The 70,903-nt window shown below is 41.4% G+C and overlaps 3 protein-coding genes across 6 annotated transcripts; all 3 read left to right on the top strand.

Annotated features, from left to right (window-relative positions):
- The first annotated feature begins 7,056 nt into the window (after positions 1-7,056).
- FETUB (fetuin B) lies at positions 7,057-21,520 on the top strand. Its single transcript, XM_032361488.1, has 7 exons — positions 7,057-7,373; positions 7,710-7,817; positions 9,603-9,690; positions 11,653-11,816; positions 12,549-12,650; positions 20,079-20,162; positions 21,014-21,520. Exons 1-7 carry the CDS (start codon positions 7,152-7,154, stop codon positions 21,395-21,397), a joined length of 1,152 nt encoding a protein of 383 aa, XP_032217379.1. The 5' UTR covers positions 7,057-7,151; the 3' UTR covers positions 21,398-21,520.
- Positions 21,521-31,169: 9,649 nt separating this feature from the next.
- HRG (histidine rich glycoprotein) lies at positions 31,170-40,549 on the top strand. 3 transcript variants are annotated; one of them, XM_032338200.1, is made up of 8 exons: positions 31,170-31,426; positions 33,125-33,241; positions 34,078-34,168; positions 35,310-35,476; positions 36,463-36,546; positions 38,253-38,354; positions 39,623-40,035; positions 40,096-40,549. In XM_032338200.1, the coding sequence occupies exons 1-8, from the start codon at positions 31,223-31,225 to the stop codon at positions 40,481-40,483; spliced, it is 1,566 nt and encodes a 521-aa protein (XP_032194091.1). In that variant the 5' UTR covers positions 31,170-31,222; the 3' UTR covers positions 40,484-40,549. The 3 variants fall into 3 exon arrangements, with proteins under 3 accessions (XP_032194091.1, XP_032194100.1, XP_032194081.1); XM_032338209.1 differs by having other exon boundaries at positions 31,170-31,291; positions 39,623-40,549; XM_032338190.1 differs by having other exon boundaries at positions 39,623-40,549.
- A 1,905-nt stretch (positions 40,550-42,454) lies between these two features.
- KNG1 (kininogen 1) lies at positions 42,455-70,256 on the top strand. 2 transcript variants are annotated; one of them, XM_032338136.1, is made up of 11 exons: positions 42,479-42,916; positions 46,963-47,073; positions 48,034-48,118; positions 49,641-49,813; positions 50,689-50,796; positions 59,932-60,016; positions 60,697-60,866; positions 66,166-66,273; positions 66,391-66,477; positions 67,902-67,979; positions 70,018-70,256. In XM_032338136.1, exons 1-11 carry the CDS (start codon positions 42,725-42,727, stop codon positions 70,096-70,098), a joined length of 1,278 nt encoding a protein of 425 aa, XP_032194027.1. In that variant the 5' UTR covers positions 42,479-42,724; the 3' UTR covers positions 70,099-70,256. The 2 variants fall into 2 exon arrangements, with proteins under 2 accessions (XP_032194026.1, XP_032194027.1); XM_032338135.1 differs by lacking the exon at positions 70,018-70,256 and having other exon boundaries at positions 42,455-42,916; positions 67,902-69,230.
- The last annotated feature ends 647 nt before the right edge of the window (positions 70,257-70,903 follow it).

Raw genomic sequence — 70,903 nt, 5'->3', positions numbered from 1 at the left:
GAACCAGTAGTAGCCGGCTAATGAAGGCTGCCGCTCAGCCAAGTGCATTATGGCCTGGTGTTCTGAAGTGACAATGCAGTCTGTCTGCAGGTATGAAAGGGGCATCAGAGGGCAAGAATTTTTCAGTGTTTATCCAGCCTGATGGGAAGATGCTGGAGAGGCATCCTTCTCCCGTGTAAATTAACCACAAGATTCTGGTTTATATATCAGTTGCTTGTGAGTCAGCCCCCAGGTCTCAGGGATTCCTTACGAAATTCCCAAGGATTATTTCCTTAGGAAGTAGTCCTTAGGAAAGCCTGCATTGTGACCTGCACAGCTGACACATGCTAGACATCTCTCCCTAAAACAGCACTACTCCCTCCAACCTCATTCACAACAGTGAATAGGAGATGTGTATTTGAAGATACTACCCTCTTTCCCTTAGGGTGCTCTCCCTTAGAAACTCTTTGGTGAAGTATTTTTTTTAAAGACTTGTTAATTTATTTATCACACACACACACACACACACACACACAGCACAAGCAGGAAGAGTACAGAGGGAGAAGCAGAAGACCCTGGGATCATGACCATAACCAAAGGCAGATGCTTAACTGACTGAGCCACCCAGGTGCCCCTCTTTAGTGAGGTATTTAGAAAAACTGTGTGCCAGGTGTTTTATTTGTGTGTGGGAACACACCTAACCTTCACATCTGTCCTGTGGATTAACTGTGACTTCAATTTATCAGTGAGGAAGCTGAGATTCAGAGACGGTGAGGAACCCATCTTTGGTGACGCAGCTGATGAGTGGTAGAGCTGGGATTCCAATTCAGGCTCATTCAAGCCCAGAGTCTGTCCTCTTGGCTACAACACCATAACAGGTTCTTAGAAGAAATCCCACTCATGATACGGCAAGGCAGGTTTGCCCTAAGAATCTTTTTGATACTGAAAAATGTGCCCTAAACTTTCTGAATTTTCTCAAACATTGCCTAAATATGATTGATAAAAGTTAGGGAGAGAAAGAAGTTCTAGATGTAGGGTACTTTAGGAGACAAATTGCCAAAAGGTAACGGAGGCCACTGGGTGGGCTGGGAGGACAAATACCATTCAGTTTATAAAGCAGACAGCTGGAAGGACATGGAAGATAAACTATGTAATTCACATTTTTAAGTTTTTACTGATTCCTGATCCTGCTTCCTTGAGTTCCCTTCCTACCAGGAATACATTTACTCATCCTTCAAGCCCCAGACAGAATGTCCCCTCCTCCAAGATGCCTTTCTTGACTTTCCCAGCAGAGCTAGTTTGTCCTTGGATTGCTTTCCTAGTACCCACTCAAGAGGACCTTCCTTTCTGAAGCCATATAGGCTAGATGCAACCTCTAGCTGTAAGACTTTGGGCAAACACTTCACCTCTCTGTTCCTTGGTTTCCCCTTTCTGAACAATGAGAATAATGGCAACACTTCCAGCCCCGGGTTGATTGTGGGCTTGAAATGAGAGAAGGCGCATACAGTGTTTAGCATAAGGCTGGACACATACTGAGAACTCATTAGTGTTGTTTATTATTTATAATGCTGGGTGTTGGCAGCTTATGGAATGAATGTTCATTCAATATTTATGGAAGGAAGAAGAAAAACAGGGAAAAAGAGGAGAGAGAAGAGGCCAAGCAGCCCCAGAGACCATATTCAGCCAGGGCAGTCCCCGCCTGGCACTTGGAGCCCGGGGGTGCTGCCCAGTTCCCCTCTGTACACACCCTGCCCTCTCAGGGCAAGACTTGGTGCCTGAATTTCTAACTCACCAGAGACCCAATCCCATGCACCGTGCCTCTCCCAGCTCGGCAGCAAACAAGGCCTCACCTATCTACCTCTTCCTACTCTAGAACAATCACGAATCACACCTGTGTCAGGGGGTGGGCGGACTGGGAGGTCTGGTACCTGCCCCCGCCTGCCTCAAGGAAAACCAGCACTTTTTTCTCCTAACCTAGACTGCTTGGTGGTGACTCCATTCAGGTGAACCTGGACAAGGCAGCCAGCAGAGCGGCGCGGGATCTGCTATGGGTGTGACAAGGTGAGGAGCCCCGGGAACATCACAGCCCTGAGAGCAGACATGGTCTCTGGGCTTCCTAGGGCCCTGGGTGGCACCCAGCACCCTGCATGCACCGGCTTTGCATCTGATCCTGACCACAGTCTCAGGTCCTCCTGCCACATGCCTTGGATGGGGAGCAGCCTGGACGAACCTAATCAGGTGGCCGCAACTGACCACTGAGTCCCTCAACTCAGGTCTGCTGCAGTGTGACAGTGGCCACTGGCTCATTCCCAGGTTTTGTATTTGTTACAGATGGAAATGATGGTGTTTTGAATACACTGGGTGGAGCAAAACACTAAAGTGAATTGTGTCTATTTCTTCTTACTTTTTAAATGTGGCTACTAGAAAATGTAAACTTAAACATGGGAGTGGAAGCTTAGGGGATGACCCTAAGCCAGAGCCAAGATGCAGACCCAGGTCGAACGTCTCCACGGCCTCAATCTTCACTCTGATGCTGAAACCAAACTATGCTGACACTCAAATCGTCCCTGCACACATGGAGGCCAAAAAAGTGTTACCGGGGGTGCAGTTCCTGGGGACAGGAAATATGGTCCCCTCTTTCTCCAAGCGGGTGCAAGTGTGTGTGTGTGTGTGTGTGTGTGTGTGTGTGTGTGTTTATGGAGAAAAAAACTAGAGGTTAGGGCACAGCCACAACATCTGAAGCCTTCCGTCATGCAAATGGCAGAAGTGGAACTTGAACCCAGGTCTGTCTGCCTCCAAAGTCTGGCCTTTTCCCCGCGGCATCTCCCAGGGCTCTGGTACTCCACAGACTAGAAGGAGGCTGGGCCCATGTTGTTGGAAATGGAGCTGAAACCCAGATCCCATGGAAATGGAATGAGTTTGGGTAAAGAGAAAGGCAGGAAGGTCTTCCTGCAGCTGGAAGGGCTCTAGGTGATCACATGGCCCCAAACCCAGTTTCACAGATGGGGACACCAGGCCTCAGAAGGCTGTGCCCCTCCCTCTTGGTCACACAGCTAAGGGCTGAACTAGGACATCTGGGTCAGAGTCTGCCTTACTCTCTGGTCAGTGCGTCATGGGATTTTAATCTGGTTTTTGGAGCCCTGCCTTTCATTCCGGTTGCAGTAATGGCCTTCAGCTGTGCACATCTGATGCGTTTCTTCACGCCTCGGACGGCCTCTGCCTGTTCTGTATCCTGACCTCTTTCACACAGGGCTCAGGCCCCATGAATGTTTGTGCACTCGCTGGCTGGAAATCTTTGTTGGACCCCAGAACTTGAGTATCTGGTTTCCATGCCCATTTTCTGGCTTCTGTACCCATTTTCCTAGTGTTAATGCTGAATGCCCAGCTCTAAGGAACTGAGATCTTTAGATTTGAGTCTGTACATCAAGCCTCTAAAACTGTTTACTCGCTTGCAGGAATCAGCAAGGGGCTATATTTTATTAATCCAATTAGTCCAATTAACTCCTGATTCCAGAGAGCCTCCCATGTTAGCTATAGGTTTTTCATATATGATCTTTGTTATGTTGAGGTATGTTCTCTCTAAACCTACTTTGTTGAGGGTTTTTTCTTTTTTTCATCATGAATGGATGTTGTACTTGGCCAAATGCTTTTTCTGCATCTATTAAAATGATCATATGGTTCTTATCCATTCTCTTATTGATGTGATGTATCACATTGATAAGGGAATACCAAACCACCCCTGCATCCCAGAAATAAACTCCACTTGATTGTGGTGAATGATTTTTTTGTTTTTAATGTTGAATTCAGTTTGCTAGCATTTTCTTGAGTATTTTTGCATTGACTTCCATCAGGTATATTGGCCTGTGATCTTTTTTTTTTCTTTTATTTCTTTTCTTCTTTTTTCTTTTCTTTCTTTCTTTTCTTTTCTTTTTTGTTTTTGTTTTTGGTGTCTTTATCTAGTTTCAGTATTGGGGTAATGTTGGCCTCATAGAATAAATTTGGAAGTTTTCCTCCCTTTTCTATTTTTTGGAATAGTTTGGGAAGAATACATATTAACTCCTTTTAAATGTTAGAATGTGCCTGTGAGGCCATCTGGTCCTGGCCTTCTGTTTGTTGAGAATTTTTTGTTTACTGATTCAATTTCTTTGTTAGTAATTTGTCTATTTTCTATTTCTTCTGATGTCAGTTTTGGTAGTTTATGTGTTTCTAGGAATTTATCCATTTCTTCCAGGTTGTCCAATATGTTGGCATACAGTTTTTCATAATATTCTCTTATAATTGTTTGTATTTCTATGGTGTTTGTTGTTATTTTCTCACTCTCATTTGTGACTTTATTTCTTAAGTCCCTTCTTTTTTCTTTTTGATAAGCCTGGTTAGGGGTTTATCAATTTTATTAATTTTTTCAAAGAACCAGTTTCTGATTTCATTGATCAGTTCTATTGTTTTTTTAGTTTCTATATCACAAATTTCTGCTCTAATCTCTATTATTTCCTTCCTTCTGATGGGTTTAGGTACCATTTGTTGTTCTTTTTTAACTCTTTTAGGTGTAAGGTTAGGTTGTTTAGATTGTTTATTTGATATTTTTCTTGCTTCTTGAGGTAGGCCTGTATTCCTATGAACTTTCCTCTTAGGACCACATTTGCTGCATCCCAGAGGTTTTGGACCATTATGTTTTCATTTTTATTTGTTTCCATGTAACTTTATATTTCTTCTTTGATTTCTTGGATGACCTGTTCATTTTTTAGTAGCATGCTCTTGAACGTCTATGTATTTGTGGTCTTTCCAGATTTTTTCTTGTTGATTTCTAGTTTCATAGCTTTGTGGTCAAAAAATATGCATGGTATGATTTCGATCTTCTTGAATTCATTGGGGTTTGTTTTGTGCACTAATGATCTATTCTGGAGAACATCCCATGTGCACTTTAAAAGAATGTGTATTGTGCTGTTTTAGGCTAGAATATTCTGAATATATCCATCTGATCCAGTGTGTCATTCAAAATGATTGTTTTTTTGTTGATTTTTCTGTTTAGATGATATGTCCATTGATGTAAGTAGACTGTTAGGGTCTTCTACTATTATTGCACTATTATTGGTTAGTTCCTTTCTGTTTGTTATTAGCTGTTTTACGATTTGGGGTGTTCCTATGTTGGATGCATAAATATTTACAGTTGTTGGATTGTCCTCTTTATTATTATATAGTGTTCTTTTTGTCTCTTGTTAGTCTTTGTTTTAAAGTCTATTTTGTCTGATATAAGTATTCTCCAGCTTTCTTTCCACAGGCATCTATTTGCATAATCAATGTTTCTCCATCCCTTCAACCTGCACTTTTCTTTAGGTCTAAAATGAGTCTCTTTCAGGCAGCATATAGAAGGGTCTTGTTTTTTTTTTTTTTTATCCACTCTGTCACCCCATTTCTTTTGATTGGAGTGTTTAGTACATTTACATTCAAAATTATTGATAGGGACGCCTGGGTGGTTTAGTCAGTTAAGCTTCTGTTTTCAGCTCTGGTCATGATCCCAGGGATCAAGTCATGCATTGGGCTCTCTGCTCAGCAGAGAGTCTGCTTCTTCCTCTGCCTGCTGGTTCCCCTGCTCTCTCTCTCTCTCTCTCTGACAAATAAATAAAGTCTTTTAAGAAAACCAAAAAACAAAATTATTATTGATAGATATATATCCGTTGCCATTTTATTACTTGTTTTCTGGTAGTTTCTGAAGATTTTCTCTGATTCTTTCTTGTCTTTCTCACATGTCTTGCTGATTTTCTTTAGTGATATATTTGGATTTCATTCTCTCTATTCTTTGCATGTTTATTAGTGGTTTTAGATATACAGTTACCATTAAGTTGTATATAACCTCTTCTTCAAATAGCAGTGTTTATTAAGTTGATGGTTGTTCAAGTTTGAACCCCTTCTTTTCTCCTCTCCTCCCCACATTTTAGGTATATGTTATTATAGTTTATATCCTTTTTCCCCCACCAAAGCTTTTATTTATTTGAGAGAGATAGACAGCATCAACAAGGGGGAGGGTTAGAGGGAGAGGGAGAAGCAGACTCCCTACTGAACAGTGAGCCTGACACTGGGCTCAGGGCCAGGACCCTAGGATCATGACCTGTGCCAAAGGTAGACACTTAACTGACTGAGCCACTCAGGTACCCCTACATTTTATATTCTTTTTCTCATGTGAGTTTCTTGACTGATTTTTTTTTTTTTTACACAGAAATACTCATTTCTACTACTTTTGTGTTTGCTACCTTTATGCTGTCATTTTTGGTCTCTCCTTCACTTTCAAAGAGTCCCCTTTAATATTTCTTGCAGGGCTGGTTCAATGGGCATGAACTCCTTCAGTGTTTGAGAAACTCTTTATCTCTCCTTCTATTCTGAATGATTAGTTATCTCTTCTTAAGCATAGTGTTTAATGAGTTTGCTTCCATACAGACCACAGAAAGAGAAGTAGACTTGGAGTATGGTATAAGAACTATTGATGAATCATTCACTTCTTTTTTCTTTAAATAAAACCTTTGTTTTAAAAAATTCAAATAAGGCCAAGTAGACCACTTTCTAGCCACGTTCCAAAGTGCATTAAGGATGTCACAGTTACTTTCTGTAGGGGATGTGAGGTTAGAGCCCTTTTCCTGATCTAATAAGAGGTAAACATGGGAAGTCAGGCAGGAAATCTGAACTCACCGAACACCACTGGGACCGAACCCTGGGTTCCATGTCCGGGATAACTATTAGTGTGGTCCAGTACATCAGCTGGTGGGCAGGTACCAGGAGAGAAGGAGAAAAGTGACAGCCCACATATTCTGATTCAGGTAGGGCCCTGGACACAAACCAGAATCCAGTCATGACCTCTTAGGAGCCTTGACCTGAGTGTTCATTATGGTTTCTTCGGAAAAGGTTAGGAAACAAATTTGTTTACATGACACGAGAATATGAGATTGCTACAGGGCCCAAGGTTAGAAACATTGGCAAATCCCATCCAAAGTACTGACTCAGGGAAATCCACATTTAGAATTCAAGGAGATAAAATGGGACATTGGGTCTCAAAACCTGGTTATAGGTTCAGATTGCAATTACAAAACCGTGCAAATTGGCTTTATAGAGAGAGCGCTGCGAGCAGCCCAATCCCTGTAACTCTATAACCTGACTTACCCTGGACCTTATTCCCTACAGAAATGGGTCTGCTCCTACCCTTGGTGCTCTGCACACTGGCTGCATGCTGCAGTGCTAGATCTGTACCCGCGCCACCCCTCCCCTCAATTATGCTCTCCCGTGGCTGCAATGACTCAGATGTTCTGACAGTCGCAGGCTTTGCCCTTCAGGACATCAACAGGGACCGAAAAGATGGCTATGTGCTGAGCCTCAACCGAGTGAGGGATGTCCGCGAACACAGACAGGCAAGTGATGGTTCCCTATCGTGAGCAGGTGCTTACACAAGCTGAGGAGGCCATGGGGGGGAATGGGACCCCAGAGACATGTGTTGGAAGATGCTATCCAAATTGGAAGTCCTGCTAAGAACATTCCTCTCTTCTCCGCCAGGGTGTGCTACGCGCCCTTGTTCTTGGGCTAATAGTTATCCTACTCTGAAGCTTGTCTAGTGTCCCACAGGTTACCCATGATCTTCACAAACATCAAAGACTTTGGTTCTGCCATAAAACAGAGAATTCTTGGTCAGTCTTCAGGGGTTTCTGCTTCATGTGGGATGCAGTACATTTCTCAATCCCCTTTTACAGGTCCTGGGATCTGTGTTCTATCTCACACTGGACGTGTTAGAAACAGACTGCCATGTTCTCACCAGGAAGGCATGGAAGGACTGTGGGGTGAGGTACATTCATAGATCGGTAAGTGCTTGTGTCCAAGCATGCTGCAGAAGCTAGGTGTTCTCTGACCTGGGTGAAGATTGCTCAATGTGTCCATCTCTTGAATGTCCTTCATTATCAACTCTCAGGCAGAGCACCCATGTGGTTATTTCAATGCTGTAGATCGAACAGCTTAATCAAAGGAGTTTCTGAGCATCCCCCTGGGAGTTATGACCCCAGAATTGAAAAGTTGCCCCACCTACCTTCAAGAACTTCCTATAGATTCCGAGCTAGTGTTTGGATTGTGAGAAAAAAGATTTGATAGGTAATGCTTTGGATACATATCTAAGGAAGACTATAGAAGTATTGGAGAGAGAGCTTCTTTCCTGGTTTTATTTTGCTTTGTTTCGGTGAACACTAATAAGAAACGTGAGGCTGGGAAAAGGGAAAGATTATAGTATAGGAGCTGCCAGAGGTGCAATGGAAGGATTTCCTGGAATCATAGAACCTAAAAGTCCTCAGAAGTCAACCTTTTAAAGGGGACTCATGAAGAAGCTTGAAAATAACATAGTTTTCTTTTGATTCTCTGTTATCCTGAGGTTATGTCCATTAATTGACATGAAACTTTATATCTGGAGTGCAGAACTGTGTTTAAAAGTAAACTATTTACTCAAGATTTCTAATCATTTAACCAAATCTGTCAAATTACACCTATCTGAAGTAGAGATGCAATGTGGGGGGCTGGAGGGTAGGAGAAGAATAAATGAAACAAGATGGGATCGGGAGGGAGACAAACCATAAGTGACTCTTAATCTCACAAAACAAACTGAGGGTTGCTGGGGGGAGGAGTGTCGGGAGAGGGCGGTGGGGTTATGGACATTGGGGAGGGTAAGTGCTATGGTGAGTGTTATGAAGTGTGTAAACCTGGCTATTCACAGACCTGTACCCCTGGGGATAAAAATGCATTATATGTTTATTAAAAAATAAAAAATAAAAAAATAAAGATGAAAAAGAAAATTAGACCTATCTGGTTTTAAAGAGCAAAAAGTGTTCTTATCCTGTTGTGAATTATATTTAAGGTGGCACTAGTGGCTCTAATATATACCCTAAAAATTGTATACTGATTCCAATATGATAGAAGTTTATTTCTCACTCATGTAAAGCTCAAAATAGAAATTCCTGATCAAGAGGGAGCTTTCTTTCAGAAGTACCTTGGAGACCCATGTTCCCTCCACATTGTGGATCTAGACCGCTACCTTCACCTGGTGGTTCCTATGACTGCGTAGCTTCTCTGCATCAGACTATAGAAAAAGAAAGAGTATGGTGGATAAGTCACATGGGAAAAAACTTCATGGGCCACCTGGAAATGGTTACAGTCACTTCTGCTCACCTTCCTGTGGCTGCAGCTCAATTATACATAGTCACATTTACTCTGGAAGGAAGCTGGGAAATATAGACCAGCTGTGTCTCAGAAGAAGGTTGAATGATTTGTTGATTGGCTGGCAGTTTCTCACACCCCAAACTCCCAAAATTGACCTTAGTTTTTCATTATTTAAAAAGAAAATGTTCAGGGGAACTGGGGTGACACAGTCCATTAAGCGTCCAACTCTTGGTTTTGGCTCAGGTTAGTGGTCTCAGAGTCCTGAGATCCAGCTCCATGTTAGGCTCTGTGTTAGTGTGGAGTCTGCTTGAAATTCTCTCTCCCTCTCCTTCTGCTTCTCTCAAACAAACAAATCTTCAAAAATAAAATGTCCAATCTAATTTTGGATATTTTTTAAAGTTTGGGGTTTGTTTCACCATCTCATAAAATGTGTGTGTTTTTTCCAGGTTTATGGTCAGTGCAAAGCAATATATTATGTTAACAGGCCAGAAAGGATTCTCTACTTATCTGCTTATAACTGTACTCTTCGCCCAGGTAAGAGAGCACTCTGATTTAACTCATTTTAATAAAATATGGAAAAGAGCATTAAATAGAGCTATGCCTAGAGAATACAGGGTTCTCCAATCCTTACTTCCTATTCATACAAAGGCCATGTTCTTATATCCAGTTTTTGCTTCTCCTGTGAAGTTCATCTTGTACCACTCCTCTTCCCACAGAGAATCTTCTTAAATACACTGCTTAAATCTTTTATTATAGACAGTTGCATTAAATCCTACATTTTCAGTCTGATGTAAATGGCTTAATCTCTGCTCTGGTCCCCAGGCTCCCTTTCTAGCTCTCCTGAGGTTATTTCCTTGACTACACCAACTTTGCACTTCTGAAACTGAATGGGTGCTTCACTATTTTCTAAACACACATTGCACTTTCCAGTCTCCGCATGTACTATTGGCTTCCTCCTCCAATGAGGATGCCCTCACCTGATACCCTCTGCCCTTAGAACTTACAGTGTTTGAGGGCCCCTGCCAATGCTGCTTCTTCCACCATGTTCTCTACTCCAAAAAGGAAAAGGGCTCACCTGTTGTCATTCCTATACAATGTTAGACTAACCACTCCTCATGGAACAGAGAGTGGACTGCCTTGACTTGGGTCTCCTATCTTCTTCCATCAAGCTGAGCATGTCTTCCTTCTTCCTGCCTGCCAAAGCTCTCCCTCCATTGGTATCAAGTGTACGGAATCCATAGTATCGTTGGATAAATGAACTAAGAATGAGGCTGGACCTAATGACATTTCAAATATGCACGTGCATTTGTTCTGGATCCTTCTTTGGAAAAAAAGCATCCAAGTCCTGGGCAAATAGGATGTGGTTACTTGGCAGACTATTGTGTGAATATGACTCTCCTGGTGGATCTTTGTTCAAGTGCGGATTATGATTCTAGAGGTGTGGGGTGTGGCCTGAAAGTCTGCATTTCTAATAAGTTTCAGGAGATAACAATGTTGCTGGTTCTTTTGGGAGATAAAGCAACAGATCAAATATTTTATTGGCCATGTTTTAAGCTTCCTGGTTGCCAAGAGGAGTTTTATATAAATAAACCAGAGTAGAACCAACAAGGCAGACTGGGATTTAAATGGAAGTCATAGGTGCCAGAGGTATGGGAGATTAGGAAGTGACCCACGGGGATGATGGTGCCAGGAGTGCCAAGCTATGGAAACTGCCTCCCAGGATGCCCAAATACATGCAAATCAGCATGCAATTGATCAAAACAAAGTGTTTGAGCTACAGAAATAACTTCTAGAAAAGTTCCCTGGCCTGACTTCCATGAGAGTTTTGCCACCTCCAGCTCTTTCCAGTCAGAAATGCTCACTACACCTTTAGCAGGATTATTCTATACAGTCACACAGTAATTTGACCAATGTGTGTTTTCTGGCTCGCTTGTATCTTCTACAACTTCCTCTAACTGGGGAGGATGTGCTTACCTTCTATGTGTCACTCAACATCACTTGCTAAGCACTTACAATGCATGAAATGTTATGTTAGGTGCTGGGGACTAAAAGGTGAATAAGACATGACACTCATGAAATCTCAACATTTTTAGACACTCAGTCTGCCTGACAGAGGCAGTGATGGTGGAAGATACCTTCACTGAGCTAACTGGGGGCAAGTTTTTGTATCAATATAACACACATGCATTTCTGAACACAATTCTTCAGGTAAATACCTTTGTGTGAGGCGAAAAAAATCTTGCTTTGATTTTTTTTTTTTTTTTTTTTAATTACGAAAGTAGTACACAGTCATTGCAGGAAACTCTCCGCTGACTGCTTTCTTTCTAGACAATGCCTTTTCCACTCCCTCCTGGCCGAAATGATTTCTTTCTTTCTTTTCTTTTTTCTTCTTCTTCTTTTTTTTTTTAAATCTCTGCCTCTGTTGTAGTCATGATTTATGGGATTAAAAATCATTAAGGAGTTTCATTTTAAAACTTCTCTCTTTGGCATCAACAGTTTCTCGAAGAGGAATACACACAATGTGCCCTGACTGCCCCTTCCCCACCAACTTGTCAGATCCTGAGTATCTGGAAGCTGCCCTTGAGTCTCTTTCAAAATACAACAGTGAGAACCCCTCAAAGCAGTATTCTCTTGTCCAAGTCACCCAGGCTTCTAGACAGGTGAGGTTGAAGTGTCATTACACCAACAATGTCTCTCCTGTTACTCTCAGTTCCTAAGCTGAGGTGAATATCAAGGCACTCCTTTTAATTTGATCTGAAAAGACTTTTCTTTATTCCTTCCTTGGGTGGACCTGATGTACATTCAGTCATGTTTCCGTGTCTGAGTTATGCCATGGGATTTCCACCAGAGTTGTGGGACTCTGTTTTACTTCATTGGCCTTAAGGTGAGAAGGGAAATGGACTCATGGTCTCCTTGGTTATTCTACTTTGGTTTACTATTTGCAGCTACACTTATATTTAACTGATGGTGGACCATTTAGCAAGTCAATTTCTGCTTCATCTTAAGGCCTGGAATGGATTATGAGTTTTACAGATTAGGGAAAGTGGAGGCTCCTTTGCATTTGGATGATGTTAAATCTATTATATAGAGAAAATCTAATCTAAAAACAAATCTACAGGAGGAAAAATCCACTCAACCAAGGAAGGTTTTTAGAGCCCTTTCAAATCCTTAAGAAGGGAAGAAAAGTATGGTGATTATGATTTTATAAATGACAGAATCACAATACATGCTTTGATCTTGGTGGGGAGTACAGGGACAGCAGCAGACCTGGGCTGACAATGACTTTGACTGAGGATGTTTGGTTCTCCTAAATAAAATGCTGCCAAACCTGAATCATTTCTCCACATGGTAAGATTTGATTTTTTTCTTTCTCATCTCTTGTCTCATACCAGTGGGTGGTTGGCCCTGCCTACTTTGTGGAATACTTAATCAAAGAGTCACCATGTACCAAATCCCAGGCCAGCAACTGTGCACTTCAGCCCCCTGATTCTGAGGTAAGTATTCCTGAATGTCTTTATAATTTAGGATTTGTGTTCACAAGTCACCTATATGTACTTTCTGAGCATAAATTATTACATGAGGTATTGTAATGCACGAGATGAATTGTTCCCCTTAAGGAAAAATGGACTAAGTAGAGATTGTGCAGGTTCAGGTGCAAAAATAAGGATTTTATTTGATCATAATTGCAATTTTCATCAGCAATATGATGACTTTGCAAAAAAAAAAAATGATCATAGACGCTGTAAAACATAGGCAGATCTTCTCAGTGGTTTGTGATGGTCCTGCTTCTATCTGAACAAATCCCGTTACATTTGGAATACACCATGGTATTCTGATCCTCGGACTGCTCTTTTATGAAGGACAAAGAAGTCAAACAGGACTTCTTTCAAAGAATGTGTCCATGATGGGCAGGGAACCTTGAAACCATCGAAAACACACTTGGTGGGAAATACTGATTGACACAATGTATTGTGTAGCACAATCTGGCAAAATGAGTCAAAAGACTTTTTCTCCTTAGTTATACTAACAGCTTTATTAAGATAATTCACACATCATAAAATTCACCCTTTAAGATATACAATCCAGGGGCACCTGGGTGGCTCAGTGGCTTAAGCCTCTGTCTTCGGCTCAGGTCATAATCCTGGGGTCCTGGGATTGAGCCCCACATCGGGCTCTCTGCTCCACGGGGAGCCTGCTTCCTCCTCTCTCTCTCTGCCTGCCTCTCTGCCTACTTGTGATCTCTGTCTGTCAAAAAAATAAATAAAATCTTTAAAAAAAAAAAAAAAGATATACAGTCCAGTGGGTTTTTTAGTATATTCACAGAGCTGTGCACCATCACTACTATCTAACTTTTGAATATCTTCGTCAGCCCAAAAAGAAACCCCTTACCTATTAGCAGTTGTTCCCCTTACTCCTCACCCAAGTCCCTGGAGCCCGCTAGTCTACTCGTCGTCTCGATGACTTTGTCTTCTTCCAGACATTTCATGTAACAGAATCATGGTATGTAGGTCCTTTTGTTTCTGCCTTTTATCACTTAACATAATGTTTTCAAGGTTTAGCATGTATCGGTGCCTCATTCCTTTCTATGGCCAAATAATAGTTCATTTGCATGGATGCACCAAGTACTGCTTTTCATCCTATAGTCAATGGCTGTTTGGGTTGCTTCCCTGTTGGAGCTGTGATAAATGATAGTGCAAGGAGCATTTGTATACAAGTTTTTATGCCTATTGTGTTTTCATTTCTCCCGGGTGTATGGTCTGAAGTGGGATTGCTGAGTCATACTTCAAGTTTAACATTTTGATGAACTGCCAAACTGTTTTCCAAAGTGACTGCACCAGTTTTATGATCCTATCTGCCATGTATGTGGTGTTTTAATTTCTCCACATTTTTGGTCACACTTCTTATCATAATTATCTGTCTTTTTTTTTTAAATTTTAGCTATCTTATTGAGTATGGAGTGTCATTTTGGTTGTTACTTGCATTTTCTTCATGGCTAATGATGTTAAACATCTTTAATGTACTTATTGGCCATTATCGTATATATATTCTTTGGATAAATGTCTATTCAAATCCTTTGCCCATTTCAAAATTGGATTAGTCATTTTCTTATTGTTGAGTTGTAGGAGCTCTTTACATATTCTAGATAACAATCCCTTAATCACATATATGATTATAAAGATTTTCTCATTCTCTGGGTTGTCTATTCCAATTTCTTAATGATGTTCTTTGAAGTATAAAAGGTTTTTTAATTTGCATGAAGTCCCTCTTACTTATTTGTGTCATCACTGAATGTGTGTTTGGAGTCATCTCTAAGAAATCATTGCATAATCCAAAATCACTAAGACTTACTCCTATGTATTCTTTGAAGAGTTTTCTAGCTTTAACTCTTAGGTTTAAGTTTGTGACCTGTAGTAAGTTAATTTTTTTTTATATTGTGTGAGGTAGGAGGTTCAACTTCATTCTTCTGCTTCTGGATGGCCATTTGTCCTAGAATTATTTGTTGAAAAAAAAAAAAAAACAATCATTTTTTCCCACTTAAGTGTCTTGGAATACTTCTTGAAGATAACTTGGCTATAAATGTCAAGATTTATTTCTGCACTCTCCATTTTATTCCATGGATCTATATAGCTATCCCTATGCCACTATTTCACTATCATGAATACTATAGCTTTGTAGTAAATTTTGAAATTGGGAAGTGTAAGTGCTCCTATTTTGTTCTCTTTATTCAAAATTATTTGGGTATTCTGGATCCATTACATTTTCATAATAATTTTCTATTTTTAAAAAAGAAGTTAGAAATGTGATAAGAATTGCACTGAATCTGTAGGCCAATGTGGGACATACTGTCATATTAACAATAGTAAGTCTTTCAGTCCATGAATATGGATTCTTTCCTTTTAAGACTCAATTTCCTTCAATAATGTTTTATAATTTTCAATGTTCAATACTCACTTACTTGTATATCTAAATATTTTATTCTCTTTGATGCTAAAATAATGTATTTGTTTCCTTTATTTTATTTTTGAATTGTTTCCTATAAGTGTATCAGAATACAATTGATTTTTGCATACTGATCTTGTATCTTGGAACCTTGTTGGACTCATTTACTAGTTCTAAATGTTTTCTAGTAGATTTCTTAGGATTTTCTACATACAACGTCATGTCATCTGCAATTAGAGATAGCTTTACTTCTTCCTTTCTGATCTGCATGCCTTTTAATTCTTTTTCTTGCCTAATTTCCCTGGCTAGACCTTCCAGTATAATATTGAACAGAGGTGGGAAGAGTAGACATCCTTATTGTATTCCTGGGGAAAACACTGAGTATTTCATCATTAAATATGATGTTAACTATAAGTTTTTCATGGATGCCCTCTTTTAAGTTGAAAAAGTTCTATTCTTATTTTCTGAAAATTTTTTTAATGAAAAAACAGTATTAGAGTTTATCAAATGCTTTTTCTGAATTAAGGAGGTAGCCATGGTTTTCTTTTCCTTTAATCTGTCATTATTGTATTAACAATGATTGACTCTTGTATGTTAAAACAAGCTTGCACTTTGGGAATGAATCCCAATTGATCATGGTATATAATCCTTTTTACATGTTGCTGAATTCAATTTGCCAGTATTTTTTAATAAGGTTTTCCATTTTCATATTCATAAGAGATATTAATCTATAGTTTTCTTGTATTTTCTCTGCCTGATTTCCATATGAGTTTAATATTGGCCTCACAGAATGAGTTGGGAAAATTTCCCTCCTCTTCTGTTTTATTTTGGAAGAGTTTAAGGATTGGTGTTTATTTTTCTTTAAATGTTTTGTAGAATTCAACAGTGGGCCTGAACTCGTCTTTATGAGAAGTTTGGGGTTTTTAGAAAAGAATTATTATTAATAATTTGATTTCTTCACTTGTTATAGTTCTATTTAGATTTTCTGTTTCCTTAAGTTTTGGTAATTCGTGTCTTCCTAAGAATTTGTTCATTTCATCGAAGTTACTTAATTTCTTAGCATTCAAGAAGATGTTCATAGTATTCCCTTCTTATTTCTGAAAGGTTAAAATTTAATTCCAATTTTAATATATGAGACATTTTTTTCTTGGTCAGTCCAGCTAAAGTTTTGTCAATTTTGTTGATCTTTTCAAATAATCAACTTTCAGTTTCATTTTCTGTTTTTGTAATCATCTAGTTAATTTTTTCCTCTCTGCTCTTTATTATGGCCTTCTTTTTGTTTGCTTTGGGATGAGTTTGTTTTTGTTTTTGTTTTGTTTTGTTTTTCTGCTTTTTCTGTTTCTTAAGGTAGAAGGTTACATAAATGATTTGTTATTGTTTTTTTTTTCTTTACAATAGCAATTACATCTACAGATTTCCTTCTCAGCAATGCTTTAGCTGAATCTCATAAGTTGTGTATATTTTGTTTTGGTTTCTATTCATCTCAAAGTATTCTCTAATTTTCTTTGTGATTATTTCATTGACCAATTGGTTATGTAGGAGTATGTCATCTAATATTTGCAAAATTCCCCAATATTTTGTTATCCATCTCCAATCTCATTCCATTGTAGTGGGAGAACGTGTGCCATATGATCTCAATTCTTTTAAATTAATTGAAGTTTGTTTTAAAATTTAGCATAAGGTATATCCTGGAAAATGTTCCATGTACACTTGAGAAGGGTGTATACACTTGAGAAGGGTGTATATTGTACTGTTGTTAGGTGGAGCATTCTGTAATGATTGGTTTGTAGTGTTGTTTAAGTCTTCTCTTTCCTTGTTGATGTCCTGCATAGTTGTTCTATCCTTTACTGAAAGTGAGATTTCCAACTATTACTGTTGACTTGTCTTTATCTCCTTTGAATTCTGTCAGTTTGGCTTGTGTTCTTTGGGGCTCGGTTTTTAGGTACATATATATTTATAGTTATTGTGTCTTCTTAATAAGGTGGCCTTTTATCATTATAAAGTGTTTTTCTTTGTCTCTACCAACAATTTTTATCTTCAAGTCAATTTTGTCTGACATTTGTATAGCCGTTCCAGCTCTCTTTTTGTTATTGTTTGCATTTATATTTTTTCCATCTTTTTACTTTCAACCTACATGTGTCTTTGAATCTAAAATGTGTGTCTCGGGGCACCTGGGTGGCTCAGTGGGTTAAAGCTTCTGCCTTCAGCTCAGGTCATGATCCCAGGGTCCTGGGATGGAGCCCCTCATCAGGCTCTCTACTAGGCGGGGAGCCTGCTTCCTCCTCTCTCTCTCTGTGCCTGCCTCTCTGCCTACTTGTGATCTCTCTCTATGTCAAATAAATAAAATAAAATTAAAAAATCTTTAAAATGTGTGTCCCAAAAGACTTGTATAATTATTCAAGTAAATTTTCTCAAGGAATAATTGGGAAAACATTTTCACCCTATTCTGTAGGATCTCTTCTTCTCACTTGTCAATAACATCTTGGGCAGATCCCATAGCGCTCTGGTCATTATCAATAATAAGGACAATTTCACTTAGATAATTAAGGTTCACTTACAGGTCTGAAAAAAAATCTGTTCAGTCAATTCTGAATCAAAACTTCTATCTTGGGGTGCCTGGGTGGCTCAGTGGGTTAAGCCGCTGCCTTCGGCTCGGGTCATGATCTCAGAGTCCTGGGATCGAGTCCCGCATCGGGCTCTCTGCTCAGCGGAGAGCCTGCTTCCCTCTCTCTCTCTCTGGCTGCCTCTCCATCTGCTTGTGATTTCTCTCTGTCAAATTAATAAATAAAATCTTTAAAAAAAAAAAAAAAAAAAAACTTCTATCTTATATCCAATGCAGAGCTTTTCTCTTTTTTCATAGCTTCATCATGACTCAGAGCTTAGGACCTGTTGTGAGAAAGGGAGTCAAGGTCTATTCTTTCACTCTTTCTTCCCTCTCTGTCATCTTTTGCTTAATTCTTGCTCTTCCAAATTCCAAGAAGAATGAAAGAGGAGAAGAGAGAAGAGCCCAAAGTCGTTTTTATATAACTGCGGTTTTGGTTTTCTCTTGGTCTACACTGGCCCTCCATAAGCCAGGTTCCAGTGCTGGTTCTCTCAAGTGGTACAGGTGTGGTTTCATCCAGAGGTTCTTTCCTGGCAGGATGATGTATTCTCTAGCTGACTTCTTGGAACCACTCCTTCTCAGATTCAGCCCCCACAGATTTTTACTATCGCTTTAGTGTGATAGTAAACAAGTGATTTACTCTCACCTATTATTATCCCTTCTCTGGAAGATTGTCCCATGGGAAGGTACTTTCAAAAAAGCCCTATCTATGGCATTTGCTTGTCTCAAGGAATTCACATATTTTTACTATTCCAAACAGTGGAGATAGTGTTCCCTTTCCCACCCTTTTTCCTTACCCTACCATAGTAGACTGCTTTAGCCAAGATCCTGCCTTCAGAATGCTCTGAGAGAGAAGCAGATACCAATCTTCATAGCCCATATGTCCCCAAACTCTAGGGTTCCCATGTTAAGCATGTCTACAAACTCCCATTTTGTGGTTTTCTCTAGATTCAGCATGAATTAGAGTAGCTCAGCAAATTCCAGTCAGAGTGGGAGTAGCTAGGCTCTACTTGGTACAGGTAACTGCAGTCTCTCCAGAAGCTTCTCTTAGTGTCCCCAATATGATTTGGTGAAGAATTGGAGAAGGAAGAGTCTTCACATGGGTGATAGGATATTCAGGCAATCCATTTAGATACATTTTAGTATATTCCATGTGAATATTCTTTCTTAAGAGTTCTTTAGAAATTGAGGCAACATTTTATTATAATATTCTATTTGACTTTAAATATATGTGTGCTCTAAGTCTCTAAAATTCCTCTTCTAGGAATTTACCCTAAGAAGTAACTAAGAACTTGTTAAATAATCAGAAGAATATTAGTTAATGATTATAAAAGAGATCACAGGGACGCCTGGGTGGCTCAGTTGGTTAAGCAGCTGCCTTTGGCTCAGGTCATGATCCCAGCGTCCTGGGATCGAGTCCCGCATCGGGCTCCTTGCTCAGCAGGGAGCCTGCTTCTCCCTCTGCCTCTGCCTGCCATTCTGTCTGCCTGTGCTCGCTCTCTCCCCCTCTCTCTCTGATAAATAAATAAAATCTTTAAAAAAAAAAAAAAAAAAAAGAGATCACAGAACACTATTTAATGCCATTAAAGGATTTTCACAATATACTACTAAGTGATGAGAAGCAGTTATAAAATATGTAATGTAATCCCATTTATCTAGAATAAAAATATATATGCATAGGAAAAAAGGTTAGAATAAAAGAAATAGTTACCTTTCATGCAATTGTGGGTCTTTTTAACTTTTTGTTTATCCATATTCTAAATTACTATTTATTATATTTGTATAAAGAAAACAAAATTATTTTATTTCTAAATAAAGAGAAGTTGAAGGAGCTTAGAGGAATTTTGTCTGAGAAGAGAAAGCTCTGGGTGGAACGTACATAAAAGGCCACTACTATGTGCAAAATGAGAACAGGTGTTCAAAATGACCCAAGGGTAGAAGTAAGACCAAGACATAGATGTTCTATAGACACAGATTTCTGCTCAATACAAAGACTTTTCTAATGGCTTATTCCTCAAGAAATCCTGAGTTTAGGGACTCCTGGGTGGCTGAGTCGGTTAAGCATCCAACTCTTGATCTCAGCTGAGGTCTGGATCTCATGGTCATGAGTTCAAGCCTGGCATTGGGCTCAGCAATGGGCATGGAGCCTACTTTTAAAAGTACATCCTGAGTTCCACACAACTGGAGGAAATTTAGCTTTGTTTGGGTGATTGGCAAAAATGATGTAGAGAGAATTGGCTCTGGGCCTGCCCATAACATTGTAGGCACATAAAAATGTTGACTAATTGTGGGTCTACACAAGCAGAAAACAAGTTGATTTCCATTTCTAATCACTAATAATCACTATACTCACAGAATGTTGTATTTTCTCTGTCTGTAGCCTGTTGGTCTTTGCACAGGTTCCATGACTCAAACACCAATGGAAAAGTTTGTCTCCGTGTCTTGTAACTTCTTTGAACAACAGGTATTTTTCAATCTAATTGTTTGTCTTCTCATTGAAAAAGAGAGCAGATAATTGAAATCCTAACTGTACTCTCCTTTTGATTTCCTAAAATCCATGATCACTACTTTATTCAGGCTGCCCCAAGGTCACACTCACAGGGTGACTGGATAAACACCAGTCATATTTTTTTTTTCCAGTCACAATGTGGTCCTACTGAATAAATAAGAGTCCTTCAGAAATAGAGATATCCTAGCTCAGATGGCTTAGGCCTCTGAAACATTAAATCCAGGACATTAAATGTCCCAAAGACCCTCACCCTTTCCCAAAGTATTTGCTGAGTGTTCACTACAGGGCAGCCAGCTATCATTGAAAGGGTGATTGAGACAGGCCACCTTGTCCCAGTCCTGCTCCGCCACCTATGAAGTGTGTGTGACTCTGGACAACTTCTTACCGTTCTGAATCTTGGTGGTCTTGTCTGTAGAATGGGGTTGCAACAATCACCATGTTCAGATCCCTGTGGGAAGCAATGAGAGGAACTAGAGGAAGGGCCCTGTGTGGCACATGGCATTGAATAAGCCATAAGTAAAGGGACTGTGGCTGCACTACTGGGATGGTGTGACAGCACCCCAGGGTACTTGGAAGAAGCCATTCAACTCCTCCAAACAATTGTTCAGCTCGGTCTCACATACTCTGTTGTCTGCTTTTGTTTCTTTTAACCGTTTAACCCTTTAAGCAGAGTTAAATCATCCCTCTAGCTGGTTTCCCTTTGAGACATTCCATCAGAAAGTCCCAGAACAGGCTTAGCTTGGTACTAGCCATGGTAGGAGTTTTTCCTGGAAATGTTCCCTTATTTGAAAATGTTCTTATTTCAGGGCCCTGCCTCTGTAGGGGAAGTCAATGCTGCTAACCAGGGACCTGTAGATCTCCCTGGGGTGGAAGAGTCTCAGCAGAAAGTCGTAGCTCCTACTCCCAGCTTGCCCCCCAAAGCTGTGCCTAAAGGATCTGTCCAACACCTCCCCGACTTGGATGACCAGAAGAACCCCGAGGATCCTGAGGAAAACTACCACGCTGAGCCCTGCCCTGTGAAGCTGGATCTTACCACAAATCCTCGGGGAGAAACAGTGGATGTGTCCTTCCTTTTCATTGGGCCTGCAGAGCAGAAGCTTCTTGTCCTGCCTTTCCCCAAGGATGAACGACACTCTGCTGAGTGCCCAGGACCAGCCCAGCAGAATAACCCTCTTATCCTTCCACCATGAGAACCACATAGAGAATTCCATGGGGGGTATAGTGCCCTGCAGGAGAAGAGAGGTGCTGGGGAAGGGAGACAGAGAGGCAGTTCAAACGTAGAGAGTGACTAATAAAGTACAAATCTGACTCTCTTGGTCTCATCATGTTCTCTGGAAGTATAAGACTACACTGTGTACTTGTACGTGAGGCTTCATCTCTTCTGAACCATCCAGGGTCTCATACCATGGACAGACACTCTCCGCCTCCCCTGTCTTCAGCCTCTCCCTCTGTAATCTTACTGACTTTCAGCTAAGTCTCTGCTATAGGGTCTGCCATATTTAGAAATGCCCTCTTCTTTCTGGGTAGGAGCACACTGTGATTCTTTTGATCAAAAGGAGATGAAAATTGAAGGATACCAAGGACTGGGATTCATCAGGGTGTCATACTCCCTTTATTCCATAGTTACTTCAACGCCAAGTATCAGTCAGACATTGTCTGCACAACCTTCAACCTGAGGGTGGAATTTTGCGGTTTTTTTTCTGATCTGTCCAAGTAATCTCTGAGTCCCAGAACTTGATAAACTCACCTATCAATTGGAGTAGTTGGAAGAGACAGTTGCCTGTGGTCTGTGGTTGAGCCTGATTGGAGAACCCAATATTGCTTCAAGTTGGGGAGCTTTCTAGCTCCTAGAATAGTTTTGCTCAGAGTAGATATTCAGGACCCAATAACATTCATTCCCAGTTTTATCACTTACAAAATAATAGATATGTATATACTATATATTGTACACATGTATATGTGTGTGTGTGTATATTTACACAAATATATGCATATACATACACATATCTTTTGAAATTTGACAAGTATTATGGGTTGCATTGTTTTCCCAAAATTCATATACTGAAGTTATAACCCCCCAGTACCTCAGAATGTGGTTGTATTTGTATATAGGTCTTTAAAAAGGTAATAAACCTAGAATGAAATAATTAGTGTGGGCCCTAATACAACATGGGCCCAGATGAGCCCAGGAACACAGATGAGCACAGAAGCAAGACCATACAAGGACAGAGAAGGTGGTCAAGGAGAGAGGCCTCAAAAGAAAGTAACCTGCTGACAACTTGACTTTGGACTTCTAGTCTCCAAGATTGTGAGGAAATTAATTGCTGTCATTTCATCCACTCAGTTTCTAATACTTTCTTATGGCAGCCCTAGCAAGCTAGTACAACAGGGAATTTGCAAGTGTAACTACTGTGTTCCGGCCTGGCACTGGTTCTTAGAAGAGTCACATAGGCCTTGACAGCATTCATTTAAGAGCAGCAGACAATATTCACACGCTGTTAGTCTTAGCTGCTTCCTATAGGAAGGAAAAATGATGGAGGAGAGGCGTCATGCCAAGTGTTAGAACCTGTCTCACTCAAGAGTCTAATAAGAAACAATGCATCACTAGCACTGTACTGAACTTGAAGGTTCAGTGAAGGAAGGGGAAGAGAATGCACGGCTCAAGAGGCACACCTAAATCTCAGCAAAACTGGAGGAAAAGCTTATCTTCATCCCAGGAGTCCTTTCCTCCCCAGCCTTTCCCTCCACCAGCATTCAGCTCCCCCACAGGCCCTCTGTGTTGGGTTGGCCAAGACAGCAAGAATAGAAGGCTTAATGGAGGAGCTCAACTCATCGAAATGTACAGGTTTCTGTGTTCATCTATAACCATCTCCCTGTCTCACCCCCATTCGAGTCCCCATAGTAGAACCTTGGCCAGATTCCATACCATTCCCGTCATTCTAAAATTCACTGAAGAGGTTCTCTTGAGGCATTCAAAAGCTAGTGTCACTGATACTAAAAGCTCAATATCAAGCACAATTGAAAACATGTGTCTTCCATGGTTAGCCCTTGCTAGGCCAACCTGTAACTCTGGGAAGTGAGGCCTGATTTTTACTTACCCTCCCCTTTCCTTCCCTCTTCCAATTCTTTTCCTCCCTTCAGGGTCTGTTTAGAGTCCAGTGGCTCTTGACTGTGAATATATATTGGAATCACCTGGAAGTTTTTGAAGTACCCACACCTGGGTCCACCCCCAAGAGATGATGATTTAATTGCTCTGGGAATAGGCCTAGACATAAGGCCTGTAAGGACCTATTCAGCCAGAGCCGCCCTACCCCGGTTGAACTGCCATTTTGTTGTTTATGCAGTAAAACTTAAATTGACCCTGCCGCCACCCCCCACCCCAGGGGAACTTACTTAAAAGCAAGTCCAGGAAACCAGTCCCAGGTAACAAAGCCCAAATACAAGGGTGGGTCAGGTCAGGTGGAGATAACAGCCCAATGCAGTGATGAGTCAGGTCAGGTGGAGACATCCAATCAGTAAAGCACGCATACTGTCTCCCTAGCTACCAAGGAGTATGGGCCCCACGCTTTGGGTGCCAATTCTGACCAAGGTGATAGGCTGGTTCAAATATCTATTAGGGTAAATTGTAATTCAATTGGTCACCTAGCATGACTGTGCAGCTTTCTCTGTGTGTTACAATTTCATTGGCCACCTGTGTGCAGCCAAGCCCAACCGCATGGCCTTTGCCCTTAAAAGCTAGTCTGTTGGGGGTGCCTGGATGGCTCAGTGGGTGAAGCCTCTGCCTTAGGCTCAGGTCATGATCCCAGGGTCCTGGGATCAAGCCCCGAATCATGCTCTCTGCTCAGCAGGGGGCCTGCTTCTTCCCCGCCTCTCTGCCTACTTGTGATCTCTGTCTGTCAAATAAATAAAATCTTTAAAAAAAAAAAAAACTAGTCTGTGAAGCAGAGAGGGGTCACCCTCTCTGTAAGAGGTGTGGCCCCGAACGTTCAATTTGATTCTTGATGCTTGGTGCAAAATAAAGCTTTGCTTGACCTTCACTTTGTATCAGTCTCACTCCTTTAATCACGGACCCATTATTGGGGGACCCAACATTGGGGGCTCATCCGGGATTAAAGGATGAGAACTGAGCCAGCATCAGAATTTCTGAGAAAAGCCTCCAGAGGTAAGATCTCCAGATTTTATTCTGTGGGATCCAGTCTGTCTGTCTAGTTGCAGAGCTCCGGGTATGGCCCACTGGGGAGAAGCTGGACGCAGCCATGTTCCCCAGGGCTGGAGTGGATGTGGGGAGCCCCATCCCTCTTCTGGTAGATCGTCTAGGGGTCTGAGTCTCCCTAGGCAGTCAGGGGGCCCAGAAAACCCCCACCAGCGGGTTGTTGCAGGAGACTGAGAAATTCTCCACTGGCTGCTAGGTCTGGTTGTCTTTGTCTTGTCTTCTTGTTGCCTGTTGTGTTGCTCATTTCTAGGGGACTGAGAAAATCCCTTCTGGTGAGTGTCTCTAGGGAGCTGAGAAAACTCCCACCAAGGGCAGGCTCTGGGTGAGGGCCGCTGGGTCTGTGGTTGTTTTTGTCTTGTTCTTTTTGTTGTCTGTTGTGTTGGACAGAATGGGGCAAGCAAAGAATAAGGGGACTCTGACTTTTGTCTCTCCATTCCTCCTAATAGATGTGGGGTTTCTTCCTCACTCATTTCGTGTTAAGGGGTATAACTGGAGCCAACTGGGGTTAGTCTAACTCGAGACAGAGAGTTTAAGGAATATTCCCAAGCAACTGCCGAAACTACCTTTGTTTCAGGGACATTCCTTGCCCTCTGTGGCCTGATGGGGACTGCCTAGCCGCCTCCCCCTGGCTGGCGGGAAAGCATGGCATCTGCTCCTCTCTTGGAGCTGATGAGTCCTAGAACTGGGAACCCTTTTTCTGCCTTCTGGTGGCACTTTGTTCTGTTCTTCACTGTCAGGAAACAAGAAGAGCACCCATGGACCAACACCCCCCACTCCAGATCTTCCCACGCAGGTCTCAGGTAAACATTCAAAGCAGAGTGGGCCCAGGTGGAACGTGAATCAGTATTTGAATTAAGTTAAGTTTGTTAGGTTAATTAGGATGAACATGTCTTTTGAGTTAACAGTAGTAAATGTGAAGCTTCAGAGTTTTTACTTAAGTTTTCACTTAAGTCAAATAAGCTCATGTTACTTGTTAAAATCTGTTAACAAAGAGATGACTAAACTGATGGTTCATTGTCTGTCTCAAAGTTTTAATGGGTAATTGTTAAAGTAGCTTTCAGAGTCTTTGGTAATCTGAAACTTCAAACCAAATGGGATAAAATGCTAAAGCATTGAGTTCTGGATGTAGGTTTGTGCTTTTGACTTCTTACTGCAAAGAAACTAATCTGTTGGTAAACATGTTTTGTGTTTACCTAATAGATAAATTTGCCATCTAAAGAATTCTGTTGTGACAGTTCACAATTGGTTTATATTTAGTCTTCAGTAGAGGTTAAGGTGTTTCTAAGAGTACAAAATTCTGCTAAGTGTAACTAATACTGATGGAAAAAAGGAAAGACACTGGTGTAAAAAAGCTGGTTTTCTCTCTGTTTAAAAAAAAAAAAAAAGGGGAAAGTTTTCTTAGGTTAATTGATCTGTTAAAAAATGTAAATGTTTTCTCTTTGCCTGCCCAGAGTTGTAAATGAGATCTCTTTGACTCACAAGGCTTTTCTTTGATATGCTAAGTTACTCAGGGAGTACTCCTAACCAATGATAAACCTTGGGTTACATTTGGGTAAATGTGGTAACTACTCTAGAGGTTCTATACATTTCCTAAAGTTTTAATGTTTTAATAAGGGTCATCACTTGATATTTAACCATATCTGTTCTGAGTTTTTTTCATTCGTAAATTGTTTTAATTCTCTTGTAAGATGAATTCTGCCCTAAAGGAAATTCATATGGGAGACTCTCAGGACAAATACAGGTCTTTGATATGTTAAAATCCTGGGAACTTAATTGGGTAAGAATTTCCAGAAGTAAGAGCTGCATTTAGACTAAATCAGAATTAGTAACATGGGACTAAATGAACTGAAAGGTTGTAATGTTGTGTCTCTTAATGTTTTGTCTTATTTTAAACATGACTGGTTCTGTAATGTTTGCTATTCCAGACTAGGGAAACTTTTTCTTAAATTATCTGTAAACTATAGAGATGTAAAAGTACTCATTTGTAAAGGAATCAAGGCATTCAACTTTTCTCTCTGTCTGAACCCTCTGAAACCAAAAGGTCTCAGCAAGTGTTCTTTCTTCCACGGCAATCGGTCATTTGCATAAGTTCAATAAGAATCTGTTCTTGTAACAGGACATCATTGGAAACACTGGTTATTTTACCAAGGCTTTGACTGGAATGTCATATTTGAAAAGACTCAGATATGACCAGACAGTTTAAAGGAACTAGGGTTGACTTTATAAAACCTGGAGCCGTAAAGCCCTTTGGAACTGTTGGCCTGATACCTTGCTTACAGAGTTCCCAGCAGCCTTACCAGGTGAGTAAAGAATGTCACTCCCTGGCAGGGGCAGGACCTCAGGAAGAGGTATTCACTCAAATCGACAGGTATTGCAGGCATGTCTGATGGCAACTACGTGGCTTGGCTTCTGGCCTCGAGAGGCTACCAAAAGTTCAATTTAGAGATTCCTAGGAAAAATTCCAGCAAAGCAGATTCTAAAAGATCTATTTGAACACTCACTTGCTGAGTTTATGTTATGAGTTTGTTAAAATTTGACTTGTTTTTTGAGTTTATGCTGAGTTTGTTAAAATTTGACTTGTTTTTCAAAAGAATTAGTCCTGATTTGACTATCTCTGGGAATGAGGGTTATTTTAGAGAGAAAAATTAGTTTTAATAACACACCTTTATGGATGTTAAATTCTAGATTTGGTTGTCTTTAAATGTTTGTTTACCTAAGCTAGATAACTTGAGGTAAACTTCAGAGAAATTGCATGATAGCTTGTTTAAACGATCTTGCCTTTGCCAATCAGTCAGCCCCAGATATAAGGGGGAAACTTCAGAAAATTGAAGGATTTAAAAGGAAGAATCTGACTGAGTTAGTGGGAATAATGGAAATAGCTGCTGAGGACTATGAGTCATGCTTGCAGGGGATGAGAGGTCTCTTACAGACTCTGCAGGAAAAAGGGTATCAAGTGTCAGCAACGAAAGCACAGCTTTGTCAGAGCCATGCCACTTATTTAGGCTTTGATCTCCATGGGGGAGTGCTTTCGCTGTCTGAGTTCAGGAAACGGGTGATTACCCACTACCCCTGCCCCACCATGCCCCGACAAGGGAGGGAGTTCCTTGGGATGGTGGGCTACTGCAGGCCATGGATACCATGGTTTGCAGAGATTGCCCAACCTCTCTATGAACTGACTAAGGGAGGACTCACTATGGTAGAGTGGCCAGCTGAGGCAGAAGGAGGATTTCGGGAATTACAAAGAGCCTTACTAAGTGCCCCAGCATTGGCCATCCCAGACGTGACCAAGCCCTTCTGCTTGTATGTGGATGAAAAGGCAGGGGTGGCCAAGAGAGTTTTGACTCAGACTCTGGGGCCTTGGCAAAGGCCAGTAGCCTATCTTAGCAAAACAAAACAAAACAAAAACTAGATCTAGTAGTGGCTGGGTTCCCCCCAACTTGCCTCTGCATAATTGCTGCCATGGGCCTCCTGGTCAAGGATGCGCGTAAATTGACTTTGGTGGTCAAATCTCATCTTGACCACCACTCACACTATTGAGGGCCTTCTCCAGACCCCCACCAGATCGGTGGATCACAAATGCCCGAGTGACAGGGTATTAGGCCCTCCTCCTCAATGAACCGAAAGTGACCTTCCAGCCTCCGGAGGTGCTAAATCCAGCCACGTTGCTACCAGAGGTGCTGGCTGAGCACCCACATGACTGTGGGGAGGTCCTAACCCAGGTCGCAGGAATAAGGCTAGATCTTAGAGATACTCCCCTCCCGGATGCAGAGATGACTCTGTTCACAGAAGGAAGTAGCTACATGGTCGATGGAAAGAGGTATGCAGGGGCTGCGGTGGTTTCTCCTGAGTAGGAAATCTGGACAACAGCCCTGCCACACGGAACCTTGGTGGAAAAAGCAGAGCTGATTGCACTCACCAAGGCACTACAGATGGCCAAGGGTAAGACCGCCAACATCTATATGGACAGTAGGCTGGGTAGAGGCTTTTTTTCTGCCAAACATGAGATGGCAGGAGTGGTAACCAAAAAGTTACTAGAGGTTTGGGTTACCTCTCGTAATTGGGTCAGACAACGGCCCTGCATTTATGAGTTCAGTCTCATAGGTATTGGCCAAGGCTGTGGGCACTAATTGGAAACTACATTGTGCCTGCTGGCCCCAGAGCTCTGGGCAAGGAGAAAGAATGAATCAAACTTTCAAAGAGACCTTGACAGAGCTAATTCTGGAGGCTGGCGATGGATGGGTGGATCTCCTTCCTTTGGCCCTCCTCAGGGCACGATGTACACCCTGCTTAAACAAGGTGACCCCATTTGAAATAATGTTCAGGAAACACCGCACCCCCCCACACACACACACTCTGCCCTCGGCTACAAGAGGTTGTCCTAGCAGAAATGACTGACCAATCTGTACCCCAGTCACTGCAGGCATTGCAGTCATCTTGGAAGGAGCCTTCACAGGAATCCGAACTGCCCACACTGGGACGAAGACGGAGGTGGAGCCACATCCTCGCCAACCCAGGGACTTGCTTTGGATGCGCTGCCACCAAGTGGGAGTCTTAGAGCCTCGCTGGAAGGGACCATTTGCTGTCATCCCGACCACCCCCACGGCAATAAAAGTAGACGGCGTGGATTCACACAGGTCATGTCAAACGAGCCAAGGACGAGGACACCCCCCAGAGGTGGATGCCACTGCCGATGGACCCTGCCGATCGTGGACTAAAGCTAAGACTCAGAAACAATGAGTTCATTGAGTTCATTGTTGCTCCTGTTGTTAAAATATAGGTGAGAAATATAGACAATAAGGGCTTGACATAATATTTCTAGGAAAAGCGGGGCTCTGCATAGCCCTAGGAGAGGAATGCTGTTTCTGGGTAAATCACTCTGGAGTCATTAAAACAGTCTGGCAGCCATTAAAAAGAGGGCATAGAACTGGCTAAAAGTCAAAGATTTGACTAATCTCCAAAGAAAAGGGGGGAATGTAAGGGCCTATTCAGCCAGAGCCGTCCTACCCCTGCTCAAACTGCCAGTTTGTTGTTTATGCAGTAAGACTTAAATTGACCCTGCCCCCACCCCCCACCCCAGGGGAACTTACTTAAAAGCAAGTCCAGGAAACCAGTCCCAGGTAACAAAGCCCAGATACAAGGGTGGGTTGGGTCAGGTGGAGATAACACCCCGATTGCAGGGATGAGTCAGGTCAGGTGGAGACATCCAATCAGTAAAGCACGCATACTGTCTCCCTAGCTACCAAGGAGTATGGGCCCCATCCTTTGGGTGCCCTTTGGGTGCCAATTCTGGCCAAGGTGATAGGCTAGTTCAAATATCTACTAGGGTAAATTGTAATTCAATTGGTCACCTAGCATGACTGTGCAGCTTTCTCTGTGTGTTACAATTTCATTGGCCACCTATGCCTGGCCAGGCCCAACTGCATGGCCTTTGCCCTTAAAAGCTAGTCTGTGAAGCAGAGAGGGGTCGCCCTCTCTGTAAGAGGTGAACGTTCAGTTTGATTCTTGATGCTTGGCATGAAATAAAGCTTTGCTTGACCTTCGCTTTGTATCAGTCTCACTCCTTTAATCACGGACCCATTATTGGGGGACCCAACATTGGGGACCCAACAAGGTGATTCCCAGTGTATTAGAACCACTGCTTTGGCCTTTAGAAACAACTCACTGCAGAGAGAGAGCAGGAAGAGGGGAGCTGCTGTTCAAGGGACTGGTCATGGGAGGGAATCTGGGATGATTCCCTCCGGTCCTGTCTGTTGCTGGCTGCTGCTGGTGGGAAGAGTGTGTACAGGTGTATTATTTCTCTAAAAGGGTGGGTTGTGGTATCAACTTAACCCGAGGTCTGCCTCCCATGCAGAGCCCCTCCTAGGGGTTAGTCCTCCCAACCCCTTTACTGGGAGGAACATCAGATTGCTTGACTCCTACCCTTACCACCATTCTCTTCCGCATAAACCAATTCTCTTTAGCACACTTTAGGGGCCACAAGGAACTGAAATGACATGGGGTGTCCCCAATTCTTCTCAGATAACTGTAGTGATCACAATGATAACAAGACTGCACATCCCTTAGTCAACACCTGAATCCGTGCCGAGCATTGCGCTAATTACTTTCTATGTGTTTTCTTATTTAAGCATCACCCAATCCTGCCAAGAGTTGTGAATCTCCATTTTGTAAATGAGAAAATTAAGAATGAGAGAAGTTTTGTAGTTTACCCAGCATCACACAGTAGGAGAACAGGGCAGGTTTGAAATTCAGATCAGACTCCAAAGTCACAGGCTTTTAATCCTTCTATTTTACTCAGAACTCAGTTCCTTTTATGGTGCTAACCCTTTAATGTGGTCCCTCCCTTAAGCAATGCAGCTACATCCTACTGAGGACTTTGGGTGTAATAATGAGTGGGGGGGCGCGGGGCGTGATGATGGAGATTCCTGGTGGAGACAGGCAGGCAGAGAACTGCTTTACTTCTAACCCCATCCCACATGCCGATGTAGGCTGTGCTTAAGGTCAAAACACACTCTGGATCTGCTACTACTAGAAAAATCCAGATTTCGTGCGGATCACAGGTCTACCCACTCACCAGAGGCATGTCTTGACTTTCTGTCCCCAGGGACCCACTAATCATTTACAGCATGTTGACAGATGTTTTAACCAGGGGTCAAGGTGACTCTCCCTGGTTACATAACAGAAATGCATAAAGACTTTGTTTAATCAATTGTGTGTGTGTGTTTGTATGTGTTTTAGAAAGTCTGTATAAAATTCTCTGCTGGGATAAAACTATAGCAAGGGGTGGTTTTCACATGTGTGGGAAATGAGAGCCTTCAGGGCAACACTGCTCCTGCTCCCCTTGCTCGCGCTGCAGAACTCCTGCGCCGCCACCGCCACCGTGAGTCCCGCAGACTGCGATGCTACTGAGCCCTTTGCTGGGAAAGTGCTAGACGTGATCAATAAGGGACGGCGGCATGGCTACCTTTTCCAGTTGCTGCGGGTCGCTGATGCCCATGTGGACCAAGCGGTGAGGAATCGGCAGGGCCAGAGCTGAGCTGGGAGACCAGGAGCCCCGAGGGGAAAGTGGTTTTGGGCCAGAATCTTGCTGCTTTGCCCTATGCAGTGGCTTCGGCTAGGGCTTCCCGTTTAGTGTCTGCTGCTGCTCTACATTGTTCTTCTTTCCTTCGAACTCACAACTGTTATTCGTATGTCCTTAATTGTGAATCAGTCTCTAAGTCCCTATAAGCATTTATTCTGAGCCAAATCAAATAATAAGTACTGTAAGAGAAGACTTAGAGCAAAGCGTGGCCGGCGTCCTCAAGGAAAGAATCATTGACTCACAGACACGCACAGGCAAACTGTGTAAGATAGGGCACAGTTCCATAGCCAAATGAGCGGTATAGGCGCTGAAACAATCTAAGGAAAGGAGATTAAAATTGGGTGGGAGAGGGGTGTGGGTAGGGAATCAGGAAGGAGTGTGTCAGGGAGTAATTGCACATAAGCCGAGGGGGAAGGGGGGAGGGGGGTAGTTCCAGAAGATGTATGTGGGCTTTGGAGCAGCTATCACGTTGGAAGAGAAACTAGGCTTATCTTGAAGCAAAGAGAGCCTACTGCTTTCACATAATAGTAAGATTAAATGCTCATTTGGAGTACATTTGAGGGCTTGATAGAGATTCTGGAAGGAGGCTTCCCTCCCCACCCCACCACCAAAATAAGACTGGGCTCCTCCACATGCTTCCTTTGGTGGAACTGCTGAAATCAAGGAGGCCAGACCACAGAGCTGCGCAAGAAGACAAGCAGAGAAATTCTACTTCTTACCAGTATTAGAGACGGCGACATTACAGGTTGCAGAGACCAAGACCGATGGCTGGACTTCAGGATTCAAGCAGCAATTCAGCGACTGTTGGTTCCATTTCAGGCTCTCTGCCTCCTGTGCAGAGCATAGGATGGCTTGGGACAGTGCTACCTCTGAGTGGTGGTGAGAAGATACGTGGGTGATTAAGGCAGGTCCACAGTGTGCCTGGAGAGATGGAGGCAGGTGCCATGAACCAGGAAGCTCTTTTCTGTGTTCGGGAGGGAGGAAATGAGGACCAGCCTCAGGCAGTGGGAATCAGAACAGGAAGAATGAAGGAAAGACAGGAGACATTTCAAAGAAAGACGGTGGGCAGGCCTGGTGCCTGGATAGTGAAAGCAAAGGAAAGAAGTCAAAGTTGATCATCCGATTCTGATTCTAAGCCAGAGACTAAAGTGATCTGTAATTAATGACGCCTCTGCTCAAAGACAAGGGGAGTTGGGAGAGGGAGCTGGTTTGTAGGAGAAGAGAGTGGTTTCAGCTTTGGGCAAGTTGAAATCAAGGCAAGCAATCCAAGTTCAGGAATAGAGCTGGGAGAGAGGACATGACTGCGCGTACAGATTGGAGGCTGTCATCACTTATAATTCTGGGCTTGCACCTTCACCACCTCCACCCAAACCCACACTGCTATTTAGTTGCTTTTTAAAGCTCGTGGGCAGAAGCAGCATCATGACCAGTTAGAAAGAACATTTGGAAGCAACTCTTTGAAGCTATTTATTCAAAATAAGTAGATCAAATGACACAAAGGTAGGACATCTGTGAGGGCTTGGAGAGGAGCAGGACTTCTGTTTCAGAAATAAAGAGACTGCTTCTCTCAAAAAAGCACTGGGCTCCCACATGCTATTCACCTGTTGCTCTCTTGGCATTCCTCAGGAATCTGCAGCTGTCTATTACCTAGTCTTGGATGTGAAAGAATCTGACTGTTCGGTCCTATCCAGGAAACACTGGGATGACTGTGAGCCAGCTCTTTCTAAACGTGTACCTGAGATAGTAAGTAAGCAAGGTACCCTTCTCCTTCTTTTATCGTTCTTGACCTTGACCTCTGTCTACTCTGCTTACACAGGGTGGCTGCATGCCTGGTGGCTAACACAGCGAGAAAGGAAGAGCAGATTCTGCCTCTTGACTCATGAAGACTATGTTGACCTTGAGGAATAGTCTCTTGAGAGCCATACCTGGGATCCGGGATCCTGGGGATTATGGTCTCATGGGATAAGAAGCCCAGCTGTGAGACCTTGGGCAAATCACCTAAAGTTGTTAGAATTTTGCCTCTTCAACTGTGAAAGAAGAGGAGGGGTTTGGAGTAGCTGGACTCCAAGGTCCACTCCATGGGTCTAAGTACCTATGAACTTGTGAGTATGTCCTATAAAGACTGGCCCCACCGGCAGGAATAGCCAAAGGGATTAACTGCGGTGACCTTGAGGAATAGGGTCTTATTCTATACACATTGCATGTGGGCACTCACCAGACTCTTCACCATGGGAAGAGAACACAAAGAACATTAAGCACATACACAAGATTTCACTTCTAGAAAATAAGATATTTGCATACAAAGAACTTTTAGTACTTTTTTCCCTTGAAAATGTTTGGGATATGGTCATGATCTGTTTAAACAGTTTCTCCCTGGCTCTCATGAAGGTTTTGGAAGCCTACAGCGTTCAGCTTCCAGATATAGACTAAGACAATACAGGTTTTGAAAGAGGATTTGGTGAGAGAAAACATAGCTGAATTCTCAGTTGATAGTAGGGGTATGTGACCTCACTTTTTGTCCCCTCATGTTCAACCCAGAGAAAGCAGTATGCAATGACACAAACCCTTTTCTCTTACAGGTGATCGGACAGTGTAAGGTAATAGCTACACAATGTTTGAATGACTCCCAGCATTTCAGAGTGAATGACTATAACTGCACCACAAGTTCTGGTATGGTCATCTGTTAAAATGCTAATTCTGGATTAACAATTACACCATGGTATTCATCATATAATGCTAACAAATGGTTCCTTCCCTCATAGACTCAATTATTATTTGCTGTCTTCAGAGGAGAAGGGAGAGGGTTTTCTTCTGTTACCAGTACACCTTCCCTTAAAGAAATTCGATATAGAATAGAAATCTGTAAGAGGTGGTACAGTATCATTGTACAGAACGTATGTTCTGAGGTCACATTTGAGTTTGAATCCCAGCTTCCTCACTTAATAGTTGTACCATCTTAAGGGCAAGTTACTTAACCTCTTTAAGCTTTCCTCCTTTGTAAAATAAGGATCATAATAGTATTAGCCTTCCAGATCCTTCTTAGAATTAAGATGCTATATGTAGCATACTTTGCAGACTACTTAGCACTCCATTACTGATTTCAGCATCTAAAAGTTGTGTATTACTGTAGAGTTCCCAAAGTGGTTACACAGTTTATCCCATTTCTCTTCTTACAACAAGACCATACGAGGTAAAGATTATGATACTTTCTATTTTAGAGATAAAATAACCGAGTCTCAAAGCAGTTCAGTGACTTGGCCTTGGGAACACAGCGAAAATGTGGTAAAGACATGATCCTATTTCGGGACTATTGACTCTGAGTGTCATCCTCTTTTTTGTTGTTGTTTCCAAAAGAATCATTACAGAATTCCTTTAAAAATTGTCCATTGCAACATGATTCAACTTACAACAATTTCATAGCCAAGTGACTCCTTCAGGAAGTCACCTTGAAGAAAGAGTGACCTGTATCTTCTCTCTCTGGGCAAAACTCTGTTAATAATGCCTCTGCCTCCTCGGAGAGACAGGAGGAGTTTAGTGAAATATTAACCCTTTGTGAGTGATGGGAGGTGTGTCTCAATGGGTACACAACAGAGACTAAAGCATCAAAAAGATCTGGATTTAAGCAGAGCTCTGCTACTGACTGGAGGATTTGATCTCAAGCGAATCACTTAGCTTCTCCAACCCTCAATTTGCTCATCTGTAAAATGGGAGCGATCATTCCTCTTGCTACCATACTTATGTGTATTAAGTCCCAGCATTGACATTGCTGTTTCCAACCCAGTACTGCAAAATTGCCATCTTCTTTCCCTAGTCTCTTCGGCACTGACCAATACTAAAGATAGCCCTGTACTCTTCGACTTCCTAGAAGAAACTGAGCTTTACAGGGCACTAGCCAACAAAGCCCTTGAGAAGTACAAACGGGAGAATGGAGATTTTGCTGCTTTCAGAGTGGACCGAGTGGAGAGAGTTGTCAGAGCGGTGAGTCTCTGCTCACGTCAGCTGGCTTCTGAGGACCCAACTCCAACCTGGCAGGTCCAGACTCGGTGGCACTGGCCCTCTCCACTGGCCTCACATGTCCAGCTCCTTTCTAACTGAGGGCCCTGTTGCAGCCTCAACCGAAAGGCAAGAGATACCGAAGAAACTGCTTTCCTGCAGTTTTTTAATGTTGGGGAGTTGTGAGAATATAAATATCTACTGAAGAGGAGGGCAAACTCAAAACAGGAAGGAGGGAAAGACAGAAGAGCATTATTGGGGTTATGTGAGTCGTTGAAAATCACCCAGTCCTAACCTCCTTGTATGATGATGGGAAACTGAGGCACAGAGACGCCGTCTCAGCACACCCAGGGGTGTGGCTGGTGCAAGGCAGTTCCCCTGCCTTCCATTCCAGTCCAGGGCTCCTGTTGCCTCCCACCCAGAGGGGTGTTATAAAGTGGTTCTCTGATGAATGTCTTGCATTTTGAAAATGCCAAGTTAAATTAATTACGGTGTGTACCTGTGATGGAATGAATACAGCACAGTTACTAGAGAGAATGTTTTGGGTCTGTATGCACTGGGAAGAGTTCCTAAGGGGAAAAGCAGGTTAGAGAATGAAACTTGGACTCTGATCCCATTTGTGTTGATTAGATATGTGTGTATATGGGCAATATATTTAGGAAAAAGCTAGAAGAAACACATGAGATATGTGGTAGGGGTACTTCTGGGAAGAAGAGATCAGGAGCAGGAAGGGTCAGTTTTCACACTGCTTGGTTATGTCTATATTATTTGACCTTTTCAATGAAATAGTATTTGCCTTATCACTTACGTGATAAATTTTTAAAAGACAGTGGCCATGAGAAAAAGGGCACATATTGGCGATTTGAATCACCGTGGTGCTTTACAGTCCATTGGGTAGTAGGCATCTACGGCCTCTTCCTTTATTCTAACATCTTATGTGCCTGAAACTGCTTTGATCCAATTTGTTCTAGAGAGGAGGGGAAAGAACCAACTACTACGTGGACTTCTCTGTGAGAAACTGCTCCAGGAGCCACCATTTCCCCAGGCACCATAATGTGAGTATAATAAATGTCTCTGAAATACTAGAGTATTTGGTTATAGGTAACATTCAGAGACCACCCCCCATGCATCAGGCACCCTTCCACCACCCTGTGAGGAAGATACTATTTTTGTCTCTCTTAGAGATGGAGAAACTGAAGCACAGGGAAGTTAAATGAATCATAAGAGTATGATTTTATAATATGCACAATAAATACCTAACCTTGACACTGAGATTGAACTTAAACTCACTAGGATTAAAGACTTAGCTAAAAGGTTAAGAGCCTACACCATGGGTGCCTTCATTCACTTCATCTCATTTGCTCTTCACAGTGACCCCCTATGACAAATATGGACATACCTAAGGACCAGCAAGGGGGCTTGCCCAAGGTTCATATCCAAGCTGAGATTAGAATCCAGTTCTCCTAATGCTCAGTCCAGTGCGATTTTCCCCCTAATCACTTATAAATGGATACTCATGCATCTGTAGAAAGCTTTTATTAGTGAAACTCAGCATTTGTAGGGCGACTTAGAGTTTCCAAAACACCTCCACTGATGTTACTGCCTTGTTGGATCCCTGTGACAACCGTGCTGAGGAGAAGCAAACGTCTGCCCTCATTTCCGTGGGACAGAAGGGCCCAGAAGTTTAACCAGTTGCCCAAGTGCACTTAGCTAGACAGTGTTAGGACATAGGATTTTAACAGTGGGATTCTGATTTCAAGTTCAGGATAATTCTGAGGTTTAACAGCATATTCTCCGGGTCCAGAAGAGAGGAAGTATTCGTTAGTTCCCTTCTGGCTGGTCAGTGTTCCCACCTGAAGCAGTTCTAGAATCCTGCCCCCAGAAAAGATACCCCTCTCTCTCTCTCTGTCCCTCCTTCAACAAATCCTTAACAACCCAGTGCAGAAACTTGGCAGCCCGAGAAGAGGAGTCTCAGTCCTAAGGGTTTTACGGCATGATCTCATTTAATTAAGCCCTCCCACAACCTGAAGGTAGTTGGAAATTTCAAGTGACTTGCCTAAACTCACACAACTGGTAAATGGTGAAGCCAGAATTCACGTAGCTCCGTCTGACTCCAGAACTGTTCTCAGCACCTCAGTGCTTAACTGTCGCATCTAGAAAAGCATTGTCTTCTTGTCCTAGTCTAATTTTGACAGCTGGGTTTAGGAGCCTCTGCAGCATAGGGATGCCAGCCAGTCATAGCCTCTGTACTCAGGGTACAGCCTAAATCACTTTGATAGGGTCCAGCAAACCCATTTTCATACTGGTTCCCTCCTTTCCAGAACTTTCCTTCAAGGGTCAGGGTAAAGTTGTACAAATTCCTCTTTGGCACCTCTCTTCATTCTCTCTAGGCACAGGAAAATTGGGTCTCCAGTGAAGAAGGGTTGGAGGAAAGGCAAGGCATCAATGATGGGGTATCCCTCACAACCCCCCACGGGGTGACCCTGGTGTGAACCTGGTGTGACCCCTCATGGAAGAGAACCACAGCAACTTCAAGTGAACCACTTAGAAAACTGCACTTTCTCCAAGTATTGACTGGGAAAGATTGTTAAATAACTAGCAGAGATATTTAACAATATTACCCTGATTTTTCTAAAGCTCATCTTTCCCAAACGTATAAAAGTTTACAGCTCTAGTTGTGCACCTTCTTACGACCTGCACACACACATACACACACAAGTGCATACGTATACACACGAACAGGCTTCTCTCTTCTTTACAGGTCTTGGGATTCTGCAGAGCAGATTTATCCTACGATGTAGAAGTCTCTGACTTGGAAATGCCAGAACACATTGCCATAAACTGTGAAGTCTTCAATTTTGAGGTGGGTTGCTTAAGTCATCTTTGTCATGTGTTGTGCCAGACAAAGAGATATTTTCATACATATAGTGTATTTTGTTCTTTTAGCTCTGGGGGTGGTGGGGAGATAGGGATAGAGGCAGAGAGATGAGAGGGGGCTGAAAAGGAATACAGAGGGAATAGGCCCCCAGGGAACAAATGGGGTACAATTGCTGATATGATACCCCAATTGGGAAGAGGTAAGCTTTGTAAAGTAAAATCATAACCAATTCAATGAACGTCTAATGAATATGAAAATGGTCCTTGTAGCCAAAGCTCCAGTCCTGAGACTCAAATCTTCACTTTCATCATCAAGCCTAGAACCTAAGGGGAATGAATAAACCTCAAACACATTACATAAAGATACATAAAATAAGGCACAAAGCAGAGTTTCACATCTGTCCCGGAAAGCTTTGTTCTGTACCAAGATAGTCATCACAGTATTTTTCATGTCAGCAAAAACTGAAAATAATACAAACGTCTATGTGCCAAACCATAAAACAAAGGTGGGGGGGGGAGTGAACAAGGCAGGTTGGTCACCAGGAGTAAGGCTCCACAGATTTTTTTTTTTTTAATTAAAATCTTGACAAGAAGGAGAGTGAAGAAATGAAATGGTCACCCTTAAGGAGTAAGAAATGCTTATACCGTATAAGTAACATTCTACAATGTAATTTCACCATTTGATGTTAAAATGAGAAAATAGGGATGATAAGTAAAGTTTTTCATAATACAATATTTAGTGCCTCTGAAGAACCACCTTTACTCTGAGATATATTTCTGACTCTTGTATTATCAAAATAGTCCGATTGTGAAATAATGATGGTAGCAGATGACAGTTTTTTTGTATTTTATTTTATTTAAGATTGACTTATTTATTTTAAAGAGAAAGAGAGAGAGAGAGTGTGTGTGTGTGCTCAAGCAGGGAGAAGGGCCAAAGGAGAGGGAGAGAAAGAATCATAAGCAGATTCCCTGCTGAGTATGGAGACAGATATAGGGCTTAACCTCAGAATCCTGAGATCTTGACCTGAGTGGAAACCATGACTGGATGCTTAATTGACTGAGTCACTCAGGTGCCCCATTGTTTGCATTTTAAATGTCAGTTTGGATGGATAAAAGTTTGAGACTGCTATCCTATTTTAAAAATTGATTTGTGGAGCCTGGAAGTCTGAAATCCATTGGTCTAAACTGACTTTCACATCTAACTACTCCTTTTGTGTTCTGCAATGACACTCACTTGTCTGTATCCTTTACCAGGAATGTAGAAACATCAGTGGTACACCACACCATTTTGGCCATCCTCACCACTCTGGTAGGCATGAGCATTCTCTTGCTGGGAAGCCTCCATTTAAGCCCAATGAATTTAGAGATCACCATCATCCCCACAAGCCACATAAATTTGGATGCCCACCTCTCCTAGAAGACAGACCACCATTTCAGGCAGGAGCTCCTCCACGATGGCCCCCTCCAGGACCAGGATGTCATCACCCCCATTTTGGCCCCAGTGGGACCCATGGACACCCTCATAATCATAGTTCCAGTGAGCACCATCCCCACGGACACCCTCCTCCTGGGCATCATCCCCATGGGCACCATCCCCATGGACACCATCCCCATGGACACCATCCCCATGGACACCATCCCCATGGACACCATCCCCATAAGCATCATCCCCATGGACACCATCCCCATGGACACCATCCCCATAAGCATCATCCCCATGGACACCGTCCCCATGGACACCATCCCCACAGCCATGATTTCTTTGACCATGGTCCTTGTGATCCACCACCCCAAAGCCAGGATGCTGAAGATCACCATCGCCGGGGCCATGGCCCACCGTCTAGGCACTCAGAAGAAGGAGATCTAGGTAAAAGACACTTTCCCTTCCACTGGAGACAAATGGGATATGTTCACCGGCTACCTCCACTAAAGTATGGTGAAGTTATTCCTCTTCCAGAAGCCAATTTTCCCAGCTTCTCATTGCCAGACCTCAACAATCCTAAAAAGCCAGAAATTCAGCCCTTCCCTCAATCAATTTCTGAATCATGCCCAGGGACATTTAAGAGTGAGTTTTCACATGTCTCAAAGTTTTTTGCACACTCGCTTCCAAAATAAAATCTGATTTCCTCGATGGAGAAAAATTAATGTTCTGACTTAGAACCATAAATAAAATATGATCAATAATGAATACAAAATTCATGTACTTTAATCTTACTTACATATTCATGGTAGGGCAAATGTGGGTGAGAGAGGAGATGGCATAAGAAGACAGAGACGAAAGGAAAGGAGAGGAAAGATGTCAATGCTACAAGTCTGTCACTAACCACAAAATCCTTGCAGCAAATCTCTGATCCTCTTTCTTTCCTGAATTTAATAACTCCTTTAAGTCTAGAGGCTTTCCTCACTGAGTAGTTAGGTTGTAGCTGGGCATACCAAGAAGGTATGTTTTATCAGTCAAGGGATTATTCTTCTAACCCAAAATTCAAATTGCCTCCTACTTGTTATTTCTAGTCCTCTAAGTTTCCTTTTGGAAAAAAGTAAGTTCTAAACTCAATTTGATGCAATCAAGTCTTGGGCTATGAACTACAAAGAATGTTGCAGGAACAAATCATAACCATGAGTTCAGGTGCACAAGAAATACCACTTTATTTTCAGAACAAATTAATTTCCATTTCAGGCTGCCATCCTGGTAGATTAATAGGAGACTCAACCTCAGTTCTTCTTAGAGTCCCCTCACCCTGCTACTCCCCACACAACCTTGTGCCGCAGTTCTAGAATTTCATGTAGTGCCAAGGTGTTTGGGTGGTGGGCATGAGAAAGGAGCTCTGAGTCTCCTTCACTGGTCCACTAGCTTCCCTCCTACTGAGGGATGCTTACTACCCTGTACGCCTCCCTCCTTGGGTCGAGCTTATCAGCTACTGCAGTATCAAACTGAAGGTAAAAGATTCTCTGCAAGACTGCTAATGAACTTGTCTGCCCTTGGCTATTCTCTTCCTGAGGTCTTGCTGCCTTCCAGGCTACATGCCCAGAAAGCAGGGCAGACATGTTCTCTACTTAGGACCTCCAGAAACCTCTGTCCTGCTCATATTTTCCCCCTAGGCTGCGTGTTCTAGGCTCAGGTAACCTCTCTTTATTCATTTTTGGTACCAGAGGACTCTTTCTCCATAATTAAATCCTCTTTCTTTTCCCTTCTTCCCAAATCAGAGCTCAAGCATTTAGACATAGGCTAATAAGACTTTGGGTTTGCTACCTGAATTACTGGAAGCACTTGTAGGTACATAGTGATGGCAGGAGGTAGATGTGTGTGTGTGTGTGTGTGTGTGTGTGTGTGTGTGTGTGTGTGTCTGGGAAGGGGAGGGAAGTATAGGGGGGGAAAAAAAAAACCAAACTAAGGCCAAAGGAGATGTGGGTAAGTTGGTTGTTAGGTTGGGAAAAAGGAGAGGCCCACAAAGAGGCAGAAGCTGAAACTGGGAGAGAGAAGAGAGGTCTAACAGCACACAGTGCAGGAGGGGTTGGAATCAGAACTTCGGGTTTATCAGAAAGGTTCCTTAGGTTTGGTGAGTAGACACCCAAATCCACCACACTGGGAACAAGATGCAAGGAGGGGAAAACAGGGCCTCCTTCAACCCATCTCTTCTTCTGCTTCTCTACTGTCTTCTCCACCCTGGGGAGCATTCTTCTTTCAAGAACCAATGCAACTGAGTGATGAGAGGCCGACTTGACCAGAGACCAGAGAGGATGCCCATAGTTTATTTTTGGTTGCCCCAGCATCCTGGTATGGGACTCCCGGCATGCACTATGTCCCCGTGCTCAGGCTCCCCAGGCATGCAACGTGATCAGTAGCAGCCCATTTTTCTGCAGCTAGATATCTTGCAAAGAAATGATTAAAAGATATCTGTATGTTGTACTCATTGTTGCACTGTTGTGCCACGTAGTGACCTTCAGGAAGGGTTTTGGGAAAGTCACCTGGGAAAGGGAATAACAGGTGATTGGTGTTTTTTTTTCCTCCTCCTTTAAATAGTTTCTGATTTGTTATACAACCTTGTGCAATCACCTGGAAATGTGCTCTGTGCTCCCACGTGCTTCCTGAATGCAAACAAGCAGGTTAACGACCCCAGTGTTATAACGTTTCAGCCTGAAATCTGTCTGGATAACCCAACAGAGCCATTTGTTCTTTGAAAATAGGGCGAATGGTGTATAGTGGCAGGAACCCACCAGGACCCGGAGCCGCGAGGCAGAGAGATGCGTGTACAGAGATAAAGGCCTGGGAATAGCTAAAATCAGCATCAAAGTTGGCGCCCGATTCTTGATTCTTGGTGAACCTGTCCCTCTGCTCCAGAGGGAGACTGCTAAATCATGAAATTACTTGCCTTGCTTTTTCTCTGCTCCAGGCTGCTACCAAGTTTAACCCAGGAGTCCTCACAAGAAATTGACTGCGATGATGAAGACTTATTTAAGGCAGTGGACACTGCGCTGAAGAAATATAACAGTAGAAGCCAAAGTGGCAACCAGTTTGTGTTGTACCGTGTAACTGAGGTCGTCAGGACGGTAAGTGAGCTGTGTTTTACCTTGAGGCCATTTGAGATGTGTGCTGTCCTTCCTAGCCCAGCCCCTCCCCCAAACCCACCACCCCACACCCCAACAATAGCAACACCAACCATCACCCAAGAACCCAGGAGCAAAGGTAGAAGCTTACATCTCTTAGAAAAGATCAACACCACTCTTTGGCCCCAGGGGTGCAGGGCAGGGTATGACTAGTCCTTGGGCAGCCAAGCTTGGCTTCCTGGGTGATCAGGAAACCAAAGTGCCATGAGACAAAGGTAGATGGAGTCATTTGAAGGAAATCGTTCAGGGTAGGAGAACCCAGGAACTCAACGGGACTGCAGCAAAAGGACTTACTGGGTGACCAGCCCTTAGACTAAAATAGGGAGACCTCTAGACCCCAGGTGGGGAGGGGATGCTTATGTCTAACAAATAATGTATGATCTCACTTACATGTGGAATTAAAAAAAAAAAGTCTAACTCACTAAGGCAGAAAGTATAGTGGTGGTTGCCAGGGGCCCAGGCTAGGGGAAAATGGAAGATGCTGATCCAAGGGTACAAACTTCCAGTTTTGAGATGAGTAGGTCCTGGGGATCTAATATACAACATGGTGACTATAGTTAAGAATACTGTATCGTATACTTGAAATTTGCTAGAAGACTAGATTTTAAGTGTTCTCACCAGACATACACATCAGACATACCCAAAAAAGGTAAGTATATCAGGTGATGGACATGTGGATCAGGTTGTTTGTGACAACTAGTTCACGATGTATGTGTATATCTGTGCATATATATCATCGCATTGCACACTTCAAATATATGCAATTTTCTTTTATCAATTATACCTCAAGAAAGCTAGGGGGAAGGCAGAGTTACATCTAAGAGGAGGTAAAAATGAGATTAACATGCATTAGACAAAATGTCGACCAGTCTGTATAACTGAATACATCAAGGGTAACAGCGATGTTCTAGATGGTTTTTAATATATTTTTTAAAGATTTTATTTATTTGACAGAGAGAGATCACAAGTAAGTAGAGAGCGAGGGAGAGGAAGGGGGAAGCAGGCTCCCTGCCTAGCAGAGACCCCGATGTGGGAATCGATCCCAGGACCCTGAGATCATAACCCGAGCTGAAGGCAGAGGCTTAACCCACTGAGCCACCCAGGCAGCCCCTGTTTTTAATATTTTTTTTTTAATAGCTAATTGATGCATTCAGGATGGAGACAAATTCTGACAGTAGGTGTGGTTTCAAAAAACACAAATCTTTCAATAGTTCGTTTAAATGAATTTCACTATAAAACTCGGTGCCTATCATAGTTAAGTAACTGTTTACTTTGGCGGAGGAGAAAAGTCTAGTCATCTGACATGATCAGGGTAAAGAAAAAAGCCCAGGGGGCATGATTATTATTTTTATTTTCTGAAAGTAAAATTGGATTATCCTGTTTTACAAACTCGTGTAGTGATGTAGACATTTGGTCCTGGTCCTCACAAGCAACAGTTGACTGGTGTTCTCTTCATTGGCTGACATCCATGACAAATGGGCTTTTTTGTTCTAAAATGTCCATGGAATCATGCTTTATCTTTACTCTGCTGTATGGGTCCCATCTATACACTACTGTTTATTTCTTACAAAATCTGAGACCTGGAAGGAACTTGGAAGGCTATCTTGTTTGACTCCATCATCCCAGATGCAAATAAAGTGACACAAGCAGGGTCCCAGAGTCAGGAGACTTGGGATATGGGGCCGGCTCTGCTTTTTCAAGGTGTGGGGCTGCCTCAACCCTTCCCATCAGCTCAGGGCCTCCTTTCTCCCACTTGCAAAGTGAGGGCCTGGACAACATCACCTCTCCGGTCTCTTGCTATAAGATGTGCCAGGCTTTTCCATTAGGAAAGCTCACCTGACTCAGCACCTTTGCACTTTCTGTTTTTAGTTGAAGTACAGTTGACACACATGTTACACTAGTTTCAGGTGTGTAAAATAATGGTTTGACAACTCTCTGTGCTATGCTCTGCTCACTACAGGCATAGTTATCATCTGTCACCATAAACGCTATGACTGTACCATTGCCTGTATTCCCTGTGCTGTGCCTTTCTTCCCTGTGACTTACTCATTCCATAACTAGAAGCTTGTACCTCCCACTCCCCTTCACCCATTTTACCCATCCCCCACACTCCTCTGATCTGGCAGAGTTTTTTCTTTGTATTTAGGGATCTGTTTCAACTTTTTATTTGTTCATTTGCTTCATTTTTTAGATTCCTCATATAAGTGAAATGATATGGTATTTATCTTTCCCTGGCTGTTTTACTTAATATAATACACTCTAGGTCCATCCATGTTGTCATAAATGGCAAGATCTCATTCTTTTGTATGGCTGTGTAATATTCCATTATATATATGTATACACCAAGGTTTGCCTATTATATATATATGCATGTATATGTATACACACACACACACACACACGTATGTATTCTTTATCCATTCATCTATTGATGGACATCGGCATTGCCTCTCTATCGTGGCTACTGTAAATAATGCTGCCATAAACATATGGATTCATGTGTCTTTTCACAGTAGTGTTTTTGTTTTCTTTGGGTAAATACACAGTAGTCGATTGCTGGATCATATAGTATTTCTATTTTTAATTGTTTAAGGAAGCTTCATACTATTTTTCATGGTGGCTGCACCAATTTACATTCCCACTGACAGTGCAAGAGGGTTCCTTTTTCTCCATGTCCTCACCACTTGTTATTTCTTATCTTTTTGATTCTAGTCATTCTGACAGATGCAAGGTGGTATCCCATTGTGGTTTTAAGTTGCATTTCCCTGATGCTGAGTGGTGCTGAGCATCTTTTCATGTGTCTGTTGGCCATCTCTATGTCTTCTTTAGAAAAAACATCTATTCAGGTCCTCTGCCCATTTTTTAATTGGATTATTTGTTTTATTTGATGTTGAGTTGTGTAAGTTCATTATATATTTTGGATGCTAACCCTTTACCAAATATATCATATGCAATTATCTTCTCCCATTCAGTAGGTTGGTGGCCTTTTCATTTTGTTGATGGTTTTCTTTGCTATACAAGAGCTTTTCATTTTGGTGCAGTCCTAATCATTTATTTTGGCTTTTGTTCCCTTTGCCTGAGAAGACATATCTAGAAAGATGTTGCCAAGCCCAATGTCAGAGAAATTACTGCCTATGCTTTCTTCTAGGAGTTTTATATTTTCAGGTCTCACAGGTCTTTAAAATGTCTTTGCACTTTAAAAGTTTTATTTATTATCTCATGTCATGGTAGAAAAAATAGAAAAATGAGGCAATAAAAACAGTAAAGTTACCAAAAATTAATCTGCCATCCAGCGATAACTTAATTTTTTTTATAAAAATGAAAAGTGGCTTCTTATTTGTTTCCTCACTATAAAAGAAATGTTTATTTTTTTAAAAGACAGCTCACAAACACTTGATTAAAGAAGTGAGACAGCTGTACTCCTCCACTGAAAGATAAACATTTTAATAGCTTTGCTTCATAACTTTCTGGACTTTAAAGAATTATGTATGTACCTACAAATTGGTTTCTACAGAAATGGGCTAATACTAAGATACCACTTTGTAACTTACAAATATATATTTGTAAATATATTGTGGATATTCTTCAAGTAAATATTTATAACTTTCAGTATTTTTTAAAAGATTTTATTTATTTGAGAGAGAGAGAGCGAGAGAGCGCACGTGCAAGATTGTGTGTGTGTGTGCGCGCGCGCGTGTGTGTGTGTGTGTGTGTGTGCGCGCTCACAAGTCGGGGGAGGAGTAGAGGTAAAGGGGAGAAGCAGACTGCTGGCTGAGCAGGAAACCTCACAGGAGGCTTGATCTCAAGACGCTGAGATCATGACCTGAGCCAAAGGCAGGTGACTGAGCAGGTGTCAGCTTTCAGTATTTTTAATAAATGTTTTGGTCTTACTGAATTAAATCAAGATCACATACTCATATCAGCATTAGCTCCAACTCAGAGTTATTTGCTGTTGGGTCAGTTATGTGTGTCTGGTTGCTCTTTTTCAGGATGACCCTGACACGTTTTATTCCTTCAAGTACGAAATTAGGGAAGGAAACTGTTCTGTTCAAAGCGGCAAAACCTGGCAGGATTGTGACTACATAGAATCTGCTCAAGCTGTAAGTGGGCGGTGGTTCCTGAGCCCCTGGTGTTCTCTGTGGAGACTGTCAGATCTTTTCACTAGGGCGGGAGATGGTTAGTACTGTCAGGCCTCTTTGTAAGTCATGCAGATAAACCCTCAAACGTGTGGAAAAGCCAAAGGCTTGATGTCCGTGTTCTTCTGTGTGTCAGAACACGGAGAGGACAGCAGTGAAACATAGAGAAGCCCTCCCATGAGAAGGGGACTCTAATGACTCATTGGGACAGAGGACATGGCCCCAAAGAGACCCCAGAGCAACATTTGGGCCAAGACTGAGGGCTGGTGAGGGGACAGCATGCCTCTGCCTCCCACTAGCTGACACCCCAGAATCTGGATGCTGCTTCCTAAAGGGGAGAGGACATTGACCTCATCAGGCTGTTGGAGGACGAAATGAGGCAGGATATACAGAACCGTTTTTGGATAACAATGGCTATCTTCACCAAATGCCTAACCCCTGCCTGGCACAGCGGGGCTGATTGTTGCCTTAATGAGGGGGGGCATGGGGACAGTGTTTGCTCCACTTCAACAGTGCTTGCCCCCACCCCCGCCCCAACCCCAGCAAGCCGCTCTTTGCCCCTTCCGGGAACCCATGCCTGTCATGCCCTGCTTGCAGTTTCAACACCGAAATTGAAGGGAAAGTCATGAGGAGGGTTTAGCAGGCACATGCATCCATTTTGGTGAAAAGGAAACGTGCTTTTAAACCTAGCCTTTTATACTACCTCTCCTCCAACGTCTGGTGAAATCAGTGGCTGGCAAAAATAATCACGAGGCTACAAAAACTTTCACTCCTGCGTGTCAAAAGTCTGAAAAAAATTTGGCAAGTTCAAAAAAATAAAAAAAGGAAAAGCTATATTGAGCTGTAGTACTAGGTGGGCTTCTCCATCTGAAAGATGGAGATAAATGGTCTCTCTCTTTCTTTTTTTTTTTCTTTTCTTTTTAGGCCACAGGAGAATGCTCCGCCACAGTGGGGAAGAGAGGGAATATGAAATTCTCCGTGGCTACACAGACCTGCCAGATCACTCCAGGTAGCTAATGTGTCTGGGGGAAAAGGAACCGGTTCTCTGTGGTGTCAGGAGCACAGCCTCGAAGAAGCCCCCTCCCTCAGTGGCACCAGCGACGGTGCATTGGGGGTGGGATGGTGGAAGGGCAGAGTCCTAGGTCTGGGCGAGGCTCCTTCCCATCATCCCTTCAGCTCTCTCTGGGCTCCCCTCCTGACTGCTCCAGTGTATGGGGCCTGTGCAAAGGCTCTGAGAAGGGACCAGAAGACACGAGAACTATCTTCAATTGTAGGCCAGGAGGGAAGGAGAGAAGCACAGGCTTTGAGGTCAGACTTGGCCTGGAATCTTTCCAAATTCCTCACCTCATCGGGTTTTCTCTTCCTTATCTCTGAAAGGGAGTAAGGGATACCAATGATCCTACCTCAGAGGCTTGTTGTAGACTCAGCTGGAAGAGATGCCTGAAGGTCCTGCCGTCACAATCTAGTAATGATAGCCAGGATACGGGGTCGTAAGAGCTAATGATTTTTGAGCATTTACAGCCAGTCACAGTTCTAAATGCTTCACGTATGGTAACGTACTTAATTCTCACAACTCTATGAGGCAGGCATTAAATCCTCACTTCACAGGAGAGAAACTGAGGTCCGCCAATGTTAGTTACCTTGCCCAAGATCCCACAGCTACTAATTATCAGAGCTGGTATTGTAGATGCTGACTAAACACAATTCCTTTGGCATTTAAGTATGGAGCCACTTAGCAACCGATACAGCTACTTACTCCTTTCCGAAAACAGCAGACCCATGTGCAGCCTGTCTCTCTCTCTTGACTTCTGCCCAACTGCTTCACACCGGTGACCGGTGACCATTACTGATGGATTAACATACCCGCGGAGCCAAGCTCAGCACCTGGCTCACTACAGCAGATGCAAAACACGTTGGTTGGACTGAATCGATAGAAAATACATTGTGCTCTGAACCAGGCTTCAAGGAGCTTTAGTTCATGCTAAAAAAGAAAATAAAGAAAAATGTATCTATTTTGTTTTACTTAAAAAAAAAAAAAAAGATTTATTTATTTATTTTAGAGAGAGGGAGAGAGTGCGAGGTGGGAAGGGACGCGGAGGGGCAGAGGGACAGAGCGAATCTCAAGCAGACTCTGTGCTGAGCGGGGAGCCTGACACAGGGGTTCCATCTCATGACCCTGAGACCATGACCTGAACTGAAATCAAGAGTCAGATGCTTAACCGACCAAGCCACCCAGGCGCCCCAATGTTTTACTTTTTATAAGAGGATAAATCCAGGTTGCTTCTATAATTTAAAATTACTTTTAAGTAAATTTAAAATAACTGTGCACATTAGTACACGTGTAAGATGTTCCTAAGTGAATGAGAGGTTTATTGTTTTGTCTAGAAAGCAGTCTTGCATTCTCTTTTTTAGTGAATACTAGGATTCACTGGAAGGTTTATGAGGGCTTTCCAAATTATCTCATTTAGGGCAGTGCATCTGAACACAGGTTTCACTCATTAATGCTGCCCCTTTGCCTGCTCTTTGTCAAGCCGAGGGCCCGGTGGTGAGAGCCCAGTTTGACTGCCTTGGCTGTGTGCACCCCATCTCGACCGCGAGCCCTGACCTGGAACACGTTCTAAGACATGCCATTGAACATTTCAACAATAACACGGATCATTCCCACCTCTTTGCTCTTAAAGAAGTGAAAAGGGCCAACCGACAGGTTTGTTCTTTAATTGTTGATTGCAGACAGTAATAGTATTACGTGTTCTTTGTAGAGACAGCGAAACAGAAAAGTTCTTCTGTCCTTAAGGCTTTAAGAAAACCATATCATTACCCAGCATTCATGAGTCAAACATGGCTCCCCAAATTAAATTGTACCTAAAAAGTTGGCACAGTTTTCTGGATATCCTTTAAATTCTAGGTTCCATATCATTGCGGGGGATGGGGGAGTAAATACTGGTAAAACTGGTCTTTTCGTTGCCTCAGTTCACTAAGCCTCTACTGACAGTTGACTATTTCCTTTGTATTTCAGCCTCTAATTATGAAGGACTCACTTTGGTCAGTCATATGCCCTGCTTTTAATAGACCTTCCGGTTTGCTTTCACGCAAGACCGTGTTCTGCTCCATTATGTCCATATCCAGCTGTATCAGGATGCAACTAGCCCAGGGTGAAGCAGGAGAAATTTTCCTGGCCTGGCAGTTTGGAAAACTGAGGCCCTACCTGGAAAGGGCGCCCAAGCTCGAAAGTCTTCTTTCTCGATCTAGAAGAGCATTACTAATATTTCACAAAGTTGATGGAAGCTTTTCTTCCTGCTGCCTAGCCGGGAAGTACTGCTAGGTCTTAGGAAGCTAGAGTAATTCCATATGTATGTTGCTTTCTGTTGTTAGATGAGTAGGGGTGCAGGGGGCGGGGGTGGTGTGGTCAGAGTGAGAGGCATCCGTTTGCTGTTCATTCAGAAGTGACTTCTGCCTACTCACAATCATCGTTCATATCATCCACCACTTACGATATGCCAGGCAGTCTTCTCTGTGCCCCATAATGCTGTCAATGATGTTTAAACTGCTTTTTCAATATTTGCTCCCAAATTGTTTCAGGTGGTATCTGGATGGAACTATGAAATTACTTACTCAATTGCGCAAACGAATTGTTCCAAGGAGAATTTTCTGTTCTTAACTCCAGACTGCAAGTCCCTTTTGAATGGTGTAAGTAGGCAAAACTCTGATTATGAAGTTCTTAGCACCTTGTGTCCAGTCTTTCCAGGTGGAGGAACGCTCAGCTGTGTAGGAAGTGTCAGTCACTAAAATGTTAGCTGACATTTACTGATTCACATTCCCCCAGGAACTCTGAAGCTCACACACTGGTCACGCTGCTTTCCCACCTAGTTCAAGAATCTGCATGCCTAGCAGAGCACTTACAGATATAAGCAGAGACTAGGAGAGCCTGAGACCAGATGATGCCATGATCAAGTTTGTCTTTTCATGCCTTCAGTGTCCTGTGTCCTTTTCTTCTCCATGTGCTGTATATCCTTCCTCCCAAGCTCTACTCAGAAGAGTCCCTCACTTCCAACTCGTTTTCTTACCTTTCCTCCCCTGCTTTTACCTCTAATGAACACATCCCAAGTCCCTATTACTTAGTGACCCTTTCTGGGATGATATCCTGTTGTCTGAACCAAAACTATGTTAAAGGAGAGTATGTCGAGATGCAGGTTAAGATAGCCAAGGCATGGCTTCCTTGGGGATATGGGCATGGTAGTAGGAGACCATGCTTTAAGCAAGCCCTTTAACCAAGGAATTTGACTTCTAGAATTCCATTACATGGGAAGAAAATGAGAAATCCAGATAGCAATAATTTCAGCATTATTATTAATAGAACAACACTGGAAGTGACTTATATCTTCAACAGTAAGGAATGGTTAAGTAAATTACAGTGTATCTGTATAGTAGAATACATGCAGCTATTCAAATTGCATTTCTAGTCTTTAGTGACTTAGTAAAATGACTATAATATGTTAAATAAAAACCAAAAAAGTAGGGTACAGAACTATACAGACAGAGTCACTCAAATCTATAAAGTAAACATAACTATAAAAAATGATGAGAAGCTGGGGCTCCTGGGTGGCTCAGTCGGTTAAGTGTCTGCCTTAGACTCAGGATCAAGTCCCACATCGGGCTCCTTGATCAGCGGGAAGCCTGCTTCTCCCTCTCCCTTCTGCTCTCCCTGCTTGTGCTTTCCCTCTCTCTTTCTCTGACAAATAAATAAATAAATAAATAAATTTATAAAAAGTGACGAAAAACTAATATGCCAAAACATAAAATATAGTTAACTTTGAGTTGGAAATTTTGGAGCTTTTTCTAATTCTTCATACTTTTTGGAACTCTTCAGTACTTTTTAAGGTCTCTGATGAAGTTTATATTTATTTTTTAATTAGGAAAAATTAAAAGGACAGCCTTAAGAGAGTGAAAAGACAATCCACAGAGTGGGACACAATAATCCCTTATTTGATAAGGGTTTAGTATGAAGAATATATTATTAAAAGCCCTTACATTGCCACAACAAAAAGACCACCCAATTTAAAAATGGGCAAAAGGATTCAATAGATGTTTCTTTCAAAAAGACATGCAAATGCAGGCACCTGGGTGGCTCAGTGGGTTAAGCCTCTGCCTTTCGCTCAGGTCATGATCTCAGGGTCCTGGGATCGAGTCCCGCATCAGGCTCTCTGCTCAGCGGGGAGCCTACTTCCTCCTCTCTCTCTCTCTGCCTATCTGCCTACTTGTGATCTTTCTCTGTCAAATAAATGAATAAAATCTTAAAAAAAAAAAAAAAGACATACAAATGGCCAATAAGCACACGAAAAGGTGCTCAACATGGTCAGCCATCAGTGGGATGTAAATATGAACCATACTGAGCTGCCACTTGACACCCAGAGGGTGGTTGTCATTTTTAATAAATTGGGAAATCATTTCTCATTTTTAATAATTAGGAAATAGCATGTATTGGGGAGGATGTGGAGAAATTGGGAATTTTGTATATTGCCAATGGGAACATAAAATGATGTAGCCACTGTGGGAAACAATTTGGCACTTCCTCAAAAAGTTAAACATAGAATTACCACATGACCCAGCAACAGCAAGCCTAGGTGTATGTACCCAAACAAATTGAAAATGGAGACACAAACAGATACTTGCCTGGCAACATTCACTGCAGCATTATTCACACTAGCAGAAAGGTGGAAACAACACAAAGGCCCGTCAACAGATGAATGGGTAAACAAGATGGGATATATATATATAAAACAATGGAAAATTCTTAATCATAGAAAGAAATCCCAACACACACTGCAACATGGCTAAACCTGGAAAATGTTATGCTAAGTGAAAGAAGCCAGACACAAGAAGACGCACGTTGCGTGATTCCACTTATGTAATATCTAACCTATGCAAATTCATAGAGACAAAAGGTGGATTCGAGTTTATCAGGGGCTGGAGGAGGGAGAATGGGGATTTACTGTTTAATGGGTACAGGATTTGTGTTTGGGGTGATGAACACGTCTGCAAATTATTAGTGGTGAGGGCAGCACACCACTATCAATGTACTTAATGCCCTGAATTATACATTTTTAAATGGCTAAAATAGCAAATTTTATGTTGTAAGTATTTTAGCATAATAAAAAGCATAGTATAAAAGGAAAAGGAGAGGAATCCTCTAAAAGCATAAGCTCTCACTACTGTTTCACTTTGTCAGTTTGATTCAAGTCCGGCCATTCAAGCATCTATGAACACCTCGTGCTCCTCTGTGTAGTTAGTGGTGTGAAGTGACAGAAGCCTACAGTGCTCTCTAGCCTCAATTTTTCTGCATTGGCTTGTTAGAACCTCAGTTTAGTTTTCTCTTCACCCCCCAGAGAGACACAAGGGCGGGTGGGGGTCACAAAGCCAATCAGTCTTTTGGAATAGCTTCTCTGAGCCTCCATGGCCTCGTTTGCAAAAGAGTGAAGAATAGCGACACCTGTCTCACAGATGGCTTAGCGTAGTTCAAGGGCATGAAACAGAAATGAAATGTTTTGCCCACAACTGGTATAGTGTAAGGCCTTGCTATGCAAAGTGTATGGCAGTGAGTGGCAGAAACAGCATCACCAGGGAGGCTGTTGGAAAAGCAGGAGCTCAACTCCACTCCAGCTGATTCAGAATCGGCATATTAACAAGATTCTCTGGTAATTTATTTGTCTGAAAAGCACTGATTTGAGAGGTTTCATAAATAATTTTCGGGCCACTTTGCATACTAAAATCACTCTGCTAGCTTTAAAAAACACTTATTCCCAGGTCATTCATCCAGACATTCTGATGTAATTGGTCTGGGTTGGGTCCCTGGAATCAGAATGATCTAGAAGCTTCTCAGGTGAACCAAATATACTGATAGAAATCAGAACCTTTGGGCTACTTCTAGCATCCTCTCCCCATCTGAAATTAAGGTATTCTAAGTCTGATGTTCCCTGTATCTTTCAAAAATATGACATTATATATGTATATAATATGTATATGTATGTATATTTACATATACATATTATATACATATATATATTCCTATTTTGGAAATATACATGTATAGAAAACTTTAAGGAAATGCAAAAACAGAGAAAAAAATAGAAAAAAATAATACTGAACCACACATACCCAAACATCCAAAGACATCTTAGAGTATTTCTCCTCCTTTCATTTTTGTAGGGCACACAGACAATTTTTGGTAATTTTTTTTTGTCTTTTAATAGTTGTATTTATTTTACATGCTGCATTTTTCCCCTAAATATTTTCCTATACCATTAAAACTCTCAATAAACTTCTTTTTAAATAACTGGAATATTCTAGTGAGTATACCATAGATTATTTTCTAATTACTTTTCTTTTTCTGGACATTTGGTTTCTTCCTATTTTTATTATAATTAATAACTCACCAAACTTTTTTTAGAATAAAGTTCTTTCTGTATTCGGCATTTTGTTCCCTTAGAATAAACTCTCTGCTTTACGCATAGTATAAGATTGTATAGACGCTCTTAAAACTCTTATCTAGAGAAAGAACAAAGATGGAAGTATCATAGTTCTTGATTTACTACAGAGCTTTACTATAAAGCTATAGTAATCAAAGTAGTATGGTACTGGCATGAAAACAGACACAGAGACCAATGGAGCAGAATAGAGAGCCCAGAACGAACCACGCTTATGTGGTGATCTCTGACAAAGGAGATAAAAATTTACAGTGGGGAAAAAACAGTCTCTTCAACTTCAACCAATGGTGTTGGGAAAACTGGACAGCAACAAGCAAAAGAATAAAATTGGACCACTGCCTTATGTCATAAACAAAATAAATTCAAAACGGACTAAAAAGTTGAATGTGAGACCTGAAACCATTATGCTTGTAGAAGAAAACAGAGACCGCTCTTTGATATCCGTTTTAGAAATGCCTTTTTGGATCAGTCTCCTCAGGCAGGGGCAACAAAACTAAAATAAGCAAATGAGATTATATCAAAATTAAAAGCTTCTGCACAGTGAAGGAAATCATCAACAAAAAAAAGTAGGCTACGGAATGGAAGAAGATATTGGCAAATCACACATCTGTTAGTGGGTTGTCCAAAATATATAAAGAAATGACACAAATCAACACCAAAAAAAGAAATAATCCAATTTAAAAATGGGCAGAGGACATAAACCGACATTTTTCCAAAGAAGACACACAGATGGCCAACACATACATAAAAAGAAGCTCAGCCTCACATCACTCATCATCAGGAAAGTGCAAATAAAACCACAATGAGGTATCTCACACCTGTCAGATTCACTAGTATTAAAAAAAAGATAAAAAATAACAAGTGTTATTGCTGAGGAGAAAGGGGAACCTTGGTGCACTGTGGGTGGGGGTGGGGATGTAAATTGGTACAGCTGCTATGGAAAACAGTATCTTTTTTTTTTTTTTTTTTGAAAACAGTATCTTTTAAAAAATATTGAATCACTATGATGTACTCCTGAAACTAATAAGATATTATAACTATACTTCAATTTTTCCCAAAAGCTCTTAAAACTCTTGATATATATATAAATTGTTTGTTGAATGCAAAAATTTAAATTCTATCAGCAATGTATACTCCTGATAGAATTCAGTATTAAAAAAACAAAACAAAACAAAACAAAACAAAACAAAAAACCTGGCTGGATCAATTGGTAGAGCATGAGACTCTTGATTTTGGGGTCATGAGTTCAGGCCCCCACCTTGGGGCAGAGTTTACTTAAAAAAAAAAAGAAAATGTGAATTAAAAAGTCATGAAGGTTAAAAAAAAAAAACTTAGCTAGTTTCATAGACAAAAACCTTTTTAGTTTTCATTTTATCAGTGTAGTTAATATGCATTTATTTAGCCAATATGTTTTCATAGATTTGTTGGAAATTTATGGGTTGAATTTATAAATTGTCTTCTATATTCTTCGCCCATTTGTCTTTGGAATAAATCTTAAAGATTTGGAAAGTCATATTTCTATAGTAAATGTATCAGTGCTTTGTCATATCTTCTCAGATGTTTACTTTTTAGTTTTCATTATAGTATTTCTGACTTACAAATAGATTTTTTTTTACAGGTGGCCAAATCTACCAATATTTTCATTTGAAATTTTCCACCATTTGCACAACAGTCACTTTATTTTTTTTTTCTAGTTTGTCTATAGTCAGTATTTTATAATGTAAGTTTCAATCCTATCTGGTATTAATTTTGATGTATCTCGTGATTTTTTTTCAATTTTTTAAGAGAATAACCAGAAGTTGCAACAGTCTCTCCTGCTACATAAATTAATGACAACTTTTATTCCATAGCAGTCTTGTCCAAAAAAATGTGTTCTCTGTTTTTGTATCAAAACTACCATGTTTAAACAACCATAGGTTCATAGAAAGTTTAAATATGTGATTTATTATCCAGTGTTTATATCTTCAAAACCAACCTTAGAAAAAATTTGTGAGAAAAACTTACATTGTCACATATTGGGATTCCATTACATGTTTAAATTAATTTGAGGAGAACCCATATGTACTCTCATTTAGTCTTTTTAGTCCAGAATTTGGTATACATCTCTATTTAGACAAAGTTTCATTTTATATTTCTAAAGTTGTGGGATTTTCTTTATATATATCCAGAATATTGCTCACTAAGGCTATTTTTAAGTTTCGTTTTGGGTTTTGTTTTTGTTTTTGTTTTTGGTTATTACTATGAGGAATTAGATCCTTTTTTTAAATTTTCTTCTCTTTTTAATAAATTATTGTTAGAAAGAAATGTATACTTTTTATGCATTTTTCTTACATCCAGCAACTCTGCTGAATTCTCACTAGCTTTAAGAGCTTTTCATTGATTCTTTTGATTGCTCTTGATATACAATAATATCTTATGCAAAAAATACTTTTATTTTCTTTTCTGATGCTCAATTTTTTGTTCAATGTCTTTTTTTGTTAAGATTTTATTTATTTATTTGACAGAGAGAAATCACAAGTAGACGGAGAGGCAGGCAGAGAGAGAGGAAGGGAAGCAGGCTCCCTGCTGAGCAGAGAGCCCGATGTGGGACTCGATCCCAGGACCCTGAGATCATGACCTGAGCCGAAGGCAGCGGCTTAACTCACTGAGCCACCCAGGCACCCCTGTTCAATGTCTTAATGAATTGACCCAAACAGACATAATTTTTGAAGTAACAGTGATCCAACACCATCATGTTTTATTCCTGATTTTATTGGGAAAGTCTCAAAGTGTTTGTCATTATGTATTATATGTGCTGTGGGTTCCAGGTAGACATTCTTTGTCATGTTAAGGAAGCATCCTTACATTCCTGTTCTTTAAAGAGTTTTGTTCTTTTTGTTTTGTTCTTAAATAAGGAATTGGTATTGAATTCAGCAAATGGTTTAGAACAGATATTAAAATGTCATATTTTGTTTTCCTAATTTATTTTTTAAAGATTTTTTATTCTTTTGAGAGAGAGAGAGAGAGAGAGAGAGCATGCGCACAAGCAGGGGGAGGGGCAGTGGGAATGGGAGAGGCAGACTCCCTGCGAGTATGGAGCCGGACACAGGGGCTCAGTCCCAGGACCCTGAGATCATGACCTGAGCCAAAGGCAGAAGCTTAACCATCTGAGCCACCCAGAAGCCCCTGCTTTCCTAATTTAATCTGTTATGTTGTTTAGACTGCTTTCCTAAAGTAATCTTTGGGTTCCTAAACTAAACTCTATTTGTTTAGTTTAATTACTTTTTAGATCTATGTTTGGATTCTATTTCTAATTTAGGAATTTGACATCTATATTTATAAGTGAAAGGGCTTTAACAGTTTTCTCGGTGTGTGTATGTACATTCTATTTTTTCAGGTTTTGATATCAGGATTAGAATTTTATAGAATGAAAATAGTTTGCCACTGTTTTAGTTTCTTTCTTTCTTTTTTTTTTTTTTTTTTTTTGTCAGAGAGAGAGAGAGAGAGAGAGAGCACAGGCAGACAGAGTGGCAGGCAGAAGCAGAGGGAGAAGCAGGCTCCCTGCCGAGCAAGGAGCCTGATGTGGGACTCGATCCCAGGATGCTGGGATCATGACCTGAGCTGAAGGCAGCTGCTTAACCAACTGAGCCACCCAGGCGTCCCACCACTATTTTAGTTTCTTAAGTTTATTTTTTTAGTAATCTCTACACTCAACATGGGGCTCAAACCCAAGACCCTGAAATCAAGAGTCACATGTTCTACCCACTGAGCCAACCAGGCACTTCTGCCACTATTTTCTATATTCAGAAACAGCTTATACAACATGGAAATATATATACTTCTTTAATTTTTAAAATGATTCATCCATAAAACATCTATATTGTTTGGAGGTGAGAAGTGGAATGCAGTTAAGAGGAATAACATCCTCTCCTTCCAGTCATTCATCTATTCAAGTCTTCTTGTTTTTAAGTCAGTTGGTTAATTATAATGTTCAGAAAATTATCTATTTCTTTGGAATTTAAATTATCACACACTTGTTCATAATATTCTCTTATATTTTTATACTTCTCTGTACACTTTGCTCTGTTGCCTTTTTTTGTGCTTGATTTTTTTCCTCACCCCAAGAGCGATCTTTTGAGTTTATTTTTTAATGCTAATGCTGTTTCCTAACTTCTCAGTATAGCTTTTACCTTCATTGTTTTCTCCTTATTTTCCTGAAGACTGTTCATTATTCTTTTTCTTTAACTTCTTGAGATAAATACGTAGATTTAGGAATGTTTTGTTTTGTTTCTTGCCTCTTTAAATTACAAAAGCATATAAAGCCACAAGTTAACTTTAAATGGTGCTCTGGCAATATGATATGGAATTTTCATTTTTGTTTTATCTTTTATTTCTTTCCTTATCCAAGGAACCCTAACTAGTTAGCCAAGTGTGTTTATATTTCCAAGTAGTTCATTTTTATTTACTTATTTGGTTAAACATGTAAATAATGTAATATTAATTTTCAGGGAGGTTTTTTTTTTTTTTTCTTTTGATGATGAGGCCAAAGAACACGGCCTGTATTATATTTGATTTGATAAATTTATTGTGGCTTTTTTATGGCCTAGTGTGGAAGTGATTAAAAATTTTGTACCATACTTATGAAAGTGTCATTTTAAATCATGTGTATCATATGGAAATGTGATTTAACTAGATATTTATTATATTATTCAAGTCTTCAATTACCTTATTTATTTTTTAATCCATCTGGCCTGTCTTCAATTTATAGTTGTATGTTTTATTTCCCACCACAATGATTTCTATCCATTTCTATTCCTATATGTTTCCTGCTTTATGTATCTTGATTCTGGGCTTCTCAACTATATCTTTTATGTAAATAAAATAATCTTCATACTACCTGTATGAGTTTTTGTTACCTTGAATTTTACTTTTTCCAATATAATTTTTTTGTCATATTTGCCTCATATAACTTTGCTCACCCATTATATTTGAACTTTATCTTTTTTATTATAAGATAGTATATTTGAAGATGTAATACCTTAATTTTGTTTTTAGCTTAACCTAAAATTCGTTACCTCTCTTAAAGAAAATTTTATCTGTTCACTTTTATGGTTATTATTTCTACACTGGGTATTCTCTTCATCTTGGTTCATGTTTCTGTGGGTTTGTGCCTATGCGCTTATTGTTGATGCTCTTAGCTGTCTTCTATTCCCTTTTCACAATCAGACTATGTTTTGTTTTCATTTTCTACATGATGATTTGTAAAGTCAACATCCTATCTTTAGTTTTACAAGTTGATTACTTTAAAGGTTCTTAAAAATGTTCTTACTTTCTGTACCCATATACTTTTTTAAAAAACCAGGATATTGGTGAATGTACAGATGAGGCATATGTGGATCCTCAGCTGAGAATTGCTTCTTTCTCGCAGAAGTGTGACCTCTATCCAGGTATGACATGATACATGTTAGTGCTCTACTAGTGCCTCTTGGCCCCTGACAATGGGCTAGGTCTTCTCACAGGAATTGTGTTTTAGTTTCCATGATCTGCCACCAAGTCTGTAATATCAGTAGACCTTCCCAAGAACAACTTACCCTGTCTCTGCCCAGTTGGGCGGTGACAGGTGCAGGTGACACTGCTCTGTAAGTAGCCAGAAGGGAATATGGTGATGACAAGGGGAAATGGGTGGCCTCTGGGTACAATACCAAGAGTTGGCCTTTCTCACTCTTGGAAGTTAGTTGTGTGCATTTCATGGTGAGAAGCATTACGGAATCTGCCTGCTCACCAGAATCACAGGACTTAAAGTTTCCCACTTAGAGAGTCATTCCTTTAAGTTAAGCATTGTTCTTTATAGGTGGTTCCATCAAGATGCAAAAACTTGGGAAAAATATAGCAGATTGATTGTGCCACTAACACCTACTGGTTGAATGTTTTCCTAAACACACTTGGCTCTGAGAAGAGAAAAAGAGGAGAGGCCAGAAGGTGTGCAGACAACTTCTGCTCGCTCACTGCTGAGCCTTGGGCTGTCAAATGGCCCTCTACAAATAGATGCTAGGTCATGTGCAGGAGAGCTACTCGGCTAGACTTTTCCTTCTTCTGCACACACTAATTTGAAATGTGTTTCTTTCAGGGGAGGATTTTGTACAACCTTCCAAGATTTGCACTGGCTGCCCCAAAGACATCCCTGTCAATAGCCCAGAGCTGGAAGTGCCTCTGAATCATTCGATCGCAAAGCTTAATGCAGAGAATAACGGAACTTTCTATTTCAAGGTTGACAAAGTGAAAAGTGCAACAGTACAGGTCTGTAAAGTATGCTACAAAAAGAGTGATATTATAGCCTAAGTGTGACTTGCTGACTAATTTTGCCATTGTCCTTTGTTCTGCATTGGGAACCAGCATACCCAGGGAATAGGATTTGGGAGATCTGAATTTCAAGTGCCAACCTCCCTGCATTCTTTGTGTATGATCTTGGAAAAGTCATTTAGAACATGTTCTCCATTTTCTGTCTGTAAAGGATGGGGTGAGGATCAAATACGAACATATCTCAATCACTTTTCAAACTCCAAAGTGCTCTATAAATATTTGCAACTATTACATAATCAGCAAAATGCAGTGCCTGGAAAAGCAGACTTACTCTCTGCCTTTCTAGATTCATTCTCATAGCATCACTTAGTGCCTTGGGCTTGGCCCCATTTTTCTGTCTTTGTCCAGATTCTTCTGACTCATCTACATGTCATTTCTCCCCTGCCTTGGGTGCCCTTCCCTCTTTCAGATGTACCCTCTGGGGATTCATCTCTCTTTCCATGCCTTGTCAGGAGAGGCTGAGGGGTGTCCTATTCCAGGGGGTCAGGAGAGACCCAGCTCGACCACAGCACCACCACTGTCCTGGGTAACCCTGGAGTCACTCAGACTCACTCAGCCCTATGGCTCCATCTGAAAAAACGAGTCGCTGGATTAATAGAACCCAGATTCCTTCCACTCCAGAAGCCTATAACCAATGTATTCATGGAGAGAGTCCTATAATACACCTCAAAACTGACTTCCCTAAATGCAAGCTAAAGAAAAGTAATCAAAATAGAACCAAACTGTTATAGCAAACCAACATGATCTTTATAATCTGGTGAAAGAAAGAGCACTAAAAAAATTCATACTTTGGCTCAGTACTAAGCCAAATTTCTAATTTCTAGAAATATAAACTAGAAGGAGTATTTATATACAGTGATATTCATCGTAGCTTTAACTGCAACACCCCCCCCAAAAAGATAAACTGTCAAAACGATCAATAATCTAGAAATGATTCACTATGTCTGACATATTCTTACAATAGAGTATTTTTAAGCAGCAATTTGAAAGCATCTTTGTGAGGCGTTCTTGGTGTGGGCAATGACTCCTGCTAAAATATGCTGGGAAAAACAAGAGGCCATAAACTGAACATACATTCTGTCCTCAACTGTGTTATTAAAAAGTACAGAAGACAATACTGAAAAGAGACAAAGCTCGCAGACTATTCACAGTGGTGGTTTTTTTGTTTTGTTTTGTTTTGTTTAGGTGACAGGACAATGGGCTATTTATGTTCATCTTTCCAATTTCCTGTTCTAGTTTTTTTTTTTTTTTTTTTTTAAGATTTTACTTATCACAAGTAGGCAGAGAGAGAGGAGGAAGCAGGCTCCCTGCTGAGCAGAGAGCCCCATGCGGGGCTTGATCCCAGGACCCTGAAATCATGACCTGAGCCGAAGGCAGAGGCTTAACCCACTGAGCCACCCAGGCGCCCCTCCTGTTCCAGTTTTAAGAAAACCTCTAAACAAACAGCATGAAAGTAAACCAAACCTGACCCTTTGCCCCCTACTCAGGCGCTTGCTCCTGTCCCCAAGGCCGGCCCCCTCCTCCTGGTCTCACCAGCACGCGCCTGGCACGGGGTTCCCTCCGGCAAGACGAGAGAGAATCCCGGCCACTTCTGTTTGTCAGCTCTCCCTGGCGCTCCGCCTCTCCGCGTTGCTGGGACCATCCCTTGTTCTTCACGAAGCAGGAGTCGTGCAGTGCCTGCCATTCCTTTCGGGTCCGAGATTTGCTGTCGGGAAGAGAACCACTCATTCCCAAGCGTGACTGTCTAGTCCTCTCGATCGCTCTAGTTCCCTCTGTAAGGTAGCCAATGCGCTCTCCAGCGTGCCTGCGGGTTTGTTTACGCTAAGAATGCCGGGGAACCACAGTAGGTAATGCTGTGTGAATGGAAGGCAACTGACAGCCGTCCGTTGCCAGATCGAGCTGGAATATCGTGAAGATTCCAAACTTACTTTTCAGGGACGATGCCTTACTGATGCCTGTGTTGAAAGAGAGAGCAAGTTGACGGCTCGAGGATAGATACACAGGGCAGCGTTGGTGGAAGCAGCCCCTTTACTAAAAAACTCGATTTATCATAAGATGATTTTGTTAAGAGCCACGCTCCATATGACCAATCTGCCAGATTGCTAGAGATTTCTTTTCCAGTTTTAGTCTTGCCTTGGCTTTGCATGTTTAGTCCTGTGTGGGTGCATATCTATTCATATTTCAGAAACTGAGAACTTCTTAAATCCTCCATTTTTCAGTTGTGAATGGTTGTGATTTCTGTCACATGCCCCTTATTTTGCCCCACTCCTGCTGCTGCTGTCCGCCCCCCCGACCTGCCCCATCAGCATTCCTCCCTGCCTCTGCTCAGATGAGTTATACATCAAGGATCCGTGTGTGTGCACTGAGGAGGTTCTCCTTGGACAAAATCTTGGAAATGTCAAGGAATAGGTATAGGTATATGTCTAAGACTGAATGCAAATGGCTGAATGACAAAATTATTTGCAATGATGCTCATGTCCATTCACACCAACTGGATATAAGACACTGATGATCTCGAATTCTACTCCTCCCAGCGGTGATCAAAGCTGCATGTTCCCCAGCCCTGGCCAACAACAGGCATCATCACTGGCTTCCATCTCTGCCAACATGGAAGATTAAAAAGGATGTTGTGTTGCTTTTTAAATGTGCATATCCTTGGTTATTAATGAAGTAAACTTTTTTTTTCCAGGATAAATGATCATTTTAACTTCTTTCCTGAAATACCTGTTCATGTCCTTTCCACATTTGTTTTGGCATTGGGCTTTTTATTGATCCTACATTATGTTTCTCCCCAATTGCCTTGCTACTTTGCTTACTGTGATTTTGAGAATCAGTTTTCATTTTTGTCAAGTCAAATTTAGACATTTTCCCCTCCCTTTAGGCTTCCTTCTTCTGCTCTTCACCTAAGAAAGGGCTTCCTCATCCCTAGATGTGATGAATATTTATATCTGTTTGGCTCATTAATTTTAATTTTCAAACATCATTAGAACTTATATTGCTATATATATAGCATTCTCTATTTTAAAAACAAAACTTGGACAGGATGGATTTTAGCAGAGAAGACTACTGGTAAGAATGACACCTGTCATTCTTAGTAGGTGATGATGGTGATAAAGGACATGATCTTGAGGTCCTCAAACAGAAGATGGCGTTAGGTCTCCATTCCTCTGGACCCTGAATACAACTAAGCTTCCAGCTGTCATTTAATTATGTGTTGTCAACTTCTTTTTTTTTTTTTAAGATTTTATTTATTGGACAGACAGAGATCGCAAGTAGGCAGAGAGGCAGACAGAGAAAGAGGAAGGGAAGCAGGCTCCCTGCTGAGCAGAGAGCCCAATTCGGGGCTTGATCCCAGGACCCTGAGATCATGGCCTGAGCAGAAGGCAGAGGCTTTAACCCACTGAGCCACCCAGGTGCTGTCAACTTTCTTAGGCAACATCATATTGATCAACTCTAAGGCCAAAAAATTGGATTAAAGTATTCCCTGAAATGAGCAAGAAAATTTATGATCACCAAAGTATAGATGTTAAAACCCTCTTAGAAACTTCCTCCCTACTTACACATACATTTGGAGTTTTAAAAGTTAATTATTATATTTCTCTTAAAATTTTAACTATACTTACCCAGCGAGACAATGCCAAGAAAGAAGGAAGAGGAGCTTAGTTCTTCCTACAACTCTGCCTTCCTCACTCGCCTCCCATCTTGCTTTTCCTGTGTTTCTACAAAATATAAAGAGATAGGGAAGATGTTAAGTTTTGCTTTTACAAATGGGATTGTACTATCACCCTATAACTTTATTTTTTCCAAAAATGGTCTTCCTTCTAGGTCAACAGATATGTATGTATGATGTATTCTCTTGACAGCTACATAATCTCTCTTTCTCTCTCTCTCTCTCTCTCTCTCAAACACACACACACACACACACACACACGCACGCACATGTACACAGTCTGCTTAGACTACCATAGTAAAATAGCAAAGTTTGGGTGATTTAAACAATAGGAGTTTGTTTCTCATAGTGCTAGGAGCTTAGGAGTCTAAAAGTCAACCAATTCTGTTCCCTGGTGAAGGCTTTCTTCCTGGCTGGCAGATAGCCACCTTCTTGCTGTGTCAACTTCAGAGAGAGCGAGTGAGCTCTGGTCTTATGAGACCTTTCTAAAGACACTTCTTTAAGGATACTAAGCCCATTATGAGGGTACCAACATGACCTCATCTAAATCTAACTAAATCTAACTACCTCCCAAAATATCTACCTAAATCTAACTACCTAAATCTAACTACGTCCCAAAATATCTACCTTCCAATACCATCACATTGGAGGTCAGGACTTCAATATACAAGTTTGGTGGGGGACATAGTCAGTTCATCATGACACACACACACACACACACAAATCCTAGAATTAAATACCAAATAACTTGATCTAGAAACCACATCAACTTCTTAACATATAATTTAGAAACATTTTTATCAAGTGTTTTTCAGGGTAGAAGAAATATAAGATATGGCATTTTTAAAAGACTTAAAAAGTCATCCCTGGGATTTTTATTGAAGTCAGAGTAGTTTTAAAAAATGAGATTAATTTCTTAAATAAATAAATGAGGTGTGCCTCTTCTAGACCAAAACAAAATGAAACACACACACACACACACACACACACACACACAAACTGCTTAAAGGAAGACAACATGATTAAAGACAAATGATTAAAGTTGTTGCTAAAGATTAAAATATATTCTTAATATAAAAAAGAAAGAGGAGGAAGCTCAAAAATCCAAATATTTTTCTAATCAAATAATTCTATAGTGGTAACAACTCAGTATTTCTCTGACATAAGATTTGGCAGGATGATAAGACATTTCAAAGAAAATATTTAAGTTTTTCTTCCTACTTTTCTTAGATTCTATTACAACTTGAGCCCTTGAATTATTCATGAATTTTGCAGCTGTCAAACAATAAAATTCAGGAAAATATAAAAATAGAAATTATAGCTTGCTTCCCCACCTCCCCATTTAGAAAGGGAAATGAGACCGACCAGTCATGAGCCAAATATTTTTCACATGCATACAAATTGAAAGTTCTGTTGTCAAACATTTGTACTTTTCTGTGTAACTCTCATTTGTTCAGTATATAATTAAAATGTCAATATTCTCCCCCAAAAGTTCTTAGGGTAAAAACATAGGATGTATTATATAGTATTAATTAAGCTCCTACTTTGTGCTAATTAATTATCCAGGTGGTAGCTGGAGAGAAATTTTCAGTTGAGTTCACAGCCAGGGAAACCATGTGTTCCAAGGAAAGTAACGAAGAGTTGACAGAAAGTTGCCAGATCAATAAATATGGAGTGAGTAATAATACAACTATATACCTGTTCCCTGGAAAACTTTTTGATGTTTTATACTTGTTTAAGCGTCTCATGAATAACACTGTTCTCTCTTTTGGCTTCTGTTTTCATGGATAGCAAGCCCTAGAATGTAAAGCTGAAATTTTTGTGATACCTTGGGAGAAAAAAATTTACCCTACTGTCAACTGTCGGCCTCTGACAAAGGTATGATTCTAATTACAGTCAGCTCAAAGTCATATATGGAGGTTGAATATGAGCCATTATTTAAATGAACTGGGAGACTATCTTCTTAAAATGAGGGAAAACGCTCACATTTCTGTGCTGACCTCTTTATGGCCTGAGACACGAGAGCAGCAGTCCTCATAATTACTTGGCCGTGCCTTGTCAGCATCCCACAGGCAGGGGGCCCTCTCTTGGGGAAGGGCAAATGCTACTGTGGAGGGCTCACGCCATAGCTGCGCACCTTCAAGGTGTGCCTGAGAGGAGCCCCAGCTCTCCCATGCCCACTGCTTACAGCCAAGGAGCTCTGGAGAAATGCAGATCTCAGCCCCCTCTGCACATCTGTTGACTTAAAATCTGCATTTTTGACATGATCGCTGGGTGGGGGGAAGTCATACCCATGTTCAAATTCAGGAAGCATTTCTTTGCATCATTTTTTTAAATTTTTTAAAAGATCCCTGGGAGGTAAGTAAAACTTTCCCTGTTTTCAAGGATGGCATACTAAAAATTACAAAAATGCTAAGAGTGCACCAAGTGCACTCTCTATCCCAGGCCCTGTACTGAGAGCATCACACATATTTCCCTCATGACCCCTCTGTGAGGCAGGTGCTGCTGTTATCCTATTTACAGATAAGAAAAGTGAAGCTGGTGATGCTTGGATTCAAATCTAGATCAAATCAGAGCCCACCCTTTTCACTATGATGCTGATTCCTAGCAGGTTCTGACTTGTTTGCGTCCCCAAACCATGCCCTTTGTGCCACCAGACACTGCCTCTGACCAGCACATTCTCACAGTAGTGAAAGTGTAGAGGAAATAACCCACAAGATCATATCTTCAGTGAAATTTGCCTCTTTTTACTTTTTTCTGATTTAGGATTTTGCCATGTGTCAGTATGTTATAGTCCAGCTGAAACATTATACAAAGACTGAGTTTCAAGCTGGTAACACTGCACTGCTAATGTGTTTTAATCCAACAAAGTAGTTGTGGATATATGCTCCCTAGATATTCAGCTCATAAAGCCAGTTAGGGCCTTTCAGGATAAAAACAATAATTGTGCTAATACAAACAGTATCAATGAATAAATAATATGCCATAGTTTTATGTAACCATTGACTTAGAAGATACCCTATACATTGTTCAGTACCACCACCCAATGTTTCCCAACAAAGGAAAAAACTCTCCAGCTTAGAGTACTAAGAACAATAATCAATACCCACAAATTATAAAATCAATCAAAAGAGGAAAAAATATTCATTATCATCCTCTCTGGAATATTAATAGAGTATTTAAAGTCTGGTAGATAGATCCTATTGTAAACTAAGATAGCATTGCCAGGATTCAGTCCCTTCTTTCTTCATGGATAGTATGGTTTTCACAGTAATGCATTCATCTTAATATTTCCTGTTTAGATCATATTGATGAAAAGGCCTCCAGGTTTTTCACCTTTCCGATCAGTACCCATGAAGAAAATAGAAGAAGGAACAACTGTAAGTCCACCCCACACTTCCATGGCATCTGTACAAGATGAAGAGCAGGATTCAGGAAAAGAACAAGGACCTACCCATGGGCATGGCTGGGGCCATAGAAAGCAAATAAAACATGGCTTTGGCCATGGTCATAAACATGAGCATGACCAAGGCCATGGGTACCACAGGGGACATGACCTTGGCCATGGACATCAGAAGCAACATGGTCGTGGCCATGGACAACAAAAGCAACATGGCCTTGGTCATGGACATCAACGGGAACTTGACTATGACCCTGAACACCAAGGGAGACATGGCCTTGGCCATGGACATCACAGGGGACGTGGCCTAGCCCAGGGACATACACATGAGCATGGCCAAGGCCATGGAAAATATAAAAATAAAAGAAAAGACAATGGAAAGCATAATGGTTGGAAAACAGAGCATTTGGCAAGTTCTTCTGAAGATAGTGCCACCTCTTCTGCAGAGACACAAGAGAAGACAGAAGAACCAACACCCCTCCCTTCCCTAGCCCAGCCAGGGATAGCAGTTACCGTGCCTGACTTTCAGGACTCAGATCTCATTGCAGCCCTGACGCCTAACCCACCATCTCCCACAGAGAGGGATGATGATTGGATCCCTGACATTCAGATACAGCCAAATAGCCTTTCATTTAACCTGGTATCTGACTTGCCAGAAAAAACCTCCCCCAAATGTCCTGGACGCCCTTGGAAGCCAGTTAATGGATTGAATCCAGCTGTGGAAGTGAAAGAATTTCATGATTTCGATCTCACTGATGCTTTATATTAATTTATGTAGACATGAGTCTTAACACTTGATCATTCCTCCTCCCCATTGTCTAAATATCCTGATATAATGCACCAAAAGCCCCGAAGCTTCAGAACAGCCTAGAGAGAAGGGGTGAGATGCCCAGTGGGACACTGTCAATCTCTATGGACAACATAAAGCTGTGTACAGAATCCTAAATCCCCTCTGGGTCTTCCTCCCAAGACTTCTTTACTAACACCGAAAATGGACAAACTCATGTGCCTTACGGCCTACCGCAATTGGTACAACAAATGTGTGCCTTAACAAATGTGTTCCTTAAAATGTATGTCATCAACTTTCATGCAAAGATTCTTGACATTCTGAATAAACTGTGGCATGTGGTCCCTGAACACGTGTGAAAATAAGGGAAGTCAAGAGACTAAATGCTGCACTTCTTAATGGGAAAAAAAAATAACAATAAAACCTCCAGAGGTTAAAGAGACAAGAAAGAAAGACAGATCGGCCCAAGAGAGGACAGGGGGAAGTAAACTGATTGACTTTCAGTTTCCAGAATGACTAGTATGTCAAATAGTCACTCCCACTTGACAAAGCTGCCCTGATAATTCTCTTTCTGGGTGAGAGGGTTTCTTGTCAGTCAGTCATTTCCGTTTGCTCACGAAGTACCCTTTGCAACAGGGCTTTCACATGGGAGTTTTGTTTGTTTATTTGTTGCCTGGGCTACACTGAGTAATCCTGGGCTTTTTAGCAACTCTGAGTTTAACGATAAGGACAGAAAGCAGAGGAAGTAATATCGAGGCAGTCTTGCCAAGGAAGATGTTTTTTCAGTATTTGACAAGGGTATATCCTGAGATGGGATGCAAAGTTCGTTCAGAAATTTTATGAGGAAATTCCCCTTTAGCCTCACTTTATGATCATCTCATCTTTTTGCTGTGACGATGAAGAGCACTGGTTTTTGCAAGAGAGAATAATACGATTGTCTTTAATTGCCTTATAACATGTGGGAGGCATATATTTTACAACCCTTGCTGTGCTTGTGGCCCAGGGAAATAAGGCTTTAAACAGCTACACTTCCCTGTGGATGAGTGCCACCGCTATTTCAGTGTATGGGATACATTTGAGCCTCTGAGTTTTTATTTCATCCGATATTATCTGCACTTTTAAATAAAGAACCAATGATGTCAGGAAAAAGTCTCATCTTGTCAAATGGTTGCTTCACTCTTCTTTTGTTGAATGATACCAACAGATTAACAGAGTTTTACTATACTTACAGAGGCACCTAAGGTCCTGCGAGTACAAGGGCCGAGCTCAGGAGGCAGGGGCAGAGCCAGCATCTGAGAGCGAGGTCTCTTGACCAGTGGGCAGAATCTTCACGCCTGGCACAATAGCCCCAACAACCTCTATCACCAGCCCTGGCTCGAAGGACAAGAAGATGGGATAAAAGTTAAAAGGAAGAATGCTATTCTACTGTTCTGTTGCTGGGTGAAATAAAGTTCAGTCTTGATGCTCTCATTCCTGGTGAATTCATGGTGGCGCTGTGGCTCTGTCATGGAAACTCCTAGCCCAGCTCTAGAGTGTTCGTCCTAACCAAGGCAAGAGTCCCTTGGGCAAGGCTACCTTACCACCAAGACTGCATCATGGGGGCTACATTAACATTTAGTGGGTCATGTTTCTACCAGAAATCTAAGGACTCTCCACCTTCCCTTCTCTCTCCTTCTGATTCCAGCCTAAACTGAAGAATAATGTGTCTTATACTTTTTTTTTTTTTATGGTCCAGATAATTACCAAAAAGAAAAGAAAATCTTGTGTTAATGGGATGCCTACCAACTTCTCATTATTAGAAAATACCTAACCACAATAAAGTTCTTTAAAATTTTTTAAAATATCTTTCTGATCTGGGTAGAGGAGAAACTAGGAATCCAGTAGAAGAGAAAGTGATAGAGATTTTAAATTTTCTGTAGTAAAACACAGGTATTGAATGCCTATGATAGCCATTTGCTGTGCTAATTTCCTTTTGGTGTGTAACTTAATTCTCACAAGCACTCAGAGGTTCCCCACGATCACCTTTCTTTTACAGTGAGGAAACTGTAGCTCTCAGTGCCCTGCCCAGGGTCACACAATTAATATGTGACAGAGCTGAAATTCAAGCCTTTTGAACT

This window comes from Mustela erminea, chromosome 1 (genome assembly GCF_009829155.1).
Source record: "Mustela erminea isolate mMusErm1 chromosome 1, mMusErm1.Pri, whole genome shotgun sequence".
Taxonomy (NCBI): domain Eukaryota; kingdom Metazoa; phylum Chordata; class Mammalia; order Carnivora; family Mustelidae; genus Mustela; species Mustela erminea.
This window is presented reverse-complemented; position numbering and strand designations above follow the sequence as displayed.

What these genes read in the sequence shown, in the direction of transcription:
- FETUB (XM_032361488.1), top strand. Translation starts at nt 7,152, where the DNA reads ATGGGTCTGCTCCTACCCTTGGTGCTCTGCACACTGGCTGCATGCTGC. An exon ending in TCACCCAGGCTTCTAGACAG is followed by an intron (nt 11,817 to 12,548) that starts GTGAGGTTGAAG and finishes GTCTCATACCAG; the next exon opens with TGGGTGGTTGGCCCTGCCTA. An exon ending in GTAACTTCTTTGAACAACAG is followed by an intron (nt 20,163 to 21,013) that starts GTATTTTTCAAT and finishes TTCTTATTTCAG; the next exon opens with GGCCCTGCCTCTGTAGGGGA.
- HRG (XM_032338190.1), top strand. Translation starts at nt 31,223, where the DNA reads ATGAGAGCCTTCAGGGCAACACTGCTCCTGCTCCCCTTGCTCGCGCTG. An exon ending in CTAAACGTGTACCTGAGATA is followed by an intron (nt 33,242 to 34,077) that starts GTAAGTAAGCAA and finishes TTTCTCTTACAG; the next exon opens with GTGATCGGACAGTGTAAGGT. An exon ending in ATTTCCCCAGGCACCATAAT is followed by an intron (nt 36,547 to 38,252) that starts GTGAGTATAATA and finishes TCTTCTTTACAG; the next exon opens with GTCTTGGGATTCTGCAGAGC.
- KNG1 (XM_032338135.1), top strand. Translation starts at nt 42,725, where the DNA reads ATGAAATTACTTGCCTTGCTTTTTCTCTGCTCCAGGCTGCTACCAAGT. An exon ending in GACCTGCCAGATCACTCCAG is followed by an intron (nt 48,119 to 49,640) that starts GTAGCTAATGTG and finishes CTCTTTGTCAAG; the next exon opens with CCGAGGGCCCGGTGGTGAGA. An exon ending in ACTGTCGGCCTCTGACAAAG is followed by an intron (nt 66,478 to 67,901) that starts GTATGATTCTAA and finishes TTTCCTGTTTAG; the next exon opens with ATCATATTGATGAAAAGGCC.